A 72,089-nucleotide genomic window follows, 5' to 3' on the forward strand; every position below is an offset into this window, starting at 1 on the left:
AAACTTGATTCTTATACATGGAATCAATCTCGGATTTCATAGCATCAATCCATTTTAAAGAGTTTATATCTGATATAGCTTCTTCATAGGTAAGTGGATCATCTCCATGATCTACTTTTTCATGAGTAGATAACTCTTGTTCTTCTTCATGAAAGAAACCATATCTCACTGGTGGGTGAGATAACCTGGTTGTTCTACGAGGAATAGCTGTAGATGTTTCACCAACGAGTGTAGGTTGACTAGATGGATCTATATCCATATGATTTGTTGGTTGGTCAGAATTCTCCAATTCCAACTCTATTTGCCTTCCTTTGCCTCTTTCTTGAACAAACTGTTGTTCAAGAAATGTGGCATCTCTACTTATCACAACTTTTTGTGAAGTAGGCAAATAAAAATAATATCCAAAACTATCTTTTGGATATCCAACAAATCGATCCTTTTCTGATCTGGTTTCCAATTTATCAGTGTTCAGCTTTTTGATATAAGGTGGACAACCCTAAACCTTAACATGCTTAAGACTTGGTTTTCTTCCATGCCATATCTCATAAGGTGTGGAAGAAACTGATTTTGATGGAATCCTATTCAGAATATACAAAGCTGATTCTAATGCAAATCCCCAAAAGGAGATTGGCATATCAGTATAGCTCATCATACTACATACCATATCCAATAGGGTACGATTTCTCCTTTCAGATACACCATTCAGTTATGGTGTTCCTAGAGGAGTTAGCTAGGAAACAATGCCGTGCTCTCTCAAGTATTCATCAAATTCAGTACTCAAATATTCACCTCCACGATCTAATCGAAGAGTTTTAATACTCTTTCTTGTTTGATTTTCTACTTCAGATTTAAATTCTTTGAACTTTTCAAAGGATTCATATTTGTATTTCATCAAATACAAATACCCAAACCTTGATTTATCATCAGTAAAGGTAATAAAGTAATGAAAACTGCCTCTAGCCATTTTCTTAAATGGACCATATACATCACTATGTATTAGCTCCAAAATATTTTCAGCTCTTAGCCCTTGTCCAACAAAGGGTGATCTAGTCATTTTGCCCTGAAGGCAAGATTCACAAGTTGGAGTAGGCTCAGAGCCCAATGATAATGAATCCCCATTTTTTCCAGTTTTGCAATCCTATCTTCTACAACATGACATAACCTTAAGTGCCAAATATATTTTGAACTTGAGTTGATTTTCACCATGGCATTGCATTCATTTAGATCACTTGCATTTATTTTGTGTTTGTTATTATTATCCAAATAATAAAGACCATCATTCATATAACAAGAACCAACATATTTATTTCTAAAATAAATATTGCAAACATCATCTGTGAACAGAAATTTATAGCCATTTCTAGTCAAACTAGATATAAAAATGATATTCTTAAAAGCATCAGGTACATATAAAACATTATCCAAACACAAAACATGTCCAAACATGTAAAAAGATTTAGATCCTATGGCTAAAGCTTCAACAGTTGAACCATTGCCAATCCAGACTCTAACATCTTGAGAACGCAAGCTGCTACTATTTACTAGTTCCTGCATATCATTAGAAATATGAGAACTAGCACCAGTATCTAAAACCCAAGTTGTAGATGAACTATGAGTATCATCAGTATCTAAATAACAAGATATGGACATACCTTTCGAAGGTGTATCCTTCTTGTCCTTCAGAAAAGCAAGATACTGCAGGCGTTCCTTTCCAAAGGCCCATCCTTCTGGCAGTGGAAACACTTTCCTTTGCCTCCATCAACTTTAGTCTTCCCTTTCTGTTTAGCTATTTTCTTAGAAGGACCAGGAATCTGAGGTTTCTTTTTCTTATTGCCCTTCTTCTTGTTGGACTTTCCGGCAGAAGAAGATGCAATCAAAGCTACCTCTTTTCCTTTATTGCCCGGCATATTCTTTTGGGCAATAACTAGCATGTTGAGTAAACCAGCTAAGATGCATTCTTGTTTAGTCATATGGAAATTTGTCACAAAATTCCCAAAAGACTTAGGAAGGGACTGAAGGATCAAATCCATCTGTATTTGGAAATCCATGTTAAAGTCAAGATGTTCCAACTACTCAACCAGCCGAATCATCTTGTGGACATGATCCCCAACATTCTGTCCCTCAGACATCCTCATGCAGAACAGCTGTCTAGATATCTTATACCTAGCATTCCTGCTGTGCTCACCATACAACTCTTGTAGGTGAAGGAGGATCTCACTCGCACTCTGCATGTTCTCATGTCGTCAGAACTCATTACTCATAGAAGCAAGTATGTAACACTTAGCTCTCATATCATGCTCCTTCCACTTGTCCAAAGTTTCATGTTCCTCTTGAGTGGCCTATGGAGGTAAGGGACCTGGAACATTTGAATCTAGAACATATCTTATATCTTCAAGGTTCAGGACAAATTTCAAATTTCTTAGCCAATTAGACAGATTAAGTCCTGTCAACCTATTGCGATTAAGTATGCTTGCAAGGATATTGGATGGTGGTGGTTGTTCTGTGCTCATTATTATCAGAAAATTAACTGCAGAAAATAACTAGATTAATTAGTAAATGTATCATGTAATTAACCAAAATGATTATGGTCTCTTAATCAAATTGGTCCTCCCACTAACTTAGCGAATCCTACACTTCCAAAGTAGAAAACGGAAATCCTAGTTGGATGGATTTCTAATGGGTGATTGAATTCTTATAATTCTATTGATCATTCTCAGGTACATCCATTATTGGAATTACAATAAACTATAAGTGAGCAACTCCTTGCCCATCACATCTCATGTGAGGTTCAATCCTTTCCCTAGCCCCTAATGCTCAAAATCTCAGGTACATCCATTATTGACTTATCTTGCATTAGTTAAGTTGAGCCCATTGAGCCAGTAATTATGCAAATAATTTTAATGTCCTCAGGTACATCCAATATTGGCCACCAAACCATTTACATATTTACAACATCTCATGCTTAACAATTATTCTTAAGAAAATCTCTTAAATTAATTACATCTTATGCAAGTATTTAAAATTTCTTAAAATAATTGCCTCAATGGAGGGCCTATATTATAATTACTTTAATTATAGCATTTCCAACTTAATCATTTGTTTGAAAGATTTTATGGTCATCCTAATTACTATTAAGGTCTCACTTTGCACATTATCCATTTAGCATGCATATATCATATTGAAGGAACGGAAGCGTGAAAAACACAAGATTATACCATTGAATTCAAAAAATTTTCACCTAGGGTCACAAGCACCATGCAAGATTTATTTTTATCTATTTGATTTCAATGATAAACAACATATTAAAACTCTTTTAATATGTTTTTGGATCTGTATTTGCCATTTAAGATTTTAAAATTAATCAGATTAATTTTAGAACCCTAGATTAAATCAAGAACGATTACACTAACCTCTTGATGTGCAGCCGTGTGCGCCTTTGAGATTCGTCTTCAGGACACCAGATGTTGTCCCTCTAGCTTGTCCACACCAAGAACACCTATGGCAGCCCTTGAATGGCTTCTAAAGCTTTTTCTATTGATTAGAAAATCAAGTTCTGCCTTTTAAGAGATTAAAGATGTAAACAGGACACTAGAAACAATTTCTAGTGTTCTTAATTCAAGAGATTGATGGCTAATCTCTTTGAATTGATGAGAGATGAAGAGAAATAGCTGGAGAGGCTCAAAGTGGCGTGACATATGAGAGGAGAGGCTGCTGGTTATGTTTTCTTTTCATAACCACACTTAAATAGCTAGGTTAACACATTAAACCCTAGCCACATGTCACCTTTTGATTAGCTCTAGGTTTAAGTGACCCAATCACATTGTGCCAAGTGTCAAACCTATATTTAATCTTGATTTTAATCATCTTACATGATTAAAAAAACATTTGGCAAGCTTATGTGTTATGCCATGTGTCACCATCTCATGGTGCCACGTGTCACAATCGTGAAATGACCAAAATGCCCTGTGTCTTAATTTTGAGTTCTTAACCCAAAATAATTATTTTCTTCTTCTAATTAATTTATATCAAATATAAATTAATTAATTAATCTCTATTAATTAATTTCTGATCAATTAAATTCATATTTAAACACTTTAAATATAAATTTAATTTATACTACACATCCAATAATCTAGATTTGGTTTCAAGTCATGCTAGGGACTTTGCAATTTAATTGCAAACCAAATCTATTTAATTAATCAATTAAACTCTTTAATTAATTAATTAAATCATATTTAAATAGGTGATAACTTGTGTATGTGTGTGACTTACTAGGCTCATCACTAATTGGCAATGAGACATGATATCAACTCTTAATATCATCGAACTCTTTCTTACCATAAATGATTTCTCTAAATCATTTTATGAACCTCATAGACCATGGTTAACACCTAGCATAGCATGCCATGGCCACCCAATTAGTAATAAGGTTTACCTTAAATGAACCTATAATCATATGTTACCATGCACTATAATCTCTCTGTTACAAAATCCCAACTCAAGTTGAGTCATGGTTTATGTCAAACTCCATTTGCTATGAATATTATGTTCTCTTTTAATTCCAGTTCTTGATTAAAAGATTTTCTCATCGAAACTCTTTTCAATAAATCTATCTGTCTGGCCAGAACTTGAAACATCAAGAACAATTAAATGAACATAGGATTTTATCTCTATTTACTTAGAGGAACAGATTCCATCTTGATCAACACCTACCTCCATATATAACTAGTAGGAGCCAACAGATGCCCATATACCCATACATAGTACAAGTATGAAAGCGAGATCAAACTCAAACTACCTATATACAAGATAATCTGTGCTATCTCAGGTCTAAAGATTATATGCACTGATATGATTTATGACAAAACATTGACAAGAGTAAACTCCATGTGCTTGTCATAAGCGTCACTGGTTCGGCCTACTTATCATTTATAAGTGCCTATCATGTTTGTTATATGGCATGAGACTCACCATTCCATCTTATTTATATCTCATATAAATAACTTGGGAACAAACATGAATACAATCTTTCTGGATAAGTCATGTCCTTATTATGAAGTATCCTCGATTGTGAACCTATTTATGATACTTTGTGCTAGAAATATTGTCACTCATATTCTTAACAACTTAAGAATAATATTTCTAACAAAATATCAATGGACCTTTTCTATTACACATAAATATATTATGTAAACGGAAAAGTGGAAATGCCTTTTATTAATAAAATATCTACAAGATACATACTAAATGATATGCTCTAGGGCATACTACTAACAATCTCCCACTAGCACTAGAGCCATTCATTACAATACCTTAGACCCATCTTCTCAAGATGTCAGTCTAACTGAGCTTGTGACAAAGGCTTAGTGAATGGATCAACTGGTTTTTCAGCTGATGTTATTTTTTCTGCATGGCTATATCGCCTTGCCCAACTATATCTCTGATAATGTGGTAGTGCCTTTCTATGTGTTTGGATTTTGGGTGAGACCTTAGTTCCTTAGCCTGTATGACTGCTCCATTGTTGTCACAGTGTAGTGGAACTGCTAACTCAATGGAAGGAACTACTGTAAGTTACATTCGAACTTCTTTATCCAAACGACTTCCTTTGCGGACATCGATGCGAGAATATACTCACCTCTGCGATGGAATATGCAGTCGTGCTCTGTTTGGAACTCTTCCAACTGACTGCACCTCCATTACAAATGAACACATATCCAGAGGTAGACTTTCTATCATCGATATCTGATTGGAAATCAGAATCAGTATAACCATCCAATTGCAAGTCTCCACCTCCATAAATCAAGAATAAATCCTTAGTTCTTCTCAAGTACTTAAGGATATTCTTGACGACTATCGATGTTCCAAACACGGATTGGATTGATACCGCTAGTCAAACTAACGAGATATGCGATATCCGGCCTTGTACACAACATTTCATACTTTCTACTTCCATTAGCGGAACCATAAGGAATCCTGGCCATCTTATCTCTTTCTTCAGGTGTCTTTGGAGACATCTCTTTAGAAAGATGGATACCATGTCTCACTGGTAACAATCCTCTCTTGGAATCAAGCATGTTAAACCTCTTTAACACCTTTTCCAAGGATAGACTTTGGGATAAACCAATTATTCTTTTCGCTCTATCTCTATAGATGCGAATCCCAAGAATATAGGTTGCCTTCCCTAAGTCTTTCATGGAGAATGTATTTGACAACCATACCTTTATAGTCATCAAAATAAATGTATCATTACACATCAACGAAGATGTCATCCACATATAAGACAAGGAAAGTGATAGCACTGTCACTAACCTTCTTATATACACATGGCTCATCCTCTTTTTTTGATAAAACCAAAGGATTTAATGGCTTCATCAAAACAGATGTTCCAACTCCTCGAAGCTTGTTTCAACCCATAAATGGATCGCTTTAGCTTGCATACCTTGGAACCATCTTGGGATTCAAATCCCTTAGGTTGTTCCATGAAAATGTTTTCTTCAATGTATCCATTGAGAAAAGCTGTTTTGACATCCATCTTCCAAATCTCATAATCATAGTATGCAGCTATTGGTAGTAAAATCCTAATTGATTTAAGCATGGCAACAGGCGAGAAAGTCTCCTCATAGTCGATTCCTTGCCTTTGGCGAAACCCTTTCGCTACTAGCCTTGCCTTATAGGTCTCTACCTTTCCATCAGAACCAATTTTCTTCTTGAAAACCCATATGTTCCCTATAGGTACAATACCTTCAGGTGGGTCAACAATATCCCAAACTTGATTCTTATACATGGAATCAATCTCGGATTTCATAGCATCAATCCATTTTGAAGAGTCTATATCTGATATAGCTTCTTCATAGGTAAGTGGATCATCTCCATGATCTACTTCTTCATGAGTAGACAACTCTTGTTCTTCTTCATAAAGAAAACCATATCTCACTGGTGGGTGAGATACCCTGGTTGTTCTACGAGGAACAGCTGTAGATGTTTCATCAATGGGTATAGGTTGACTAGATGGATCTATATCCATCTGATCTGTTGGTTGGTCAGAATTCTCCAATTCTAACTCTATTTGCCTTCCTTTGCCTCCTTCTTGAACAAACTGTTGTTCAAGAAATGTGGCATCTCTACTTATCACAACCTTTTGTGAAGTAGGCAAATAAAAATAATATCCAAAACTATCTTTTGGATATCCAACAAATCGACCTCTTTCTGATCTGGTCTCCAATTTATCAGTGTTCAGCTTTTTGATATAAGCTGGACAACCCCAAATCTTAACATGCTTAAGACTTGGTTTTCTTCCATGCCATATCTCATAAGGTGTGGAAGAAACTGATTTTGATGGAATCCTATTCAGAATATACAAAGCTGATTCTAATGCAAATCCCCAAAAGGAGATTGGCATATCAGTATAGCTCATCATACTACGTACCATATCCAATAGGTACGATTTCTCCTTTCAGATACACCATTCAGCTGTGGCGTTCTGGAGAGTCACTGAGAAACAATGCCATGCTCTCTCAAGTATTCATCAAATTCAAGACTCAAATATTCACCTCCACGATCGATCAAGAGCTTTAATACTTTTTCTGTTTGATTTTCTACTTGATTTAAATTCTTTGAACTTTTCAAAGGATTCATGTTTGTATTTCATCAAATACAAATACCCAAACCTTGATTTATCATCAGTAAAGGTAATAAAATAATGAAAACCCCTCTAGCCATTTCTTTAAACGGACCACATACATCACTATGTATTAGTTCCAAAATATTTTCAGCTCTTAGCCCTTGTCCAACAAAGGGTGATCTAGTCATTTTGCCTTGAAGGCAAGATTCACAAGTTGGAGTAGGCTCAGAGCCCAATGAGGATAGAATCCCCATTTTCTCCAATTTTGCAATCCTATCTTCCGCAACATGACATAACCTTAAGTGCCAAATATATTTTGAACGTGAGTTAGTTTTCACCATGGCATTGTAATCTTTTAGATTGCTATACTCGCCAATGGAAACACTTTCATCGGCAATGGAAACACTTTCCTATTGGCAATGGAAACACTTTCCCTGGGCAAGGGAAACACTTTCCTTTGCCTTTATCACTTTAGTCTTCCTTTTCTGCTTAGCTATTTTCTTGGAAGGACCAGAATCGAGGTTTCTTTTTCTTATTGCCCTTCTTCTTGTTGGACTTTCCACAGTAAGAAGATGCAACCAAAGCTACCTCTTTTCCTTTATTGCCCAGCATATTCTTTTGCGCAATAACCAGCATGTTGAGTAATTCAACTAAGGTGCATTCTGTTTAGTCATATGGAAATTTGTCACAAAATTCCCAAAAGACTCAGAAGGGATCAAGGATCAAATCCGTTTGTAGTTGGAAATCCATGTTGAAGTCAAGATGTTCCAACCGCTCAATCAGCCGAATCATCTTGTGGACATGATCCCCAACATTCGCCCTCGGACATCCTCATACGGAATAGCCGTCTAGATATCTCATACCTAGCATTCCTGCTGTGCTCACCATACAACTCTTGTAGGTGAAGGAGGATCTCACTCGCACTCTGCGTGTTCTCATGTTGCTTCTGTAACTCATTACTCATGGAAGCAAACATGTAACACTTAGCGCTCATATCATGCTCCTTCCACTTGTCCAAAGTTTCATGTTCCTCTTAAGTGGCCTCTGGAGGTAAGGGACCAGGAACATTAGAATCTATAACAAATAATATATGTTCAAGGTTCAGACAAGTTTCAAATTTCTTAGCCAATCGCATGATTAGGTCCTGTCAACTCATTGTGATCAAGTATGCTTGCAAGGATATTGGATGGTGGTGGTTGTTCTGTGCTCATTATTATCGTAAAATTAATTGCGAAATAACCAGATTAATTAGTAAATGTATCATGTAATTAACCAAATATGATTATGGTCTTTTAATCAAATTGGTCCTCCCACTAACTTAGCGAATCCTACACTTCCAAAGTAGAAAACGGAAATCCTAGTTGGATGGATTTCTAGTGGGTGATTGAATTCTTATAATTCTATTGATCATCCTCAGGTACATCCAATATTGGCCACTAAACCATTTACATATTTACAACATCTCATGCTTAACAATTATTCTTAAGAAAATCTCTTAAATTAATTGCATCTCATGCAACTATTTAAAATTTCTTAAAATAATTGCCTCAATGGAGGGCTTATGTTATAATTACTTTAATTATAGCATTTCCAACTTAATCATTTGTTTGGAAGATTTTATAGCCATCCTAATTACTATTAAGGTCTCACTTTGCACATTATCCATTTAGCATGCATATATCATATAATTGCATACATTCCCATACATCTCATGCATTCATGGATAAGCAGTAAATATGGTATGATCATGGACTTTCTAAGGGATTCAATTCTGAGCCACCAAGAATTGAATCAGCATTCCTAGGTGCATTTCATTCATTCATTTTACAAGAGTTGCTGAAGGAGTACATAATCAACACTTGATATTGAATTCCTCCCACTGGTCCCACCAATGCTCTTGACCTCCTTGAACTTCTTGCAATCCAATATTACATAGTAATCCTTGGCATACCAAGGTGAATTTACAAGAACTTAAATAAATGAAATTACAACCCAAAATATTATTACAAACTTAATAATACATGCCCAAAATAAATTAAAATAAATTAATTAATTTACAATCCCAAAGAAACATAAAAGAAATAAATCCAATCACATTGGTCTTTTATAGTCCATGATCATCCATCATGCATATCACTATTTAACAATTAAATAAAACATACATACTTAAATTAAATTGAATATCTCATATTCAACTTAAAAATCCAGATTTGAATATGATTCAAATAAATTTAAAAATTCAGATTTGAATCTCATTCAAACAAATTTAAAAATTCAGATTTGAATCACATTCAAATATTTTTTTAAAAAATCAGATTTGAATCACATTCAAATATTTTTTTAAAAATCAGATCTGAATTTTATTGAATCAATTTTAAAAAATCAGATTTAAATATGATTCAAACAACTTTAAAAATTCAGATTTGAATCACATTCAAACAACTTTTAAAATTCAGATTTGAATCACATTCAAACAATTTTTAAAATTCTGATTTGAATCATAATTTAATTGTGTGATTAAAACAACTAATTAAACACTTTAATTAGTCAAAAGAATAGGCCTTAGATCATACAACAATTGCAGAATTAAAAGCGAAACCTTGAATCACCCATGGAACCATTGTTGCCGCCACCAATGGTGGCTTCACCATGTGTAACGCCACACCTCTTGATCCAACCAGCAATGAATCTCTTGATCTCATGATCAAACACACAATTAAATTATATAATCAACAATCTAAATGGCAAATATAGTGGCTCTGATACCAATTGAAGGAACGGAAGCGTGAAAAACACAAGATTATACCATTGAATTCAAAAATTTTCACCTAGGGTCACAAGCACCATGCAAGATTTATTTTTATCTATTTGATTTCAATGATAAACAACATATTAAAACTCTTTTAATATGTTTTTGGATCTGTATTTGCCATTTAAGATTTTAAAATTAATCAGATTAATTTTAGAACCCTAGATTAAATCAAGAACGATTACACTAACCTCTTGATGTGCTGCAGCGTGTCTGCGCCTTTGAGATTCGTCTTCAGGACACCAGATGTTGTCCCTCTAGCTTGTCCACACCAAGAACACCTATGGCAGCCCTTGAATGGCTTCTAAAGCTTTTTCTATTGATTAGAAAATCAAGTTCTGCCTTTTAAGAGATTAAAGATGTAAACAGGACACTAGAAACAATTTCTAGTGTTCTTAATTCAAGAGATTGATGGCTAATCTCTTTGAATTGATGAGAGATGAAGAGAAATAGCTGGAGAGGCTCAAAGTGGCGTGACATATGAGAGGAGAGGCTGCTGGTTATGTTTTCTTTTATAACCACACTTAAATAGCTAGGTTAACACATTAAACCCTAGCCACATGTCACCTTTTGATTAGCTCTAGGTTTAAGTGACCCAATCACATTGTGCCAAGTGTCAAACCTATATTTAATCTTGATTTTAATCATCTTACATGATTAAAAATATTTGGCAAGCTTATGTGTTATGCCATGTGTCACCATCTCATGGTGCCACGTGTCACATCGTGAAATGACCAAAATGCCCTCGTGTCTTAATTTTGAGTTCTTAACCCAAAATAATTATTTTCTTCTTCAATTAATTTATATCAAATATAAATTAATTAATTAATCTCTATTAATTAATTTCTCATCAATTAAATTCATATTTAAACACTTTAAATATAAATTTAATTTATACTACACATCCAATAATCTAGATTTGGTTTCAAGTCATGCTAGGGACTTTGCAATTTAATTGCAAATCAAATCTATTTAATTAATCAATTAAACTCTTTAATTAATTAATTAAATCATATTTAAATAGGTGATAACTTGTGTATGTGTGTGACTTACTAGGCTCATCACTAATTGGCAATGAGACATGATATCAACTCTTAATATCATCAGAACTCTTTCTTACCATAAATGATTTCTCTAAATCATTTTATGAACCTCATAGACCATGGTTAACACCTAGCATAGCATGCCATGGCCACCCAATTAGTAATAAGGTTTACCTTAAATGAACCTATAATCATATGTTACCATGCACTAGAATCTCTCTGTTACAAAATCCCAACTCAAGCTGTAGTCATGTTTTATGTCAAACTCCATTTGCTATGAATATTATGTTCTCTTTTAATTCCAGTTCTTGATTAAAAGATTTTTCTCATCGAAACTCTGTTCTGAATAAATCTATCTGTCCTGGCCAGGAACTTAAAACATCAAGAACAATTAAATGAACATAGGATTTTATCTCTATTTACTTAGAGGAACAGATTCCATCTTGATCAACACCTACCTCCATATATAACTAGTAGGAGCCAACAGATGCCCATATACCCATACATAGTACAAGTATGAAAGCAGTATCAAACTCAAACTACCTATATACAAGATAACTGTGCTATCTCAGGTCTAAAGATTATATGCACTGATATGATTTATGACAAAACATTGACAAGAGTAAACTCCATGTGCTTGTCATAAGCGTCACTGGTTCGGCCTACTTATCATTTATAAGTGCCTATCATGTTTGTTATATGGCATGAGACTCACCATTCCATCTTATTTATATCTCATATAAATAACTTGGGAACAAACATGAATACAATCTTTCTGGATAAGTCATGTCCTTATTATGAAGTATCCTCGATTGTGAACCTATTTATGATACTTTGTGCTAGAAATATTGTCACTCATATTCTTAACAACTTAAGAATAATATTTCTAACAAAATATCAATGGACCTTTTCTATTACACATAAATATATTATGTAAACGGAAAAGTGGAAATGCCTTTTATTAATAAAATATCTACAAGATACATACTAAATGATATGCTCTAGGGCATACTACTAACACATATAATTGCATACATTCACATACATCTCATGCATTCATGGACAATTAATAAATATGATATGATCATGGACTTTCTAAGGGATTCAATTCTGAGCCACCAAGAATTGAATCAGGGCATTCCTAATTGCATTTCATTCATTCATTTTACAAGAGTTGCTGAAGGAGTACATAATCAACACTTGATCTTGAATTCCTCCCACTGGTCCCACCAATGCTCTTGACCTCCTTGAACTTCTTGCAATCCAATTACATAGTAATCCTTGGCATACCAAGGCGAATTTACAAGAACTTAAATAAATGAAATTACAACCCAAAAATTATTACAAACTTAATAATACATGCCCAAAATAAATTAATATAAATTAATTAGTTTACAATCCCAAAGAAACATAAAAGAAATAAATCCAATCACATTGGTCTTTTATAGTCCATGATCATCCATCATGCATATCACTATTTAATAATTAAATAAAACATACATACTTAAATTAAATTGAATATCTCATATTCAACTTAAAAATCCAGATTTGAGTATGATTCAAATAAATTTAAAAATTCAAATTTGAATCTCATTCAAATAAATTTAAAAATTTATATTTGAATCATATTCAAACAACCTTAAAAATTAAGATTTGAATCACATTCAAATAATTTTTAAAAATCAGATTTGAATCACATTCAAATAATTTTTAAAAATTCAGATCTGAATATTATTCAAACAACTTTAAAAAAATCAGATTTAAATATGATTCAAACAACTTTAAAAATTTAGATTTGAATCACATTCAAACAACTTTTAAAATTCAGATTTGAATCACATTCAAACAATTTTTAAAATTCTGATTTGAATCAAAATTTAATTGTGTGATGAAAACTACTAATTAAACACTTTAATTAGTCATAGGATAGGCCTTAAATCATACAACAATTGCAGAATTAAAAAGCCAAACCTTTGCACCACCATGAAGCCAAACAATGCGCACCAAGTTGGTGTTCTTCAAGCATGCCGCCACATTTCCATTGCAACCATCAATGGATAAATCATCTCATGATCAAACACACAATTAAATCATATAATCAACAATCTAAATGGCAAATATAGTAGCTCTGATACCAATTGAAGGAGCGGAAGCATGAAAAACAAGTTTATACCATTGAATTCAAAAATTTTTCACCTAGGGTCACATGCATCATGCAAGATTTATTTTTATTTATTTGATTTCAATGATAAACAACATATTAAAACTCTTTCAATATGTTTTTAGATCTGTATTTGCCATTTAAGATTTTAAAATTAATCAGATTAATTTTAGAACACTAGATTAGATCAAGAACAAATACACTAACCTCTTGATGCACTGTAGTGTATTTGTGCCTTTCGGATGCGTCTTCAGGACACCAGATGTTGTCCCTCTAGCTTTTCCACACTAAGAACACCTATGGCAGCCCTTGAACAGCTTCTAAAGCTTTTTCTATTAATTAGAAAATTAAGTTCTGCCTTTTAAGAGATTAAAGATGTAAACAGGACACTAGAAACAATTTCTAGTATTTTTAATTCAAGAGATTGCTTGCTAATCTCTTAGAATAGATGAGAGATGAAGAAGAAAAGAAGGGAGACTCTTGGGTGGCAGCACCAAGGATGAGGAGCTGCTGGTTGTGTTATTTTCTTTTCATAACATCACTTATATAGCTAGGTCAACATATTAAACCCTTGCCACATGTCACCCTCTGATTGGTTCTAGGTTTAATTAACCCAATCACATTGTACCAAGTGTCAAACCTATATTTAATCTTAATTTTAATCATCTTATATGATTAAAAGACATTTGGCAAGCTTATGTGTAGTGCCATGTGTCACCATCTCATGGTGCCACATGTCACCCTGTGAAATGACCAAAATGCCCTAGTGTCTTAATTTTGAGTTCTCAACCCAAAATAATTATTTCTCTTCTTTTAATCAATTTATATCAAATATAAATCAATTAATTAATCTTTATTAATTAATTTTCTCATTAATTAAATTCATATTTAAACACTTTAAATATAAATTTAACTTATACTATACATCCAATAATCTATATTTGGTTTCAATTCATGCTAGGGACTTTACAATCTAATTGCAAACCAAACATATTTAATTAATCAATTAAACTCTTTAATTAATTAATTAAATCATATTTAATTAGGTGATAACTTGTGTATGTGTGTGACTTACTAGGCTCATCACTAATTGGCAATGAGATATGATATCAACTCTTAATATCATCAGAACTCTTTCTTACCATAAATGATTTCTCTAAATCATTTTATGTACCTCATAGACCATGGTTAACACCTAGCATAGCATGCCATGGCCACCCAATCAGTAATAAAGTTTACCTTAAATGAACCTATAATCATATGTTACCATGCACTAGAATCTTTCTGTTATAAAATCCCAACTTAAGCTGGAGTCATGGTTCATGTCAAACTCCATTTGCTATGAATATTATGTTCTATTTTAATTCCAGTTCTCGATTAAAAGATTTTCTCATCAGAAACTCTTTTCTAATTAAATTTATCTGTCCTGGCTAGGAACTTGAAACATAAAGAACAATTAAATGAACATAGGATTTTATCTCTATTTACTTAGAGGAACAGATTCCATCTTGATCAACACCTACCTCCATATATAACTAGTAGGAGCCAACACATGCCCATATACCCATACACAGTACAAGTATGAAAGCAGTATCAAACTCAAATCACCTATATACAAGATAACTATTCTATCTCAGGTCTAAAGATTATATGCACTGATATGATTTATGACAATGCATTGACAAGAGTAAACTCCATGTGCTTGTCATAAGTGCCACTGGTTCGGCCTACTTATCATTTATAAGTGCCTATCATGTTTGTTATATTGCATGAGACCCACCATTCCATCTTATTTATATCTCATATAAATAACTTGGGAACAAACATGAATACAATCTTTCTGGATAAGTCATGTCCTTATTATGAAGTATTCTCGATTGTGAACCTATTTATGATACTTTGTACTAGAAATACTGTCACTCATATTCTTAACAACTTAAGAATAGAATTTCTAACAAAATATCAATGGACCTTTTCTATTACACATAAATATATTATATAAATGGAAAAGTGAAAATGCCTTTTATTAATAAAAATATGTCCAAGATACATACTAAATGATATGCTCTAGGACATACTACTAACAGAGTCCTAGTACTCAGCAATGGCTGTTATTGCTATCACAGATATAGAGACTAGAGGAGCAACAGAGTGAGCTACTGAGGATTGAGGAGCTACTTACTCTGAAGTTTGTCAGGTATATTTTATACCCTAATTGTAAAAATTATTTTGATGTATGTAATGTATGTAAATGTAGGAAATGGTCATGAGCCGTTGTATAAAGCTTGTAATAAATTTTAGTTTGGATTTTTCCTAATGTAAATTTCTGGAATGATGTATATAAATTGTTTTATCTTTAATGAAATATGAATGGAAGTATTTTGTTTTAATTTGAATGAAATTAATTAATTAGTAGCATTTTGATGATGTGGAATTTTGAAATTTGAGAAATGATGTCGAAATTGATTGGGATGGATGTTGAATTGATGAAGTTGATGAGATAAATCATTGGAAGTGCTTTTTTATAGGTATTTGAAGAACTGTTTTCTCCAGATACAGATGGCACTCTGCTAAAATTTTAATAAAATTTACGAAAAAATAAAATGGGATAAAAATCTTAACTAGTTTTCAAACTCTAATTAAATGTTTTAATACCTATTAGAAAATGCTCACCACTTATAAAAGTAAGAAAATTGTTTTAAAATCCCTTATAGGGTACTTAATGAGTTATCGGTAGGTGAAGCTCGGTAGTTCATTAGATATTTTACGGGATCATGTTATGACTTACAGAGGAATAAGGTGTGACATGTTTTAGTGGTATCAGAGTAAACTTTTGAAGTATGTTTTAACTTATGAATTTGTGTCTTTTCTTTTGTCATACCCTACCCCTCCGTAAGGCATAACATGATCCCATAGTATACCTAATGAATTACCAAACTTTGTCTACTGATAACCCATTAAATACACTACAAGGGATTTTAAACCTTTTCTTATTTTTTTTACAGTGATGAGCATTTTTTACAGGTGTTAAATTTTTTTGGTTTTTTAACTGAAATGAAACCAATTAACAAATCTGAAGTCACTACAAGAAATTTAAAAAACAGCGACTAACTTTACCGACTAAAAAAATATGGTCATAAATTACCGATTTATTACCGACTAAATAACTATGACAATAAAATAAAAATGCAAAATAATGTTTACTGACTAAATTACCGACTATTTACCGACTAGCTATTACCGATTAAAATTTTTAGTAGGTAAAATTGGTTCAAAAAATGCTCAACAAAGAAAGCGACGAAATAGTAAATATTACAGCTAAATATATAGTCGGTAATTATGGACAATTTAATTGTTAGTTGGCATTTACCGATTATTTTCTTTTTAGTTGGTGAAATTCAAAACTCATAACGTCATAGTTTTATAATTCAAAAAATACTACCGACTAAAATATATTTAGTTAGTAGTTATCGACTATATATTATTTAGTCGGTAAATCTAAAAAACTCATGAAAATAAAATTTTACAATTAGAGAGAAATCATACAGACTACATTGTCATTTAATTGGTAAATACCAACGAATGTTATAGTTAGTCGGTAAAAATAAAACTAATAAAAATAAAAATTTTTAATTTGAGAGAAATATTACAGACTAAAGAGAGTTTTAATTGGTATTACCAACTAATTTACTATTAGTCGGTAAAGTTAAAGATCATTAAAATAAAATTTTATAAATCGAGGAAAATTATACCGACTATATGACTGTTTAGTTGGTAATTACTAACTAATTTAATTGTTAGTTGGTAAAGCTAAATCTTAAAAAAGTAAAATCTAATAATTCGAAAGAAATAATACCGACTAAATTATGTTTTAGTCGGTATTTACCAACCAAAAAAGTTTTAGTCGGTACCATTAAAGATCATCAAGTTAAAAGTTTTGTAATTTGAGAGAAATATTATTGACTAAATGCTTATTTAGTTGGTATTTACCAACTAATTTTTCTTTAGTCGGTAAATTTAAAGGTAATAAAAATAAAAATTTTTAATTTGAGGAAAATATTACCGACTAAATAGTGTTTTTGTTGGTATTACCAACTAATTTATATTTAGTCGGTAAAATGAAAGCGCATAAAAGGAAAATTTTACCGATTATATGACAGTTTAGTTAGTATTTACGAACTAATTTAATTTTTTGTTGGTAAAGCTAAATCTTAAAAAAATAAAATCTAATAAGCCGAAAGAAGTATTACCGACTAACGTTTTGTTTAGTTGGTAATTACCGATTAAGCTATTTTAGTTGGTATTTACCAACCACCTTTTCTTAGTCGGTAATGTTAAAGTTCATTTAGTTAAAAGTTTTGTAATTTGAGAGAAATATTATCGACTAAATGATGATGTAGTTGGTATTTACCAATTAATGATATGGTTAGTCGGTAGAGTTAAAGGTAATAAAAATAAAAAATTTTAATTTGAGAGAAATATTAGAGACTAAAGAGAGTTTTAGTTGGTGTTACCAACTAATTTGCTATTTGTCAGTAAAGTTAAAGCTCATGAAAATAAAATTTTATAATTCGAGGAAAATGGTACCGACTATATGACTGTTTAGTTGGTATTTACGAACTAATTTAATTGTTAGTTGGTAAAGCTAAATCTTAAAAGAATAAAATATAATAATTCGAAAGAAATAATGCCGACTAACTTATGTTTAGTTGGTATTTACCAACTAAGCTGTTTTAGTCGGTACTATTAAAGCTCATCAAGTTAAAAGTTTTGTAATTTGAGAGAAATATTATCGACTAAATGATGATGTAGTTGGTATTTACCAATTAATGATATGGTTAGTCGGTAGAGTTAAAGGTAATAAAAATAAAAAATTTTAATTTGAGAGAAATATTAGAGACTAAAGAGAGTTTTAGTTGGTATTACCAACTAATTTGCTATTAGTCAGTAAAGTTAAAGCTCATGAAAATAAAATTTTATAATTCGAGGAAAATGGTACCGACTATATGACTGTTTAGTTGGTATTTACAAACTAATTTAATTGTTAGTCGGTAAAGCTAAATCTTAAAAGAATAAAATATAATAATTCGAAAGAAATAATGCCGATTAACTTATGTTTAGTTGGTATTTACCAACTAAGCTGTTTTAGTCGGTACTATTAAAGCTCATCAAGTTAAAAGTTTTGTAATTTGAGAGAAATATTATAGACTAAATGCTTCTTTAGTTTGTATTTACCAACTAATTTTCTTTAGTCGGTAAATTCAAAGGCAATAAAAATAAAAATTTTTAATTTGAGGAGAATATTACCGACTAAATAGAATTTTTGTTGGTATTACCAACTAATTTATGTTTAGTCGGTAAAATTAAAGCGCATAAAAATAAAATTTTATAATTCAAGAAAAATAATTCGAGGAAAATTTTACCGATTATATGATAGTTTAGTTGGTATTTATGAACTAATTTAATTTTTTGTTGGTAAAGTTAAATCTTAAAAAAATAAAATCTAATAATTGGAAAGAATTTTACCAACTAAAGTATTTTTAGTTGGTATTTACCAACTACGTTTTTTAGTCGGTAATAAAAATAAAAAATTTTCATTTGAGAGAATTGGCTAATTCAATTAACACCTCATAAAATTATGATGCATATATTTAGAAGTGGCTAATTCAATTTTGGACTAAGATAATTCAATAATTAAAATACGCTTTTAATTTTTCTTTCTTTAGTTTATGATTTGAATTAAATTAGACTGTTTAAAATAAAAATTATTAATATAAAAAAATTGAATTATATCAGCACTTTTTGAAGAAAAATAAATGATATTTATATAAAGATAAGATTAATGGGAAGGAAAACCAATGATGAAAAAAGCTTGACTTATCATTAAGATTTTTGGTATTTCTTTAAAATATATATATATATATTATTTTAAAAGAAAAAATTTTAGGGAATGAGTTAGTTGATATTAAACAAAATTTGTCAGCATGTCCTATTTCAATTTTACTTTCAATATTTATTTTTTATTAAATTTTACTTAAATTTTAATTTTTTATTATTTTTTTAATTCCATGATTTTTATTAGAGGCATTACCATTTTAAAAGAATAAAAGAAAAAATAAGGAAAGAAACTTAAAAAATATATATCTAATAAGAATTGAAATTAAAGAAAAGAAAAATGTAAACAATAAAATAAAAAAGGAAGAAAGAGATCATAGTCGTTTATTTTAGGTCTTTATTCTAGACCATCAGATCATACTATATAAATTTCTCTAATATCAATCCAGCTGCTTCTTCTCTTTCGCCGGCCGATTCTTTCACCCATGGTGAGATCGATCACTGCAGAACCCAAACACTTCCTCATCCATTTTTTTTTTTTCAGTCGAGGCACACTTTCAAAATCCCAATTTGGCTACTGTTTATTGCTTCCCTGCTGCCGTAGCACACTCACGATTCTGTTTGGCTACTTTTCTAGGCACGCTCGTGATTTTGTTTTGCTGCTTCACTCGGCACGCTCGTGATTCTATTTTGCTACTTCACTCGGCACGCTCGTGATTCTGTTTTGCTGATGTCTTACAGGTAGATTCCTTTCTATTTTATCTGTTTATAATCTTCGTTGAAAGGTCTGGTTGCCCTGTCCATGGGAATTAGTGGAGTCTTAGAGGAGTGGTTGTTAATTTAGCCAGGATAATAAGTATGTGTTTCGGAGAAAATTCAGCATATTGTCTTTGTTAGTGAAAAAATTCAACTTGGACCTCTTTGATGATGAATCTGTCAGCCCACTACCAAAAGACAAACGCTCAGGCAACTGTATTCTCACATGCTATTATTGTGTATGATTGTGGGATTTTCACTTCATTATTCCAAGCTATCACTTTCGAGGTGGTAATGCAGAAAGTGAGCTCAGCAAATAGGGCAGAGGCCCAAATGCAAGCTTGGGAAACTTTTACAAGTTGCAAGGGAAATCGAATATATTACCATTAATTTGAAAAATGGGTCTTTAAGTGGAAAAGCTGGAAGAAAGAAAAGAACATCCAGTTGGGGACCAACTAGCAAGGCAATTCATGGAAGCAATTGTTCATGCTTGCTTCAGACTTGGGAATGCTAAGAGAGCCGTTAATTTTGCTTTATTCATTTCCATTTTGCTCAACATGCTACATTAGTTTACTTCCCATATTCATCGATTCTCATGGTTACACTTCATTTGCGCTTCAATACTTGTATTTGTCTTCTACTGCCATACTTCCACCTTTTTGTAGACCTAGTCAACGTTCGGTTCAAAACTAAAATGGAACAGAAATCACAATAGTTTAATTTGAAATAGAGACCAGTCAAGATTGAAACTGTATTTGAATTGAACAAAAACTGGACCAAAACTGTCTGGTCCAAGTTTTGGACCAAAACTAAATTTTTATATTGGAAAAAATAAATTAACCATTGAATTTGATCAAGACTCAACCAAACTGAAATTGAAATCAAAATTGGAATCCCCTCAATCCGATTCTACCTTAAAATCGAATCAGAATGCCCCACCTTTGTGCATGAAATTATAGTGCGCAAATGCATACCCTTTGTCCCCTGCAACTTTCATTCCTGTAGAGCTCTCAACTTGTGCTTCAAATCATAGTTTTGATCTATTAGTTTGTTTTCTTTGTTTTTCCACTAGAACAGCCTAAAGAGGTCTTTTACAATTAGCCATTACCCCAATTTAATTCTGCCCTCATAAATCTAGCAACTGGTGAAGGGACACTGAGAGCAAACCTCATCGGAAATATCCAAGACTTTTTCTAGACTATAGCAAGCATGTAGGTTTCCAAATTGGTTTGAGTAGCACCCTAAAACAACCCCAATTCTTCAACTATAAATCACTAGCGATCATAGTTTCATTTCATCAACAGGTATTCAACTTACATTGAATAAATTTTGGAAGAAATATCAACAAATGTAAAAAAATAAAAAAATAAAAAATTCAATTTTAGTTCTATTTTAATAAGATCAACATTATAAAAATTTGGTATAATTTCATAAATTCTAGCATGACAACTAAATAAAATCATGTTATAATTTTGGCAATTAAAATATAATAATGCATATATTTTTTCAATTAATTAAATTTAATATTATTTTATTAAATTTGTTATATTAATCTTAATATTAATATTAGTAAAAATGATGTATGAGGGTTCAGTTATACATATTTCCTTGTATTTAGGCATTTAGGGTGCTGATATTATGCATATTTCCCAAGCAGTAATGTTTCATGGAGTTATTGATTGGTTTTTAATGCTTACGTTTCATGACCATACTATATATAATGTTTGTGGGGCATTTTATTTTATTATTTTGTCTTAATAATAAATTTTAACTTGAAAGCATCCAATCGTTTTATAATATATATATATATATATATATATGGTAGTAGTAGTCTTGTTGTTGCTAAAACTCTTAACAATTATTGTGCTAGCTAACCTTATTTTTTTGATGCATTTATTCTATATGTAAGCAATTTTATAATAACCTTAACTTTTTTCTAAACATATTGAAATATGAATAGAACATGGATGCCCCAAGGAGTTGGATGTATGCCAGGAAGTTGGAAGATGGACTACTGAACCCAGAGTTTGTTAAAGGGTTGGAAGCATTCATCAAGTTTGCTTGTAGTAAGCCGAAATTTATGGATGGGAGTAAAATTAGATGTCCATGTAAAAAGTGCATAAATCGAAAGTACTTACCTGTGGATGATGTCCAGTTGCATCTGTTAAGATGGGGGTTTAGACCGAATTATCATGAATGGACTGCACATGGTGAATCTATGATTTCTTCAAAACCAACTATTGAGTTGACTGTTCCAATTGCAGAAGTTTCCCATGGTGACAATAATCCATATTGTAATATGGTGTATGATGCTGTCGATGCCCAATTTCAACATATGGCTTCAGATGATCCATCTCCGAATATTGAATTTGAGAATATGAAAGAATCGCCTAATTCAGAAGCACAAAAATTTTATGACATGCTAAATGCAGCCGAAGAGGAATTGTGGCCTGGTTGTGACAGGCATTCACAACTGTCAGCCGTAGCTCGGATGTTGAATATTAAGTCAGAGTATCATTTGTCTGAGAAATGCTACAATGCAGTTGTGAATTTCATTAGGGAAGTATTACCGGATGATAATAAATTTGTTGATAGTTTTTACAAGACAAAGAAACTCATACGTGGGTTAGGTCTACCTGTTGAGAAAATTGATTGCTGCAAGCTTGGTTGCATGATTTATTGGGGGGAAGATAGTAGTTTAACAGAATGTAAGTTTTGTGGGCAGGCAAGATACAAGTCTCGAAGTGGGTTAAAAAAGGCAAAAGTAGCATGTAAGAGAATGTATTATTTTCCTCTTACACCAAGACTTTAGAGACTCTATGCTTCTAAGGCGACAGCTACACACATGCGGTGGCATGATGAGCATAACATGGAAGATGATGTCATGTGTCATCCATCTGACTCTGAGGCCTGGAAGCACTTTAATCGTACCCATCCACTATTTGCAGCTGAAAGTCGAAATGTGAGGTTGGGATTATGTACTGATGGGTTTCAACCATTTGGACAGTCAGGACAGCAGTATTCATGTTGGCCAGTAATAATTACGCCTTACAACTTGCCTCCTGGTACATGTATGAAGGAGCCTTATTTGTTTTTATCGACAATAATACCTGGACCACAAAATCCCAAGCAACGATTAGATGTCTATTTGCAGCCATTAATTGCTGAACTAACTCAGTTATGGGAAGTGGGTGTGCAAACATATGATGTATCTAAGAAGCAAAATTTTCAAATGAGAGCTGCTTTAATGTGGACAATTAGTGATTTCCCTGCTTATTCAATGTTGTCTGGGTGGAGCACCGCAGGGAGATTAGCGTGTCCCTACTGTATGGATCATTCAGATGCATTTTCACTGAGTCATGGAGGAAAAATTAGTTGGTTTGATAATCACCGTAAGTTTCTTTCAGATAATCATCCATTTAGACGAAACAGGGTAAATTTCCTTAAAGGAAAAGTATGCATGTCTGAGTCTCCTCCAATTCTAAGTAGCGAAGACATTTTTTTACAGATAGAGGATTTGGGGTTGAGGAGAGTAATAGACATTGATGGTGAAGCAGTTAATTCTGTCATAACCAGAAACACAGGTTGGAGGAAAAAAAGCATTTTTTGGGATTTACCATATTGGTCTTCCAATCTCATTAGACATAACTTAGATGTCATGCACATCGAGAAAAATGTCTTTGAGAATACTTTTAACACAGTGATGAATATAGAAGGGAAAACGAAGGATAATGCAAAAGCTAGGGAAGATATGGCACATTTATGTCATAGAAAAGAATTAGAGAGAAATGTGCAAACGGGCAAATATCCTAAGGCTTTCTATGTTCTCGATAAACAGCAGAAGCATGTTTTATGTGAATGGGTAAAAGACCTTAAGTTTCCAGATGGGTATGTGTCCAACCTAGGAAGGTGTGTTGATATGCAAAAGTATAAGTTTTTCGGCATGAAGAGCCACGATTGTCATGTATTTATGCAGAGGTTATTACCTATTGCATTTCGCGAGCTCCTTCCAAATACAGTTTGGCAAGCATTAACTGAGTTGAGCTTGTTTTTCAAACATCTTACTTCTACAAATATTAAGGTTCAAGATATGGAGCATCTAGAAGCAGAAATTCCCATTATTATTTGCAAATTAGAGCGCATATTTCCTCCTGCCTTTTTTGACTCAATGGAACATCTTCCCATCCACTTTCCATATGAAGCAAAAATTGCAGGCCCCGTACAATATCGATGGATGTATCCTTTTGAAAGGTAATAGATACTTCTTATTTTTCTTTAAATGTTATAAAATGTATCATCAACTTTTTGTAAGCCATTTGCCCTTTTTTCTTTCTAATTTTTAGATTTCTCCGCCACCTAAAGCAAAATGTAAAGAACAAAGCAAAAGTAGAAGGTTCAATATGTAATGCATACTTAGTTGAAGAAGCATCTAATTTTTGTACGCATTACTTTGAGCCTCATGTAATAACACGGGATCGACAAGTACCCCGGAATGATGATGGTGGGGATGATGCTGATTTCAAAGGAAATTTATCAATTTTCAAGTATCCCGGTCGACCATATGGTAGAGTGAAAACAAGGGTGTTGGCTGATGATGAATATAAGGCTGCCCAAATATATGTTCTACTAAATTGCCCTGAAATTGACACATATGTGAAGTAAGTTTATCAACTATCCAAAATTTAAGTTAAGTTTCTAGAATTCCTTGTGAATTTTCCTTTCCCTCTAAAAATGGCCTAATTTAGTTGTTTATGTAGTTTGTTCCTAACTGAATTGCGGCAAACATCACGTAATATTAGTGATGCAGAAGTTGATGAAGCACTAGAAAAAAGATTTGCAGATTGGTTCAAATGTTATGTAAGTATTTATTTGTTTAACTCATTTCATTATCAATCTTTAAAAAATATAATACATTATAATAATGATTTCAATTCTCTTTAACTTATCAGGCAAGGCGAAATATTGATAATAAATTCATCAAGGATTTAGCAGAGGGACCATTAAGAAGTGTGAAATCATATCCTGTGTATTTCATAAATGGTTATAGATTTCACACAAGCAGTCATAGTGCTAATCGATCCACAATGAATAGTGGAGTTTGCATTAGGGGTTCAACATATGGTGACAACTCCAATGATTACTATGGTATCTTGAAAGAGATAGTTCAACTTGAGTGCCCTGCATTACCAATAAAGAGAACTATTCTCTTCAAGTGTGAATGGTTTGATCTAACTCCGAATGTTGGTATTAAGGTTCACAAACACTATAACTTAGTGGGTATCAATCACCGAAAAAGACTAAATAAATATGAACCATTCATACTTGCTTCACAAGCTGAACAAGTAGTTTACATCCCTTATCCTAGCTTAAGACGAGACAAAGCTGACTGGTATGCCACATGCAAAATGAAGCCTAGGTCTGTTGTCATCATGCCTCAGACAAATGTAACAGAGCAAATACCAGACCAAGCATTTCAAGATGAGATAGTAGAAGTGTTACAAGTTAATACAGAAGTAGAAGATCAACAGATTGGACCGTTACATGATTCAAGTGGTGAACTACTAGAGCTTACAACCATTGAAAAAGAGGAACTATTGGATGAGGCAGATCTAAATCATACAATAGAAAGCGATGAAGAAGAACTCCATGAATATGATGATGATAGCGAGGATGATAGTGAATAAATTGTACTGTAATGGATAGTGATCTAAATTTCAAAAGTAATAAATAGTTTAACTTTAAAGTAATGATTGTTATATTATCATATTATTCATGTATATTATGTTATAATTTAACTTTATCAACTATTTGTGACAAGGAGATGTGTATAATAAATGTGTAAGTCAGGATGGCGCTGTTATTATTATTATTATTATTATTATTATTATTGTTGTTGTTGTTGTTGTTGTTGTTGTTGTTGTTGTTGTTGTTGTTGTTGTTGTTGTAACTATTATTTGCAGGTTGTGTTGAGATTTTGGGAACATCCAATTTTAAGGGGAGGTTTTGCTAGATTTTTTGTACAAATAGAATAATTTTTAGTATAAATTAATTTTTCTTACTATGTTTATCTAATTTACAGATATGGTTAGGAGCAGACACAGAGCAGATGCTTCTCATGATGTTAACATAGGAACACCTACACCATCTGAAGGAGGCAGGCCTTTGACACCTCAGTCACAGCCATCAGTGCAGTTCAACGCACCAGTGGCTAGCCAAGAGACTGTAGCTGTGGATGGTTTTGATAATGCACCAAGATCTTTACATGAGTCTGCAGTTCTTAGCTCACAAGATTCTCATCCATCCTTTGAAGCAGAGAGTGATTCTTTAGGGCGACGACGGTTACAACTTCGTAATGGCAAGTGAGTTAAATAATTATATTTTAATTAGTTTATCAAGGTTATGTAATAAAAATGTACCTTTTATTGAAAATATTTTATTCTATATGTTCAGGTTAATGGGTGGATCTACAATCGCTCGGATGATTACAAATACCTTTAAGCAACGGATCGACACTGAGGGTGTCAACTGGAAGGCTATATCAGAAGAGACAAAAGAATTTTACTGGGAAGAATTTAAGGTAACATCAATTTTGTTTTTCTTATGTTCGGTCATATTTTGATCCTTATGTTAATCATTATAGATATGTATTTTTTTATTGTAGAAAAAATGTTGTTGGGAGTCCTTCGAAGAAGCAGGGATAAAGGCTGCATGGAGATCAAAGGCAGCTGTATGCTACAAGGACATGATTGCAGATTTAAAGAATATCAGGAAAAGGCCCTTATATATTTCTGAAGAAACTTGGGCAAAATTTGAGCAGCACTGGAATGACCCCAAGATCATTCAACGGTCAGAGATATATTCTAGAAACCGCCGTGGTGCTGCAAATGCTCATAGACCGTCCACCCACACAGGTGGATCCATAACATATGCTGAATGGTCTAATAAATTGGTTAGTATTTTCACATAAGGAAAAAAAATTATGGATGGTTATTGATGGAAATATGATGTAATGTGATAAAATTGTCATGAAAAATATTACAGATTGTTGTGCGATTGAATTGTGAGATTTTTGTTAATTTCTAGCAGGGGGAAATGTCAAAATATAGGGGAAACTCTGCCCGTTTTTATTTTTGTTTCATAATAAATTTTAATAATTTATTGTTTATGCATATAATAAATAGCTTCTGATAACTGTTTATTTTTGTCTAGGAGAAAGAATTGGGTAGAAAGCCAACTCCAACTGAGTTGTTTGTCCATACTCACACTCGAAAGCATGACAAGGAAACTTTTGTGGACCAAAAATCCAAAGAGATGCATGTATGGTACTCTTTTATTTATTTAACTACAATTTTTTATTGTATTATATGATGAATTAATTATAAAAAAATTTCATTTTTTTATTACATACAGGACGCTATAGTAGCTAGGAGGGAGGAGCTGACACAAACCACACCTGACAACATTGATGAAAATCAACTTTATTTAGACGTAGTCAGAGGTGGGGAGAAGAGACGGAAAGTGTATGGCCTTGGATCTGAATCATCTACTTTTTACCCATTAGTTGGAGCATCTTCTAGCAGGGTGTCTGCATCATACAATTATCAAAATGCTGCATTACAACGACGAGTACAAGAATTAGAGAAACAGCTTGAGGATGAGAGGCAAGCAATGACAGAACAAATGGATCAAATGAAGTTGGAAATGGAGACGAATATGGAACGCATGAGAAGCTCTATGATGGAAGAAATGATGAGATTAGTCAGAGATCTACCAACATCTCTGCCTCCACCTCCACAAAATTGAGAGCATAGAATTTTATATTTGACTTATTAAACTTTAGTTTGCTTTACTTTACTTCTATGAATTTTATATTAATTTATTATATGTAGGGATTATTTTTATTTTGAATTTTATTATTATCATTATTATTATTATTATTATTATTATTATTATTATTATTATTATTATTATTATTATTATTATTATTATTATTATTATTATTAGCATTTTCTTATTAATTTTTAACTTTTGATTTAATTTTAAAATATTTTAAAATTTGAAAATTTAAAAATTACATATATAAATTAAAAATACCGACTAAAATATATAGTTGATACATTTTTTCAAATTAAAATAAATGCAGAATGACCTATTTTTAAATTTTAAAAATAAAAAATATTACCGACCATAACTTTAGTCGGTATATTTTTTAAAAATAAAATATATATTGATAAATTACCGACTAACATCATTCAGTCAGTAATTACCAATTAAGATATAGATGGTAAATAGTGACTATTTTCTCTCCTTACCGACCATCTATACATTACCGACTAAATTTAACTACAAACTGTGATGTCGCTATTTAATTTTAAATAATTAAAAAAAGTACCGACCATAACTTTTAGTTGGTAACTTATGAAAATTAAAATATAATTTGCACTTTACTGACTAAACGTTTTGTCGGTAATTACCGACTAACTTTTAGTCGGTAAATAGTAGAATTAATCCTTATTGCCAATAATCAACCTGCAAAAAATACCGACCAATGCACACGTTTTACCGACTAAACTTTAGTCGGTAATTACCGACTAATAATTTAGTCGGTAATTAATAGCGACAACTTAAATACTGATTAATATCAATTTAGTCGGTAATTGGTCGGTAACGTAAATTACCGACTAATTAAACATATATTTAGTTGGTAATTTTAGTCGCTATATTTTTAGTTTCTTGTAGTGAGTATCAGTAATTTTTGTAAAAATTTTGATAGAGTGCCATCTGTATTTTAAACAAAATAGTTTTTCAAAAACCTGTAAAAAGCACTTCCAATATATTTCTTCAATCCCAAACTCCAATATGGCTCAACACAATTCAATGTCCTCAACATAATTCAAACTCAGTTCAACATCATTTTCAGCAATTTCAAAGATAAAAGGAAAAATAAATGAGTATTTCAAAAGCTGAAATAAGAGAATTGTAATACAATATTTTGATAGGCCAAAATAATTTACAAATTTATTTTACAACTACTCAAGACCAAGTACAATACATACATACAGTGTACATACATTACAATAAAATTTCAAAAATATGGTATACTCAATATACCCGACAGAATCCCAAAATGTAGCACAAGCAGCATACTCTGCTGCTCTATCTGTCTGTCTACCTGCGACAGCAATGAAAAAGCTATCACTGAGTAAAATTTACTCAGTGGTGCACAATAATAATTTAAAATGCGGTATATAAAACTTTTATTGACAATTTATAATTCAAACAATTCACAATTTGTCAAAGCTCACATAACACAAATTTGATCAAACAATTGAATAACACAGTGTTGCCAATCAATAACACAACTTAGGTCATGACACAAACTTTTCCAAACATGCCGTATTGTACACCACGATAAGACATACTCACCCCACTAATCGAAATCAATGATGGAGGTGGCTACCTAGCTAATGAGAACTCATCCATACTCACCTCAGACTAGCAAGTCAAAAAGGGAGGAATATAGTCATACTTACCCCATAAATGAAAGAGGAACATAGTAATATTGTCATGCCAAGTGTGAATCAAAACAATTCCAAATCACAATATTTCATACAAACCACAAATCACATTTTATCTCAAAATTTCCATTTGCAAAGTAGGCAACACAATAATTTCCAAATAATATTCCCAAAGCTAAAACAATAAAAAATTATTCATAACTCATTTCTCCAAATAAATTTTCTGGTAAAAGTAGTGAATATAAAAAGTATTGTGCACAGACCTCGGATGAGTCGCCTCTTGGCCTTGACTCAATGGTCCTTATGCTCTTCAATATCCTTTTCAACTGAAACACACAATTTAAAGTGTTTCAGTACTCAGTTAAATTGTTTCTAATCATAAGGTTCCATAATTAAATTTTATTGATACTACTCCTTTCATTAGTCAACCTATAATGTTGACCCTTGATGCACTCTAGGTGAATTAAGTTTAATGTTACCAATATGTCACATTTTGCATTTCAATATGCTTGCCAATATAGTGCAATTTACCATTTTTACAAGTTGGCATTCATTGCCAAATTATTTCAAGCATCATTGTATGTAAATGTCAAGTTCTCAATTTTTGTGTGCTAGATTGGTCTAGCTTAAAGTCCTATTTCTCTTGGTTTTTAGCTTCTGGTCAAAGAAGCAAAATTGTAGCTCTATGTCTTATTGCACTCGGGACAAAATTTCAGGTCATTCTGAGTTGTATAGACCAAGATAAGGTCAATTTACTAAAGCTAGACAGATTGCACCTTTAGTGCAAAATTTGGTCAATTTTAGGTCACATTTAGTTCTGGCAGTTTTGGTACCCGAACTTGTGCAAGTTATTTGACTTGGTTCTGGCCATTTTTGGTCTTTGGTGTCTTCATAAGAATTGTAGCTCTATGTCTAAGCTATCCATGGTAAAAATTTCAGGTCAATTGGACCTGTTTTGAGTGAATTATGGTCATCCTAATGACTACTGTTTATATGGTAAAAAATCTGGGTTTGCAAGGTTACCATTCAGGATTTGGTCATTTTTAAGGTCATTTTCTAGGCAGAATTTTGGTAGCATTTTCACATGAAAGTTGGCCTATTTGGTGTCTAGTTTCACCCCCCATTAGCCTCATACCAATTGGGTTTACAGTTTTGCACTTATGACCAAATTTAGGTGCTACCAACATACACAACCTGCATTTGAATATCACACTTCCAATTTTGACAATCCTCCTCCTTCCAATACTTCAATATTCAATCAATGGCACTTTTATATATATTGTAAACAATTTCAGCTAATATTTTGGGCAGAACACTCAAGTGCTCAATGCACACAATACACCATTCAAGTTCAACATTCACTTCCACCAAAATTCAATATATCTCAATATCAATATTACACATACACTTCCATATACTCATACCTCAATATCAATTACACATGCTGCCCATAATTTAACACTATCATATTTCATTAATAAACTTCATATTCACACACACAAATTCATGATATTATGGGCTGCAAAACATGACAGTTTGCCAAAGCATCAAGGTCCCATTTCAAACCCTTAATTCAAGCACTAACATGCACATACTTGAACATTAACCTACTACAACTTTCATTTGAGTTAATCAACCTTACTTCCCATCCATTAAATATAGAATAAGTCACTAATCATGCATTTTCATGGCTGCCAAAACTAAGGTTCACCAATACTCAATCATTTCCTCAATTTTTCATAGCAATTCAACTTACCCAAAGCTTAACACAAGGATTAGTGAAGGAAATTGGAAAGATTAAGCACTAACCTCAACTTGAGCTTCACAAAACTTCACCAAATCCTCTCCTTCTTGCTGCCTATTTCTTTCCCATGTTGTGTAGACAAACTTTAGTGAAGAAATCAAGTGGAAAAAGGGGCTCACTTCATGGTTGCATGGAGGTCCATTCATTCGGCCATGGAGTTTCTTCAATGGAGGCTCACGGCTGGTTTTTTCCTAAGGTAGAAGATGAATGTTTCTGCTGTCCCAAGTGATTTTATAGGTGTCCAAGGATTGAGTTAGTGGAGCACTAACTTATAATTAAATGTTTAATTATTTCAAGTTCCATTATTTACACATTTATCTCCCCTTTTTCACTATTTACATAACATATCACAATTTAATTTTTCATGACATTTCTAAAGTGTAATATCATTTATTTTTAATGGAAATTGAGGTCAAAAGGAAACTCTAGGTGTCAAATGACCAAAATGCCCCACTTCGGGTTATATTCCCAATTTTTCGGTAACACCGATTTTTGTCAGTTTCTCGATTTCTCATTTTTCTTTGTACTAATTACTTAATTTTTCTTTGACATTTATAATGTCATTTATACTTCAATAGATGTTTATTTAAGTCTTAAAAATATTTTTCAGGGTTCCCCGGTGGTCCAGGGCTAGTCAACGGTCCACGTCGCAACTTCTCGGTGCGATCACCCATCGCTACGGTTTTTGGCTTGTTTAACTTGGTTACATTTCCTTGATATTATTTTTCCTTTGTTTTTCTTGTATTTTCCTTTCTTGTATGTCATTATTTTATGTCTCCTCACTAACATTTAAATGTAGTTCTAGGCATCCTAGCTGTCCGGACAGACACTGGTCACCGAAACAGTAGAATGCACTACTGAACATAAGGGTGTTACATCTTTGATAAGTACAACTGCTCAATGTCCTTATTTGTTACATACAGTGCATTACATCATAAATATGAACTAACAGAGGGAATCTCCTTGTGTTATTTGTTCAGGAGATATCTTAACTCCAATTTGAAATGGAAGAAGGGGATCGCTCAATTCAGCAATTTGTTGAAGCTGAGGCACAAGGGGAAGCCCTAGCTTTACAGAATGTCAGTGGGTCAGTGGCACCAGCCCCACAAATGCCTCAGTTTTCTGCACAGTTTGCACAGCAGATGGCAGCAATGTTTCAACAAATGGCTGGGGGTATGCTTACTCAAGCTCCATCCCAGACTACTGTGGTGCAACCTCAAGCTCCAGTTAGACAGTATGACGAGCTGTTAAAGTATGGGGCCAAGGAATTTAAGGGTACAGTAGACCCATTAGAGGCAGAGCAATGGCTGGAAAGAATGGACAGAGTGTTCAAGAAGCTGCACTGCCAAGATGAACTAAAATTCGAGTACTCAGTATCACTACTGCAAGGGGATGCGTATGATTGGTGAAAGACCATCCCCCACAGCTTAGCTGAACCACCAGTACTGACCTGGGATGACTTCATCAGAGAGTTTAGACAGAAATACGTCTCAGATGCATATGTGGATCAGAAGCTGCAAGAATTTCTGAGTCTAACACAAGGCAACAGAACAGTGACAGAATATGAGAGGGAGTTCTCCCGCTTAAGCCACTTTGCTGGGAGTCTCCTTTCTACCAACAAGGAAAGGTGCAAGAGATTTGAGACTGGTTTGAAGCCCAGTTTGAGGATGTAAGTAGTGGGATTCAGATACAGTAACTTCTCTGAGCTCATCTCTCAGGCACTTGAGTTGGAAAGAATTGAATCAAAAGCGACCCCAGCAAAAGAAAAGTCAGAGAAGGCTGAAAAATCAGAGAAAGATAAGGGGGAAAAGTTAGTAGAACAAAGTCCTAGTGGTACCTCTGGAAAGAAGAAGAAACTTGGGGGACCTAGCAGAGTTCGAGGTGAAAGGTTTGGAAAGGGCAGATTCTCTGAATAGAGACCCCCTAGGTCTGGTCAGCAGTCTAGCAGAGGTTCACAACCTCCCCGCCCCGGTGAGACTTATGGCAAGGTTCATGGGGGAGAATGCTATTGGGCAATAAGAGCCTATTTTAACTGTGGAGGCAAGGGTCATATTACAAAAGATTGCAAGTACTCCTAGATTCGGTCCAGCTCCTACGACTGCAGAAGGATCTATTCAGAGTTCTGCTCCCAGAGGTTCACAACCAGTTGGCAGAGGAAGAGGCAGAGGTAGAGGTAGAGGCAATGTTTTGGGCAGTCAAGGTACTGTTGGTCAGTCAGCACAAGGAAGTGCTTCAGCCAGGGTTTATACGATGAGACAGCGAGAAGAGGCTGAGACTTCTGATGTTGTAGCTGGTACATTTTCTATCTCTGATCAAGAAGTATTTGTGTTGTTTGATCCGAGTTCAACCCACTCATATGTTAGTGCTAGTATAGTCAGTTCACTTGCTATTCCGTGTGTCAAAATGGGTTTTAAAGTGCTAGTAACTAGTCCGTTAGGACAATAGGTTTGGGTCAATAGAATTTATAGAGACTGTCCTTTGGTAATCCAAGGACATATTTTTCTGTCAGATTTGATTGAAATGCCCTTCAGAGATTATGATATTATCTTGGGCATGGATTGGTTAGCCAGGCATAATGCCATGATTAATTGTAGACTAAAGATAATCACTTTTGGTCTCCCTCTGTACGGTGATGGGGTAATACATGGGGAGAGGCATTTACTGCTATCAAACATCATTTCGGCTGCACTTGCCAGAAGGATGATCAGAAAGGGGCGTGAAGCATACTTGGCACATGTGATAGACACCTAGGTGGGGAGTCCAGCACTCAGGGACATCCCTACAGTATGTGACTTTCCGGATGTGTTTCCTGATGAATTACCAGGATTACCTCTAGAAAGAGAGGTGCAGTTTGAAATTGATGTTATGCCTGGTGTGGATCCAATCTCGATAACACCATATAGAATGGCACCAGCAAAATTGAAAGAATTGAAAGTGCAATTGCAAGAGCTGCTTGACAAGGGCTTTATCCGCCCTAGTGTGTCACCTTGGGGAGCGCCAGTGTTGTTTGTTAAGAAGAAAGATGGCACTCTCCGCTTATGTATTGACTATCGGCAATTGAATAAGGTGACAACAAAGAATAGATATCCATTGCCCCACATTGATGACTTGTTTGATCAGTTGAGGGGTGCAACTATGTTCTCCAAAATTGACCTGAGATCATGTTATTATCAGCTGAAAGTACGAGAGCAGAGTATTCCTAAAACTGCCTTTAGAACCCGTTATGGCCATTATGAGTTCTTGGTCATACCATTCGGGTTAACTAATGCTTTGGCTACTTTTATGGATCTGATAAACACTATCTTCAGACCATACCTTGACCAGTTTGTTGTGGTATTCATAGATGATATATTAGTCTATTCGAGGAGTGCAAAAGAGCATGATAGACGTCTGCGGATTGTACTGCAGTGTAACACCCTCACTGTAGTAATTCCAAACGAATCTACTGTTCTGATGACCGGTGTCGGTCCGGACAACTAGAATGTCTGAAAAAATATTTAGACTAGAGTGAGGAGCCATAAATAACTCAAATATTAATAAGAACAAATTTGGGAAAAATTTTAGAAATAAAATACAATCAAGTTAAATGAGACGATGCCCTAGTGATGGGTAACCCAGTGGGAAGTTGCGGTTTTCGCAGCTAGAAGCCTTAAACCCGGGAGAAAATTCGTGAAATAATTTTTGAGACTCCAGAGAAGAGTCATTGAGGTTTCTATGGCATTAGAATGCCAAGAAAAGACTTAGAAAAATTTTTAGATCAGTACAGACAATTTTAGTCTGTTAAGCCAAACGGAGGGTATTTTGGTCTTTTCGCCTTTAGAGACAATTTTTGACCAACTTGTCCAGTTAAGTAAATAATTATTATGATCTAAAATATGAATAAATATTACAAAAAATTTAATTGAAAATGAGTAGCAAGGAAAAGAAAAAGAAAATGAAAGAAATTGGGAATTATGACATCACATGATGTCATTAACAATGCCTCCACCCAATCACCATTTGACAAAAATAAATTTAAAATGGGAAAAAGCCATCTTCCTCTCCAGAAAAATCTGCCGTCCCAATTCCTCCTCACCATTCTCTCTCAATTTTCTTCATTTCCACCATAGATCCACCATTCCAAGCTTTCATACCACCACCCTCTCTTCACCAAAATTGTTGGAAACCTTGAGGGAACTTCATATCCAGCCTTGAAGTGAAGAAAACACACCAAATTTCCAAGTGAGAAATCTGGCCAGAAGTGGAATACAAGGGGGAAGTGGAGTTTAATTGAAGTGAAGGGTGATTGAAGGTTGTTTGAAGCCAAGAGACCAAGATTAGTGCTATCAATCCCTTTGGATTTTGAAGTTACACCAAATTGATTTAGATTTTGCTAAATTGGAAATTTGATGTTATGTTGATAAATTGATGTGTTGAGATTAATTATGGAGTATTTCAAGTGTATTGAATGTGATTGAAGTTGGTAGTAGTGTGGAATGGGAGGTATTGGAAGTGTTGTGTTTATGTAGGATTTTCTGGACTTTGAGTCCAGTACCTAAATATGACCATAAGTAGAGTTAGGTTATTCCAATTGGTGTGAAACCAATTGGACATAATGACACATTTTTTGTGAAGAAACCATGCCCAGAAAACCAACTTAGGATAACCTAAAAACTGCCCCAATCCGAGTGACCAACATGCTGTCCCTGGAAAATGACCAAATGAACAGTCTTTGTTCAAATAGTCATAACTCAGTGTAGAAAAATTCAACTGATCTGAAATTTTACCAGCATAAATCTGAGACATAGCCCTACAACTTTTATGAATAACACAAATCCAAATTCTGACCATAACCTAGTCAAATTGCCAACCAAACTTAGGTCACCAAATCTGCCAGAACCAGTTTTGCCCAGAATTCTAGATTCTGTCCAATCCGGCCAGTTATGGTGTTTAGGCCATAACTTGAGATACAAAACTCCAAATGGAGTGATTCAAAAAAAGAAATGTAACTAGACACAATAAAGAACAACTTTCATTAAGACAATTTTGTCAAATTCCTAATATACAAATGACCAATGGAACAGTAAACCTAGGGTATGAAATCTGAAAATTTTGAATAACATAAGATAAGCTTTGAAATGGTATTGGAAATTAATACCAATAAAAAATAAAATGCAAAATGTAGTATCTTGGAGAACTTAGGTTCAATAAATTTATTATGTATTAAAAAGTCAATAATTTGAGTGAATAGTAATACAAAGACATAAAGTATAATAACTAAATTGGTAGAGGAAATTAAGGTATAAAATTTAGAATCCATGAAACATTCATGGATTACTTGGAATAGAAATAGTAATTCACCTAAATGACTTAATGAACATTTAAGTTATGTGAGTATATAGTTAATATTTGTATTTCCATTACTAGTAGGTCTAATAAAACATGAGTGATACCACTTGAATATGAAATGAAATTAACCTAGATGGATTGTTGAGTATAAATGGGATGAGATTTACATTAGGATTTATGTTTCCATTACAAATAAGATAATAACACCTTGTATGAGTTATGAATTCATATAAATATTGTAATGAATAAATGAATCACATGAAAATATGAATGAAACATTAGTTCTCTTTATAAGAGAAAGGAAGAATGTTTTGAGTACAATGGTATATGAACACCATTGTTGTGAATTGTGATCAATATGAATGATGTAAGGAATGTATGAATATTATGATGAATGTATAAATTATGAAATTTATCGTGAAATAATGAAGTCATAAAACACAATATATTAATATTTAATGATATTATGTGCCCTTGTATTGCCTAGACATGTGTGTCAGATTGGATAGTATGGCATGCCAATAACGTATTGTTTTAGCAGTACTGCGAAAGGCTTTATGCCTGTATTCATGGCTTTGTGCCTGTATTCATGGCTTTGTGCCCGTATTCATGGCTTTATGCCAACATTCATAGCTTTTATGCCCAATTATGTGTTATCATGGCTTTTTAGCCATACTGACTGCATACGTGGTTGACGTTCTGCGTCCCATGGTATGATGGCCCGAGGCACCGCGGTGTCCAGTGCCAATGACCCATTATCCAGTTTAGTCAGCCTGTCATAGGTTATTTGGGCGGTGAAATTTATTGAAATAAGTTAAGAATATTAGTAATTAAAAATATTAGAAACTAAATAAATGAGTAAGATGACCTAAAATAAATTAAAATAGTTATTTATTAGAAAGAATCGAAATGAACTGAACCAATATTAAAATTTACTTATTATGAAATAATCTGAGACAACCTAGAAAGTATTGAGAAAATGCTAAAAGATTAGCAAAGAAAATTATAACATACATAAATATTGCAAATATGACTTATATAATAATACAAGCATAAATTTATTATTTTTAGATTGTTTTTCTATGTACATTATTACTGTACATTGGTGAAATAAACACTTCCAAGGAAGACTAAATTAGGATAAAACATATTAAATTTTAGAAACCACATGTGAAGTATAAATAAATCTTAATTATTTGAATTATGTTTTATTTCTATCTTTATTTGTATATTATTTCCTTGTTATATTATTGCACTACTAAGCAGCAATGCTTAGCGCAATGGAATTGTTTCCTCGCGATGCTTAGCGCAATAGAATTGTTTCCTCGCGCAGGTACTGAAGGTAAAGCCCAGATAAAAATATTAAACAGAGATTTTGGAGTTCTGATCTGCAGAAGTGCCTGAAGTATTCAAGGTTGTCACCTCCTCAACAATGAATGTAGATAGGGCTCATATAGATCATATTTTATATTTTGTATAAAATGCTTAGATATTGTATTGTAATGTATATTATGAACAGGTAATTAATAGGAATGTGATGTAAATTAATAAATTAGCTTTTTCATATATAATTAATTTATATATCATGTAAATTATGAAATTTTGTAATTATTTTGTGAATTATGTAAATTAAGGAAATTTGAAAATTTTGCTTATGTAATTTGAGAATGTTTACATATGAATTGAGTATGAATGGAAATGTATGAAAATGATTAGGAAATTGAAATGTATGGATGAGATTTGAAATATGAGAAAATTATGAGAATGATTGATGAGATAATTATGATTAGCATGGATAAGATTTTATTTTGAAAATATTGTTGAATTTCAAACAGGTGAATATTGAAATACGCCAAATGATAATAAAATAGGAGAAATTCCGCTGGTTTCTCCGTTAAAAAATAATTGATATTAAATTAAACAAATTCAAAATTATTTAAAAAATAAAGTAAGATAAGTTAGGGTACTCCGACACCGATTATAGCACGCCTTTCTCGGCTACACTGTAGGCGGGTGAGGGGTGTTACATGCAGACTTTGAGGGAGAAATGGCTATACGCCAAATTGTCGAAGTGTGAATTTTGGCTGAAAGAAATATCTTTCTTGGGACATGTCGTATCGATAAAGGGCATCAAGGTAGATCCAAGTAAGATAGAAGCTGTTCTTAATTGGAGACCACCTAGAAATATCACTGAGATTCGCAGTTTTCTGGGTTTAGCTGGATACTACCATCGATTTGTGAAGGGATTCTCCATGTTGGCATCTCCATTGACTAAGCTACTTTGAAAAGATGTGAAATTTCAATGGACAGACAAATATCAGCAGAGTTTTGATGAATTGAAGTGGTGTTTGACTGAAGCTCCAGTCCTGACTTTACCTACTCCGGGTAAAGAATATACAGTTTATAGTGATGCTTCATACAATGTGTTAGGCTGTGTGTTAATGCAAGATAGAAATGTCATTGCCTATGCATCATGCCAGCTGAAACCGCGTGAGAGAAATTATCCAACACAAGATTTGGAGCTTGCAGCTATTGTATTTGCTCTTAAAATCTAGAGACACTATTTGTATAGGGAGAAGTGATACATCTACACATATCATAAGAGTTTGAAGTATCTAGGCACCCAAAAAGAGTTGAATTTGAGACAGAGGAGATAGTTAGATTTGATAAAAAAACTATGATTGTCTAATAGACAATCATCCAGGGAAAGCTGATGTGGTGCCTGACGCCTTAAGTCGTAAGACTATGGCAAGTCTTAGAGTTTCTCCTTTGTCTATGGTACATGAGTTAAGATCATTACATGCCAGCTTAGAGATTAATGATGAGGGGCAGACAGCAGTTGCATGGCATGTACAGCCAGTGTTGATTGATCAGATCAGAATGGCTGCTCAGAATGATGAAAGGTATCAGAAGCTGTTGGAAGAAGTCAGACAGGGCAAAAAACGAAAATTCTCAATAAGAGATGATGGCCTATTACTACACCAGGGCAGAATGTGTGTTCCTAATGGGTTGATTTGAGGCAGATCATTTTGAAGGAAGCACATGAGTCTCCTTTTGCCATGCACCCTGGTGGCACAAAAATGTATAGAGGGCTAAAGGAGCATTACTGGTGGATGGGTATGAAAATAGATGTGGCAGAATTTGTTTCCAAATGCCTAACTTGTCAGCAAGTGAAGGCAGAGCATCAAGTACCCTCTGGTTTGTTACATCCACTACCAGTACCAGAATGGAAATGGGAGAGAATAACAATGGATTTTGTGATGGAACTTCCGAGGACACAGAAGAGTCATGATGCAATATGGGTCATTGTTGACAGACTGACCAAGTCTACTCATTTTCTGCCAGTTTGGATGGACTACAGTTTAGAAAGATTGGCCAAGTTGTACATTGATGAGATAGTAAGACTGCATGGGGTGCCAGTATCCATCGTATTAGACAGAGATCCTAGGTTCATGTGACACCCCTTACCCGACTACAGTGTAGCCGAACAAGTTATGCTAGTGTGCCGGAGCACTCTATTTTATCTGATTTCATTATAGTTCTTGATTTATTTATTCAAAAATTTTATTGAAGATTTAGGCTATTTTTACTTTTATCAAAATCTAACTAAATTGGAAATTTCAAAAATTTTAACGATAATCCGACAAAGTGTCGGCTGTAATTTGGACTAACAGTTCTTCTGAACCTGCCAAAGACAATTTCAATATATACTCAATATTCACAAGTATAATCTCATTATAACTCAAATTCAATTCACATACTAAAATACTTACTTTGAATAGCTTCCATAATTCATAGGTTAATTACATGAGTTTATTTTGTACAAGATATACAAATAATTTACAATGTGCTAGGAATGAACAATATACATAACATGTATAAAATGAGCCCTATCTACATGCATTGCTGAGGAGGTGACAATCTTGAACTCTTCTGACACTTCTGCAGATCTGGACTCCAAAAATCTCGATCGACAGATCTCTGGTTTTACTCTTCAATACTGCGCGAGGAAGCAATTCCATCGCGCTAAGCATTCTGCTTAGTGGTGCAATAATATAACCAGAAATAATATATACAAGTAAAGAAAGAAATAAATGATAATTCAGATACTCAGAGTCAATTTAATTTGGTATGGTATTTCTAGTATCAACGATCTTATATACTAGTTTGTTCCTCTTTGGAAGTGCTTAGTTTATAACTTTTGAGAATACTAGCAGTATATAATTTATTCTATCTGTATTGTATTTCAAGTCATGCGATTATCGCAATTTATATTTTTGTTATGTTTCTTTTGCTAATCTCTTTTGCTTATTCATTCAATACTTAATTTAATTGTCTTGGATTTTCATTATACTTAACTTAACTTAGCTGCTGAATTGAATAATACTTTAATTGATCGCCCAAGTAACCTATACTAGACGATCGGATCGATAACGGTCGTTGTACTGGACACCGCAGTGCCTCGGGCCGTCATACCATGGGACGCAGAACGTCAACCATGTATGCAGTCAGTATGGCTAAAAAGCCATGATATCACATAATCGGGCATAAAAGTCATGCATACGGGCATAAAAGCCATGAATACGGGCATAAAGCCATGAATACAGGCATAAAGCCTTTCGCAGTACTGCTAAAACAATACCCTATTGGCATGCCAAACTATCCAAACCAATCTTGTTAGGTATACTAGGGCATTTGATACTTAAAAATATTAATATATTGTGCTTTATGACTTCATTATTTCATGATAAATTTCAATCATAATTCATACATTCATTTGATCATTTATATGATCACAATTCATATCAATTATCCTTTTATACCATTGTACTCAAAATACTTCTCCTCTTTACAATAATGAGAACTAATGTCTCATTCATACATTAATATGGTTTATTTATCCATTCATTATGTTATTCATATTGATCCCAATTCTAAACAATGGTTCACATGTACCATTGTATTCAAAACATTTTTTCCTTTCTCATTTATACATTCAAGAGTCTACTTATGTAATTACAAATTTTATATTTCAAGTTGAGTTACTAATATTTTATGAATTCCATTTGTGATGGGCATATATGCCCTAACTATCTATTCACATCAATTAGGTGACTTATTTTTCATGTTTCAAGTAATCCATGAATATTTCATGCATTTCAAATTTATGGCCTAAATTTCTTTTTAACAATTTTGACTAGGATGCATAGTCCATATTTGTCATACAATTCTAAGCATTTAAGCTTAGAATTGGTTCTAGGTCTTCATCTTAATTCACTAATCATTTTGATTACTATTCACCATATTAGTCAACCAAAATGTTAACCTTTTTATACTTAATGGATATATTAATTCTAATTACACCAAGATCCCACATTTTGAGTTTTACATTTATTAGTATTAATTGCCAATTGCAATTTAAAGTCCCCTAGATGCATTTCTAATTTCAAATTTTGAATTTCAAGTTTTGGTATCACTATTCACCTCATTGGTCAACAAAAATGTTGACTTTTGCATAGACAATAGGTACATTGGTTTTAACACTCCCGATGTACCACATTTTGCATTTAAAACTTGTTGGAATCAATTACCAAATCCATTTCCAAGCTTATTTCAAGTTTTCATGTCACTATTCACTTCATTAGTCAACTAAAATGTTGACTTTTGCATAGAAAATATGTACATTGACTTTGGCACTTCAAACATACTACATTTTTCATTTAAAACTTGTTGGTTTTGGTCACTTTCTCAAAGCTTAGGTCATTTTGGCAAAATTGCCAATTTTCGGTTTGGGTGCTCAAGTTGCACTGTTTCATTGGTCGATTTACTGTTGGAATTTGACAAAACTTCCTTCATAGAAAATGTTCCTTATTTTGTCTAGTTGAATTTCTTTTTGAATCACTCCATTTGGAGTTTTGTAGCTCAAGTTATGGCCAAAATAAGTTTCTTGTTCACGTGCAATTCATGCCGCTATCATGGGTTACGCAGATTTTGATCCAACTTTGGTCAGTAATTTGATCAAGTTAAGTTCCTAATTTGGTCTAACTTTCTTCATATGAAATGTTCTACTATGCCTTAGGTTTCTATCGGTTCAAGAATTGCCTAAATCCGAGTTTTCTAGAGAGAGTTATAGTCCTCCAAACATTGCTGCTCAAATGAAAATTCTGGAAATCTCAGTACAGTAAACTTCACTTTGCTCAATGATTTGATTAGGTTCTGGTCATAATTTGGGGTAGGTTTCTTCATGAAAGTTGTTTTTCTATGTCTTAACTTGTTGCTGTAAATATTTCAGGTCAATTGACCATATCTACAGTGAGTTATGGCCAAATGAACAGTTACTGTTCATTTGGTCATTTCTGCAGGTGCTGTTGCAGGGTGTCCGGATTGGGGCCAACTTTTGGTCCTCTTGCTTTAGTCTTTTGGGCATGGTTTCTTCAGCAAAAATGTGCCATTATAAGCCTATTTTCATGTCCAATTGGCCAAACATCAATTGGACTAACACAGCCCAAGTTATGGTAGTCCAAGTGGACTGAATTTTCAGTCACTCTACTGCACTAACAAGGCAGCCTACACATTCACTTGGCTATACTATTTTTCAGTCCAATTCATGGTCAACATACCTAAAATGGTCACTAATTGACCCTTATAATGTTCTTTCACAATTTCATAAGCTAAATCCAAATTTCACTTCTCAAAACCCTAGCTTCCAATCCATGAATCATGCAACACATCCCAACTAAGGTCATCAATCATTCATATGTCACTATCTAAGCTTGTATTTAGGTTTTAGCCCAATAAAACTCATCAATTCCTCATCCTATAAGTGCTGGCCAAAATTTGCTTCTCAATTTCACACATGATTTTCTTCAATTTCTTAATTATTTGTTCATATTCAAACTAAATTTCAATAAGTAAACAAGATTAGGAAGTTAATATGCACTAACCTTATTTGATAAAATTCCCAACTTGTTAAACCTTCACTTTCTTTCCTCTTCTAGGCTGCCAAAACCTTCCCCAAGAGGTATGGACAAGTTTTGATGAAGGTGACTTAGGGTTTAGTAGTGGAAATTCATGGGAAAAATGAAAGTGATGAAAGAAACTTCTATGGAGGCTATGGAGAAGAGAGTCACGTATTGGAGGAAGAAGAAGAAGAAGAGCAGATTTATTTTGGTCCATTTTGACTCTTTTAAGTGTTTTAAGAATGCTTATTAACTTGTGATTGGTGGAAGCCTTCCAAATGACATCATGTGATGTCATATTTAGGTTTTTCTTTCATTTTCTTTTCTTTTCTTTTCTACTAGCTTCAAATTAATTTTTCATCAACATTAATTCATATTTTATGTCATAATAATTATTTACTCAACTGGACAAGTCGGCCAAAAATCGTCTCTGAAGGCGAAATGACCAAAATGCCCTCCGTTTGGCTTAACGGGTCAAAATTGTCTGTACCGATTGAAAAATTTTTCTAAATATTTTCTTGGCATTCTAATGCCATAGGAACCTCAATGACCCTTCTCTGGAGTCCCAAAAATTATTTTATAATTTTTCCCCCGGGTCTAGGGCTCCTCGTTGCGAGAACCGCAACTTACCTCTGGTTACCCATCGCTTGGGCACCGACTCATTTGACTTGGTTGTATTTTATTTCTAAAATTTTTTACTAAATTTTTCTTATTAATATTTGAGTTAATTTTGGTTCCTGACTTTAATTTAAATATTTTCCGGACGTTCAAGCTGTCCGGACCGACACCGGTCACCGGAACAGTAGAATGTACGGAGTTGCTACCGGGAGGATGTTACAGTTCACTTCTAGATTCTGGGGTAGTCTTCAGAGAGCCCTAGGAACTAGATTGAACTTCAGTACAGCATTCCACCCACAGACAGATGGCCAATCTGAAAGGGTAATTCAGATCTTGGAGGACATGCTATGGGCTTGTGTGATTGAATTTGAGGGCAGTTGAGACATACACTTGCCTTTGATTGAGTTTGCTTACAAAAACAGCTACCAATCAAGTATTGAGGTGCCTCCATAAGAAGCTTTGTATGGCAGAGAGTGCAGAACTCCCCTGTTTTGGGATGAAGTAGGTGAAAGGAAGATGATTGGGCCCGAAATTGTTCAGCAAACTGAGGACAAGATCAGGGTGATCAGAGATCGACTTAAGACTGCATCAGACCATCAGAAGTCCTATATTGATCTGAAGAGAAGGGATATTGAGAATGCAGTGGGTGAGAAAGTATTTCTCAAAGTTTCCCCTTGGAAGAGAATTATGAGATTCGGCAGAAAGGGGAAACTGAGTCCTCGTTTTATCGGGCCATATGAGGTTCTGGAAAGAGTGGGTCCTTTGGCATATCGTTTGGCACTACCTCCAGAGTTAGAGAAGATACATAATGTCTTTCATGTGTCTATGTTGAGGAGGTATCGATCAGACCCATCTCATGTACTACTAGTCGAAGAAAATGAAGTGAATCCAGACCTCACATATGAAGAAGAACCCATAGAGATTATGGCTTATGAGGTAAAGCAGCTACGGAATAAGCAGATACCGTTAGTGAAAGTGCTGTGGAACCATCATTCGGGCCAAGAAGCTACTTGGGAACGAGAGGAGGACATAAGGAGACAACACCCACAGCTGTTTAGAAACTGATACCAGGTAAAATTTCTAGTTGAAATTTATTTTAAAGGGGGGAGAATTGTAACACCCCTAATTGCATAGCCTGGTATATTTTACTATTCCAATGACCGATGTCGGTCCAGACAAGTAAAAGGATTAGAACCACACTTAAGATAACTAGATAAGCCCTAAACACAAATAATTAGTAATTATCAAATAGTTAAGTATAAATAAGAAAAACAGAACACAAGAAGTTAAAGGAGCCGAGAGTCACAGCAATAGGTGACCTTCTCGGGAAGGACTGCAAAGTCGATTTAAACTCAAATTTTGAACCATAAAATGTGATGCTACGGTCCTTAGGACTATTGCGAACGCAGTGGAAAAGAGAAAATCATAAAAAAGAAATGTTAAGGCGGTCAAATAATTAGGTCAAGGATCCGGAAAAAATATTGAATTATTTATAAACCGGGTCGAACTAGCGAGGGGCAATTTGGTCAATTGATCCCTAGAGCTGACTCTTGACCTAACTATCAAATAAAATCGGAGAAAAGAAAATTTTGGATTCAAGAATTAAATTAAAGAACTAATTGAAAAATAAATGGAAAAAAAAAGGGAAAGAAAAAGTGAAAAAGTTATTACATCATGCATGATGCAATAAACATTATAATTAAAAATTTAAATTTTTGGATAATTTTTGGTCTTACTAAAGGTTAAATATTTAGAAAAAGAAAAAAAAAACAAAACAAAAAGTCCTTCATCTTCTTAAAATTGCCGTGACTCATATTTCTCATCCCTTCCTCACCAAATCCTCCATGGAAGCTCAATTTTAAACTTGAAGACAACAAAATCCCACAATAGAAACTTCATTTACCATAACGAAACTTTGTTTGGGCAACTAGAAAAGAAGGTTCAAGGAGAAAGAAAGAAGAAAGGAAGAAGTTTGAAGAGGAAAAAAATTCTGCATAAAGGTTAGTAATCTAAACTTGAAGTTCTAATTGAATTAATTGTGTTTATAGTTGAATAAACCTAGAAATATACTTAAAATGAAATGAAAACAACTTCGGAGGACTATATGTGAATTTTGGCCAGCCATGGATGTATGAGAATATGATGTGTTTTGAATGAATTAAAAGTGTATGTAAGCTTGAATGAGTTGAGAAATGGTGTTGATATTCTTGGAATCAATTAAATGTAAGAAATCAAGTGAATTAGGGTTTGAACCTACAGTTTTGGAAGACAAAAATTGGAGAATTGGTCAAATGGTGCATTTGAACTTGTTTGAGCTAAAAAATGGTCATGTATGACCAATTGTGGTGTGTAGGAAGTGTTGGAATTAAGTTTGAATTTGGATTGGATATGGTCATTTTGCAGGTAGCATGACCAAGGTCCCTTTCAGGGACCAAAACTGAAAATTTACAAACCCAATTGGTGTGAGGTCAATTTGGAATGAAACTAGACACAAAATGGCACATTTTTCATTTAGGAATCATGCCTAGAAAGTGACCATAGCATAGCGAACAAATTGGCTAAACCCGGAATTGGGCACACTACCCTATACAAAAATGACTAAATGAACATTTGGCCATAACTTAGGCTAGGAAGGTCTAAATGACCTGAAATTTTACCAGTAGAAAGATGAGATATAGACCTACAACTTTCATGAGGAACATAAGTCCAAATTATGCACTTAACCAAGTCATTTAGCCACCCAAAGCTGGTGACCTAAAACTGACAGAACTAAGTTAGTGCCCAAAAAATCTGGGTTAGACCAATCCGGCAGCCATGTTCAAATGGCTATAACTTGAGCTACAAAACTACAAATGAAGTGATTCAAAAAGGGAAATAAAGTTAAGACAATAAGGAACAATTTCTATGAAGAAAACTTAGTCAAATTCTAACAGCAACATGACTAATAGAACGGAAGTAATTTGAGTATTTAATTGTGGTTTATATATGAGAACCCTGAGAAATGATGATTGAGAACTGAAACTGAACAATGTGAGATTTTGATATTGAGACTCTGTTGATGAATTGAGGTTGGGATTGTTTGGAAAATTATTTGGAAGTGTTTTAACAGGTTCCGAAGAACTGTTTTCTTCATTTTTAGCCGGTACTCCGCCGGATTTTCTTTAAAATTTTCGGAACCTCAAATAAATAATAATTTTGATAAATGGCTTAAATAAATTATATTTCACAAATCATATTCAAAAGAATGATATAAATTAATTAAGGTATATTAGAGTGTGCCGGTACACCGTGTGGCATTACTTATTCTGGTACACTGTACACGGGTAAGGGGTGTCACATTTAGTGGTATCAGAGCACGGTTTAGGCGTTTCTGGGCCTAGATTGAGTCCATACCATGCATTGCATTTGTAAGAGTCGAGGTGACACTAATGCAGATCCGTTTGTCTTTCTTATTTTGAATAGGATATGGACCCTTCATCTCAAAGAGCAGTCGAGGAGGAAGTGGAGAGTCATGCTCCACCTGCAGCAGCTGAGACTGGGGGCATGGGAGAACCTGCTCCGCCAGCTCAAGCAGAGCCTGCTCAGCCTCCACAGGCCATGTTCCAACAAATGGCCGATTTCTTTAGACAAATGGCCGGAGTAATGCCAGGACCACCACCACCCCCACCTCCACAGCAGAAATCACACCTGGAAAGGCTAAGAAAGTTTGGAGCAGTGGACTTTTTCGGTAAGAGAGAAGATGACTCTGTTGTAGCCGAGAATTGGTTGAACAGAACGGGCAGAGTCTTAAAACAACTCCACTGCACTCCAGAGCAAAACTTAGAAGCTGCCACATCTTTGTTGTAAGATGATGCATATGAGGGGTGGGATACGGTGTCCAGTGAAATACAGCCAGAAGCTATAACTTGGGACTTCTTCCTCTCCGAATTTAAGAAGAAATATGTGGGTACTGTATACCTGGAAGAGAGAAGAAGAGAGTTCATTAATTTGAGGCAGAGACAGTTGTCGCAATGGGATTTTGCGGTCGCCCGGACGATCACTCACCGAAGTGGGAAAGAGTGAGGAGTCGCCACCTTAGTTTTGAGGGAAACTAAAGAAAACCATTTGAGAAGTTAAATTAAAAATGAAACCACTTCAAAACAGAGATTCTAAGTTCGGGGTCCGTAAACGGGTGGGGAAGGTGTTAGGCACCCCACCTCGTCCCTTAATAAGGGTAAGTAGATTTAATTCTGCGTCCTTTACAAATTAGTTAGAAGGGCTTAGGCGGCAATGTTAATCCTTTTGGTAGAAGGAATGTTTGATTTTTCACTAAATTTGGATCACCCAGATACATAAGTAAATGAGACAACCTTAGTGAACGGGTGTGAGAATCGGATAAGAACTCTCCTCCGATCTTTTTTAAGTTGTTCATTAAAATTTTGAGGGGAGACCGGATAAGAACCTCCTCCTGTCTCTTTTAAGTTATTTATTTGAAGTTTTGAGGATGAGACCGGATAAGAACTCTCCTCCGATCTCTTTCAGATGTTTATTAAAATTTGAGGTTGAGACCGGATAAGAACTCTCCTCCGATCCCTATTTAATGTTTATTAAAATTTTGAAGGGAGACCGGATAAGAATCCTCCTCCGATCTCTTTTAAGTTATTTATTAAAATTTTGGGAGGAGACCGGATAAGAACCCTCCTCCGATCTCCTTTAGAGTTATTTATTAAAATTTTGAGAGGAGACCGGATAAGAACCCTCCTCCGATCTCCTTTAGAGTTGACTTAAAACTTTTAGGCAAGGATAAGATAAGGACTCTTCCGACCCCTTCTATTTTGATGAGACTCGGACAAAGACTTTTCCGACCTTTAAAAATTTAACCACAGCTACGGGTCTTAAGAACCTAAAACTAAGAATTCTGACCTTCAAAAATGCCGGGGATAAGGTTTATGGATATCCTATGGCTGAACGGGGAACACTAGACTTGATTCACTGACCTTTTCATGTAGTCATTTTACCAATATCTATTAATGACCGATCCACTGCTTCGCTTACTTTGGTCTTATTCCATTTCATGACATCTTTGTCGAATTGTCGCATTACGCCGCCTAATAGTTCGCTATCTTCCGACGTGTTATTCGTGTCCTCTTTAAAGGAGACCTCTAAGTTGCAGCTACCTACGCTTACCCAACCATTTACATACTACAAAGAGTTAGAAAACTGGTTTTCGAAATGACGAGATCAATAAAATGAACTGATCACAAAAAAATGATTTGAGAGTGACTTTCTTTGGGATTGCTTGTGCGTAAATGGTCTAGATGTAAGAAGAACAAGGAAAATGCGGGAAATAAACGTAGACACTTAATAAAACAAGAACATGAACTCTTATAACAATATTTTCTCTTGGGTTCTCTTGTACAAAATAACCTTGAAGAAAGTTGCGGATGTATGAAGAACAAAGGAAGTGCAGAAACAAACGTAAATGTGAGTGTGAACTCTTACCGTGAGGAGCCAAATATATTGAAATAACTGAAGTGGTAAATAGTGATGAAGATGGCGGATTGATCACCGAGAGTTGATGTCTGTCGTGAAACCGAGAGATGCTTTAGCTAAAAGGTAACCGGTAAGAACCAGTGAAAGGAAGTTGAGCTTGAACAGAGGAAAGGAAAGCAGAGATGATGAGAGTATGACCAGATAATGAACAAACTGGAAATATGGAGTTCCAGTATTCAAAACCTTTTCCAAGAAAACACTCCTGAAAACTAGTTTCAAAAGTCTTTTAATCACTACAAAACAGCAGAGTAACAAACTGAATGAAGTTTCAGAGTTCCTCCACGATAATAGCAGCCTCTTGCCTATATTTTTTGTCCCCCCCGAACAGTTTTTCATGCAGGTATTTATAGGAATCGGGTGCTCCCCATGAAGGGTCAGGATTTATTTTGAGGAAGATGGAGGGTCAAGATTTTGAAGTACATGATCGGATGTTCAGAAATAAAGAGAATCAAAACGAATGGTCGAGATCGCTTCTCAGAATATTTGTCCTTTTCCTCTTTTAATCTGACGGTCTTGAGTCCTCTTGTCCGGAACGATCTGAGGGCTAAGAGTGAAAAACGCTGGTATTGCCGTCTTCTCTTTTGATCCAAGGGTTCCGGATTCATCCTTACAAGTGAGATCAACGGTGGAGATTGGGATGTACAGGATCGCCATGACATACCTCGCACTGTCAAGATTGCGGGCGATTCTTAGGCGTGCGGTGGAGATCTCGCTCGCCACGCTTTAACTATCTCGGCTCGATTCACGACGGTTATTGGAATTTGTCTTATTCTTTTTGTCTTCCGATCCTCCCTAGCTCCTATTCCGATCTCTCATGCCGATCTCCTATCTCCGATCTCTTTTATCCCTTGATCGACTGGATTCGGTCCAAGCATTAATTACATCTCGATTTTCGAAGCGTCCGCTTCGTTTTCCGCTCAGCATTAAATGCTCATTTTCCCCTATATATACCCCTGTTGATAGTGGCATTTCCTTCATTCGATTTTTCTCTCTTTCTCCTTGTTTCTCGGTTCTAGCTGTTCCGGGGAAAGTTCCGCCACAATCGTGGTTTTGATCCTCTTCCGATGGAATTCCCTATTCCTCGACTGAAAATTTACGACCCCGGTGATTGCTTCCTCAAGTTCATTCGGTTTCTCATCACATTGAGTGTTCCGACAGCGATTCTGATCCACATTGGGTGTTCCGACAGCGGATGAAGCATCCGGTCGGCAATATCCTTGGGATCAGTTATAAACTGATCCTTAGAACACCTGGGAGTATCCTTGGGATAAGTTATAAACTGATCCTTAGATCTCCTGGGAGTATCCTTGGGATCAGTTGTAAACCGATCCTTAGATCGGCCTTTTGATATAGTCAGATCTCCAATGTATTCCGATCCTTAGAGATCGCCCAAATGATGTAGTCTGTCAATGTAATCAGATCTCTAGAGATCACCCAAATGATGTAGTTAGTCCTTTATTGTAATCCGATCCCTAGAGATCGCCCAAATGATGTAATCCGATCTTTTTGGAAATAAAAGTCTTGTTTCTCCAATTATTATCTTATTGATTATTTTCTGATCTCTGATATATTTGTCCGACCTGATTCTTTACCTGAATGACCCTTAACTGATCCTTTATTCAAAATGTTTAACCCATTATGCCGATCTCTAATTAACCGATCTCAGAACGTTCGCTTATTTGAGAACAGCTGTCGAGTCCCTCCAATCGATGCGCTGCCTAGAACTTCGCGAGCATTAAATGCCCGGACTAGTATAAATAGGGGTGGGAGGGTTAGCCAGTTGTTCTCTCATTCCTTTCTCAGCCTCTTGTTCGCAACTTCGAAGTTCTCTCCTTTTCTTCGATGTCTCGACGCCATCGACTCCGTAAGGACTTTGATCTTCTTTTTTGTTTAAGTTCTTTGTTTCTTTGAAAATGAGCGGTGCCGAAGGTCAGAGAGCGGTGAGCCCTCCTTCCATTCAGTTCTCATGGTCATCGTCTAATGAAGAAGAGGCGGTCGGGCCAAGCACGCAACCTGAACCCCCTAGGGTCTCTGCTCCAGGTCGGGGTCGGGTCATACCATCAAGGCTTGCACCACCTTCAAGGAGAGAGACCCTTCCTATAGACGAGCTTCCGTCGGTTCTTCGGGAATCCGACCGCACTCGTTTGTTCAAGAATACAACATTTGTCCTGATTCATATGAACTGATCAAGTGCCATGGCGATGTTCGTGTCGATCACTCCTTTGAAGAGAACGACATAGTCATGGTGTATGAGGAACAGTTAAAGGCCGGTCTTCGATTCCCCCTGGATGACTTCTATAAGGAGGTCCTAAAACTTCACCGGGCGAGCATCGTTCAGATCCACCCTAACTCATGGCGGATTTTAGTAGCCTTCCGAGGCCTATGCCGAGCTAAGGGAATCGGACCTACGGCTAAGGTGTTCGCCGAGTTGCACCGCTATCTCGCCAAAGGACGATGACCATCGGTTCTTTCAGGCGAAGCCTCGTTGCGGGCTCTTTTCCGATCTGCCCTCGTCTCTTAAGAATTGGAAGAATCGTTTCTTCATTGTGAGGAGCAAAGATCCGAGCCATTTTGAGGACTTCCCAGCACGGTGGTACCGGGGACCTTTGCTTCGAATCACATCACCGTGAGCCAAGATGAAAGCCTAATAGTGATGGATTTGAAGAGTGAGGCTGCCACTAAAAAGTATTCTTGTTTGGATGCGGTGACTGCCGAGCTGCACCATTGGACTGTTCAACTGCTCACTGGCCAAGACCGCGAACTTCCGCTCTCTAACCTCGGCATCGGTATTTTCTATATCTCAATTCTCACGACCTTAGCGATCTCACTAACCTTTTCTTTGTGCATTTATGGCGGGTGGTGACGGTTCTAGGAAGCAAAAGAAGGAAAGAGAGATCTCCGGAAGATAAAGGAGATAAAGCGTTTGAACGACTTCAAACACCCTGGCCACGAACCCGGGAGATACAAAGAGACCCACCTCAACCTTCGGTCCGCCAACCATCAAGCCGCCGATCTCCTCCTAGATCGGAAGAGCAGCCTCCGACTCTTGCAGCTTGTCCCAAGCACGGAAGGGGGCCTTCTCAATCTTCCGAGGACCTCTTCTCGTGGCGCTCAAATCGATCGATCGCTTGAAGGATAATCGGACCGTCGGGAGAACCCCGATTTTGCCAAGGTCCCGGATCTACCATCTTCTTTCAGAGGATCGGGACAGCTATCCGGAATGGTCTCGATGATATCTTGACCCAACCATGAGTCTAAATGTGGAGTGTCCGTGAATCGGACCATGGTTCGGAAAAGATCCAGCCGGGTAAGGAGATCGGAAGAAGAATCAAGAAGTGGATTCCTCCGATCCCAACTCTCATCCGCCGGATTATATATCTCAAGTCGAGGGACCGGCAAAGCACCATGAAGAACCGCTGGCCCAACAGAATCGTGTTTTTGATGAGAGTGACCGTGCTCTTAGGGAACTCCAGGCGCATCACGCCAACGATCCGCCAGTCGCTCAACTCATAGAGGAGCTCAAAGCGAAAGATAAGGAGCTTGAGGAGAAAGATAAGGAGCTAAAGGAGAGAGATGAAGAGATGGTGACGGGGATAGCCGGAGCCTATGTGAATGCTCACAAGGATCTCTTGGCCGCACTCCAGGAGCGCTACCCAGAAGAAGACTTTTCTTGGATGGACGACGTGGCTCCTGAGGGCAACGATGAGGATAGTGAGGAGGAAGCCGAAGGTGAGGGAGAGAGGGTGGGTGATCCAAATGTAGATCAGGCTGGGGGTGATCCAAATGTAGATCAGGCTGGGGGTGATCCCCCAGCCGAATAACTTGTACAAATTTATGACATGAAATGGAATGCCTTTTGTTCAATGAATGATTGTGATCGGAAAATTTTAAATCATAATTTGTCTGAGTATTTGATTGTACAAAAAACAAAAACTAAATGTGATTATTAACCTAAGTATGAGAGATCGGAAAGCACTTTAATCATGAGATCGGTAGGGAAAAAATGCTGAACGGAACTTGATTGAAAATTTAACTCGAACACTTAAGATCGGAATCGAACCAAAACTTTAGCTCTTAGACCTTCGGAAAGGAGGTCAGCAGTAAAACTGGTAGGAAAATATCTAGTGCCAGTTCATTTTATTCATCAACAGAGATCAGGAATATACTTGACGGGTCCGGAAATTCGACAACGGGTTTGAAAGGTCGGTAGAGATCGGCGAGGCTTTAATGAATGTGAGGACCTGGCATTGATTCAATTCTTTGTGAGGAGAGATCGGAAATGTGACCGTTTATCAAAGAGGGATCGGAAACGTGATTAGCTGTTCAAAGAAGAATTTTTATTGATTCTAGGGATCGACCAAAATATGGTGTCGACAGCTGCCCCTCTTTACATAATTTCTATTAAAGGAAAAATTTCCGTATAGGAATTATGTAAAGATTCCGACTCATATTTTGGACGATTAGGTATTTGAAATTAGGGAACTAAAGCACACCTAAATTAATGACCTAGAGAATTAAAATCAACTTGGATCTAGAAACCAGAGGTTGATGACAGAAATTTAAATTGCAGGAAATTAAAATCAACTTAGATCAAGGAACCAGAGGTTGATAACAGAAATTTAAATTGCAGGAAATTAAAATCAACTTAGATCAAGGAACCAGAGGTTGATAACAGAAATTTAAATTGCAGGAAATTAAAATCAACTTAGATCAAGGAACCAGAGGTTGATGGTGGAATTGCATGAAATTAAAATCAACTTAGATCAAGGAACCAGAGGTTGATGACAGAAATTTAAATTGCAGGAAATTGAAATCAACTTCGATCAAGGAACCAGAGGTTGATGACAGAAATTTAAATTGCAGGAAATTAAAATCAACTTAGATCAAGGAACCAGAGGTTGATGACAGAAATTTAAATTGCAGGAAATTAAAATCAACTTAGATCAAGGAACCAGAGGTTGATGACAGAAATTTAAATTGCAGGAAATTAAAATCAACTTAGATCAAGGAACCAGAGGTTGATGGTGGAATTGCATGAAATTAAAATCAACTTAGATCAAGGAACCAGAGGTTGATGGCAGAAATTTAAATTGCAGGAAATTAAAATCAACTTAGATCAAGGAACCAGAGGTTGATGACAGAAATTTAAATTGCAGGAAATTGAAATCAACTTAGATCAAGGAACCAGAGGTTGATGACAGAAATTTAAATTGCAGGAAATTGAAATCAACTTAGATCAAGGAACCAGAGGTTGATGACAGAAATTTAAATTACAGGAAATTAAAATCAACTTAGATCAAGGAACCAGAGGTTGATGGTGGAATTGCATGAAATTAAAATCAACTTAGATCAAGGAACCAGAGGTTGATAGCAGGTAATGTAAATTGCATGAAATTAAAATCAACTTAGATCAAGGAACCAGAGGTTGATGGTGGAATTGCAGGAAATTAAAATCAACTTAGATCAAGGAACCAGAGGTTGATAGCAGGTAATGTAAATTGCATGAAATTAAAATCAACTTAGATCAAGGAACCAGAGGTTGATAGCAGGTAATGTAAATTGCATGAAATTAAAATCAACTTAGATCAAGGAACCAGAGGTTGATGGTGGAATTGCAGGAAATTAAAATCAACTTAGATCAAGGAACCAGAGGTTGATAGCAGGTAATGTAAATTGCATGAAATTAAAATCAACTTAAATCAAGGAACCAGAGGTTGATGGTGGAATAGCAGGAAATTAAAATCAACTTACAAGGCAAGTCTAACCTTGACACATGAAGTTCTTTCCCTGACGAAGTGTACTTAACAAGATACCGAAGGCCGATGATTAACGGAGAAGAAGTTGCAAGACTTGACCTATAACCCCATTTTCTTCAAATGCCCCTCTTCTGCTCCCGATTTTCTTCTTATTCTATGGGAAGCGCCCTCGCGGGTTTTCACTTTCTCTCCGTCCACTTAACCAGAAGCGCCCTTTCGGGTTTTCACCTCTATATATATATATATATATATATATTTTTTTTTTTTTTTTTTGGCGGCTATTCCCTGCAAATCTCATAGTAAAGTACGCGAGGTTATCAATTTTTAAATTCAAACCTTATGGCAGGAATTTAACTAATCAATAGCGCATTAGTCAAAGAGAAAGGATAATAAAAAAAATGAGTAAGCAGGAAAAACAAAAGCAGAACGAATGGAGTATAACTTTATCATGGCTTTAGGAAAAATAGACTTTCAAAGGAAAAGGAAAGGTACAAGGATAGATCTCATATATTCCTTTTAGTTGGTTTTGAAGTCTTTTAACTGCCATATTCCAAGTTCTCCGAAGTCCCTTCTTGTGTGATTTGCCTCTCTATCCGGGGGTTCATGCCCCCTTCCTTATTCCTCCAGTTTGGTTCTTGGGACGCCCTTTTTGGTTTTCACCCCAAGAAGGTTTTTTTTTTTTTTTTTTTTTTTTTTTTTTTTTTAGGACGCCCTTTCGGGTTTTCATCCCTTCTCCTTTTTATGCATAGTATCTCTTGAGATGTTGTCGGCATTCACGTGTCTCGAATTCTTCACCGTCCATGTGGGTCAAGATCAAGGCTCCTCCAAGAAACGCCTTTAACCACATAGGGTCCTCGTAGGTTGGTGACCATTTGCCGGGGATCGCTTTTGGTTCGGTAGTACTTTCTTTAGCACTAAGTCACCGGGTAGGAATTCCCGTGGCGACGCTTTATCAAATGCTCGCCATTCTCCTCCGATATAATTGCCCGTGACATGTCATTGTTAACCTTTTCTCATCCAAAGAAGTTTAATCGATCCAACCTTGACTGGATCCATTCTGACTCACCAATTCCTGATTCCTTCAGAATTCTTAGGGAAGGAATTTCAACCTCAACAGGTAATACTGCTTCCATCCCGTAGACCAGTGAGTACGGAGTTGCCCGCTTGAGGTTCTTATGGAAGTCGGTATGCATGAAGAGCATAGGGGAGCATGTCATGCCAATCCCTATATGTGCCCGTCATTTTCCGGATTATCCTTTTTAGATTTTTGTTCGCAGCTTCCACCGCTCCATTCATCTGGGGACGGTATGGGGAGGAATTGAAATGTTGGATTTTGTATTGATCACACGCCTTTTGAATCTTCTGACTGCTCGTGTTCTTGGCGTTATCGCGACAATTTCATTCGAGACCATGTCGGCATATGATATTGTTTCAAGAATTTGAGAAACGTGTTCTGCGTGATGTGAGCATATGATGTCGCCTCGACCCACTTGGAGAAATAGTCGATGGCTGCAAGGATGAATCTGTGCCCATTGGATGCTTTGGGATTGATGGGACCAATCACATCCATGCCCCACATTGCAAAAGGCCATGGTGAGACGAGATTGAATGACTTGTGAGGTGGCACATTTATCGGATCTGCATAACCGACACTTGTGGCACTTCCTAAATACTCGATGCAATCCTTTTCCATTGTGGTCCAAAATACCCACGCCGCATGATTTGCTTAGCCATCATGTGTCCATTGGCATGGGTTGCACAATTTCCCTCATGAGTCTCACAGAGGATTCTCTTCGCCTCTTTTGCATCCACACATCTCAATAATTCGCCGTTGGGGCTTCTCTTGTATAGAGTTTCTCCACTGGGGAAGTATCCCAATGCTAATTTCCGAATCATCTTCTTTTCATTTTTGCTTGCCCTCGAGGAATTCTCTAGTTCTCGCAGAAACTGTGATATCATGATACCAAGGCTTTCCATCTGCTCCTCTTCAATCATGAAGCAAGGCGTGCTCATCCCTTACTCTAATCTTCAACGCGTCAAACGTCGCTCTTCTTCGATTTGAGCCATAACGGCCAGAGTAGCTAAAGCATCAGCAAATTGATTCTTGTCTCTACTCAGATGAGTGAAAGAGATTAATTCGAATTCCCTGATCATCTCCAGTAAGTACTTCTGATATGGGATCAACTTGGGATCCTTAGTTTGCCATTCTCCCTTGACCTGATAAATTATCAGAGCCGAGTCTCCATACACCTCCAACTTTCTGATTTTCATCTCCATAGCAGCATGTAGACCCATTACACAAGCTTCATATTCTGCGACATTGTTGGTACAGTCAAATCCCAACTTAGCAGCTATTGGGAAGTGCTTTCCTTCTGGGGATACTAGTACAGCTCCAATTCCATTCCCGGATAAATTGACTGCACCGTCAAAATACATTTCCCACACATCGAGTGACCCCTCTTCTTCGTAGTCTACTTCATTAATATGTTCGTCAGGGAACTCAAAATCCAGAGCTTCATAATCCGGGATAGGGTTTTCCGCTAGGAGGTCAGCAATTACGCTACCTTTTACCGCTTTCCGGGTCATGTAGACTATATCATACTGGGAGAGTATAACCTGCCACTTGGCTATCCTTCCCGGCACGAATGGGCTTTCGAATACGTATCTGATAGGATCCATCCGGGAGATAAGCCATGTCTTGTGATTCAACATGTAGTGCTTGAGGCGATTTGTCATCTGTGCTAACGCGCAGCAAGTCTTTACTAAGAAAGAGTTCCTTGACTCAGAATTATTGAACTTCTTGCTCGTAGTAAATGGCCCTCTCTTTTCGGTATCATCATCTTTGTCCCAAAACACATCCCATAGAGCTCGTTGGACCGCCATGTACAGATCGAGGCACGCTGCCACAAAGTGACCAATCTCGTGGGTTTGACAAATCTTGCTTGATTGTCTCGAAAGCCTTTTGACAATCCGAATTCCATTGGGTAGGATTGTTCTTCCGAGTAGTCTGAAAATAGGCTCACTTTGGCAAGTGAGATTAGAAATAAATCTTGAAATGTAGTTCAACTTTCCTAGAAAATCACGCACCTCCCTGTCTGTTGTTGGGGACGGCATTTCTTGAATAGCTCGAACTTTGTCTGGATCCACTTCTATCCCTTTCTCGCTTACTATGAATCCCAATAGTTTTCCCGACCTAGCTCCGAAGATGCATTTAGCAGGGTTCAGCTTCAACTTGTATTTCCTGAGCCTTCGAGCACCCTCCTCATCACCGAACGTGGCTCTCTTCTCCCGGATTTAATGATCATATCATCCACATATACCTCCACTTCTTTATGCATCATATCGTGGAATAATGTGACCATTGCGCGCTGGTAAGTAACCCCGGCATTCTTCAACCCGAAGGGCATGACCCGATAGCAAAATACTCCCCATTGGGTGATGAAAGCAGTTTTATCCTTGTCTTCCTTGTCCATCGAATCTGATTGTACCCTGATGCCCCATCAATACACGAACACCTACCCAATCCCGCGGCATTGTCAACTAACACATCAATGTGAGGGAGAGGGAAATCATCTTTCAAACTTGCTTTATTAAGGTCCCTGTAGTCAACACACACCCAGACACTCCCGTCTTTCTTCATTACATCGACGACATTAGCCACCCATTGGGGATATTTGACAACTTCCAAGAATCCGGCGTCATGCTGTTACTTGACTTCATCACGAACCTTGAGCAAGGTGTCGATTCATTCTCCTCGATTCCGCTTCACCGGATCGTTCTCGAATTAAAGGAATCTTGTGCGCCACTATCCGAGGGTCCAAACCGACCATATCGTCATAGCTCCATGAAAATACGTCGAGAAATTCCTTGCGCACCGATCATATCTCCCAATTCCTCACTCCACTATCTTAAGTTCCCTTTTACTTCTTCCGAACCTAAGTTTATTGCGCGCTTTCATCTTCACAAGGCACGAGGAGGGTTCATCTTTTCATTGCTTTCTTCTGTAAGGTCTTCCTCAGAATTACTTGAAGTAATGGCAGTTATGGGGATTTCAAAATTAACCAGAGGAATTTCTGAGTCTATTGGATTATTAGGTGTTAATTGATGAATGGTCCATGGACAAAATGATCAAGTGTAGATAACCAGAGGTACTTTACTCGAAATTGAGTACAGGGATATCCTCCGTTGTCCAGTTGTCAAGCTCCTGCTCCTCAGCCATGGGTGAAATTAGGGCCTCATACAAGGAATCCAGTTGGATGACATCTATGGATGGATCATCTGGCGATTCTTCTGTACTTGCCGGATGTTGGATGACCGGTTTGGCGAAGATCTCCGTAATTCTCGGGACTATTTTCATTTTTCCCGTCCCCTGGTCAAACCTCTGATCCCGAAGCATCCTCCTCATCCAGAATCGCCCATCCACGAGGGCATCCTCCTCATACCCCAAACCACAACGGCCTATTTTCTGAATAGCCGGTATAGGCTCGACGATTCCTTGCAAGGCAGTGCCCAAGCCTTTCCCCTCTTGATACCCGTTTCTTGACATTACTTTGGCCACCATAGCCATAGCCCCTTCCTTCCCAGTATCTTGCAATTCAAGGGCCTGGAAAGAACTCTCCAATGATTCCTCAGCCGCTTCCACATAAGGAAGTGATTGCGGCTTGGTGACCAGTATGGCCTCTTCGCCCCTTACTGTGATGATTTTGCCGTCCTTAATGTATTTGATCTTCTGGTGTAAGGTTGAAGGAACAGCGTTTGCAGAGTGGATCCACGGCCTCCCTAATAACATAGTGTAAGCCGGCTCAATGCTCATCACTTGAAACGTGACGTTGAAAGTACATGCCCGACTTGGATTGGCAAGTCAATGTCTCCAAGACCTCTCTCCCGGTACCGCCACGTGCTCTTACCACCATTGCACTTTGACGTATATTCGATTGGTCAACCAGAGCTCGCTAAGGTCGCACTAGGCAATACATTGAGGGTCGATCCGTTATCTATGAGAAACTTGGCCACTATACAATCCTTACACTTCACGCTACATGTAGAGCTTTATTGTGCCCTAAGCCCGCAGTGGTCTACCTCCTCTTCGTAAAAGGCTACAGAGCCGATGCCCGGATTTGTCCTACTATTTTCTCAAACCGCCGGAGTAATGTCGGGGTTCACAAAGGCCCGATCCAGATTCTTTGTAGGGCTTGTCGGTGGACTTCCGAGCTCGGATCGGTGATAACAATGAAATTCGGGCGGGGTTTTTCTCAATTGCTCCACCACGCCATACTCGCTCTGTTTCATTATTTGGAGCAGCAGCTTCTTCATCTTCCTTGTGCTCCATAGGCTCGCTTCCTCGCTTTCTCAACCTCCTTTTCCGTGTTTCTCGGATGACTCTCCCATTTTTACTTTCCTTTTCTTTTCTCTCTTTCTTCGTTCAGAACACCTCCCACTTCGAGTTATAAACTCGACTTCTTGCTCAGGTGGAGAGGATTTTGTTGCAATAACGGGTCTAGAATTGGCTTGGGGAGTAGTGTTGCTAGCAGGTCCAGCATAAGTCATTCTGAAGTGCTCGTGAGGAGTGAAACATGGTTTTGGTGGTGCCGGAGGTGAGGCAAGACTGGGAGCAGATGTCGCTTGACGCCTCGAGTGAAAACTTGGAAGTTATAATTCCAAGGGACAGCGTGAGTATTGGTGATGGGGAGCTGAGGTGGAGTTTGGATAACTGTTACCGGCGGAGAGGCTACCGGGGGTGAGAAGGTGATTCTGGGTTTGGAGGTAGAGGCGTTCTGGCTGTATCCGGTGGTGTTCACTCCTTTTTCCGTTTTTAGCCTTGTCTGGCATCTCAGAACCCTGAGAGACAATAAGTTCTGGACTTCTTGCCTGAACCCCTCACAATCTCGCAGCTCATGGTCAGCTGTCCCTCCATGGTAAGGACACCTCGTACTCTCTTCAAATCCTGCTACCTGAGGGGAAAGGTGACCTTCTCTTACTGATATGGCAAAAATTTCTTTGAAATAAGGGACCAACTTGTCCACTTCCGGTGTTGATCCTTCTCCCTCAGACTCTATCATATTCACACCACTACCCGCATTATGGTTAGGTAGTGGGTTTGAGGTGACATTGGGGAGGGAACCATTTCCCTCGATTTTCAACCACCCGTTCCGGATTAGAGCGTGCACTCTCCCTCTGAGTGCCCTGCAGTTGTCAGTTGAATGCCCTTGTGCTCCTCCATGATACTCACAATGGGCTGTGGCATCATACCACCTGGGATATGGCGGCTGGATTGGGTCTAAAGGGACTGGTACGATTTGGTTTATACCGACAAGGTATCGGTATATTTCACTGAGAGGGAGGGGAAGGGGTGGATCAGGATTCCTTGGAGGTCTTGGGTTATTTTGTGGTGGCCGTGGTTGAGCTGGAGGAGGAGGTGGTCTTGGTTGGAAATTTGCAGTGGGGCGATTGTGGGCGTGGTTGTGAATAATTAGGGAAAGGGGGTGGGATGTTCGCGATAGTTGGGCCATGAGAGGGAGGATATGGCGGTAGTTATTTTGGGGAATTGGGGAAAATTATTCTGCCTAGTGATGGAATGCACATCACTCTCCTTTTCTTGCCAAAATTGGCGCTTTTTCACGTGGTTCTCACCAACTCTGTAGCCTTCCTATTCTCGGGATTAGCTTCAATTCTCTCACCGCTTGGATGATATCCGAGAAACCGTTGGAGGTATTTCCAATCATCGAGTTGAAGTAGGAGCCTTCAATGTTTCAATGAATAGGAGCAGAGTTCATTGTCGATCACGGAGGATATACTGCAGCCTTCTCCCTCCATCGTTGGGCATCGCTTAAAACCTTCCTGCCTTTTCTGCACTGTGTTCGAGGTCCCTCCTTGTGGGTGCCGCATCACAATTGAATTTGTACCGCTTAAGAAAGGTATCGGCTAAGTCCTTCCAGAGTGCAGCTTGCTCTGCCCAATTGTATGCACCATCTCGTAGCCGCTCCGAGAGGCTCTCGTGAAAGAAGTGAATGAGAAGTCTATCGCCTTAAGGCGCATTTTGGCAATGTAGGTTGCCGTGTGGATGCGGGATCCGAAGTTTCCCGTATTTGTCGAAATCAGAATCTTGAATTTGGGTGGTACCACCACATCCGCACCAATCTCGGTGACGACACATCGATCGAGCCATACATGTTCAACCCTTCTATTGCTCTCAATCTTTCTTCTAGGCGTATAGTTTCTCGCTTTCTCTCGCCCTATGTTCTCCTTCCACCGCATGATACACTCCTCCAACCGGAGCCGAGGGGTGGAGTAAACCGAGGGATCGGGATTGAATGGTGAGGCTCGGCATTTGAGACGGCCGTAATAGGAAAAAGGTGGGTCATTATTTATGGTCACCGGATTGACAAAGTGATTGTCGGTCCGAATGGGAGACCAAAGGTAAAAGAGGTTGAAGCTTTGAGGATCATTTGTTGTAGGAGGCGGAGGAGGTAATGGTGGGCTAGGTTCAAGCAGGTTTGCTCGAGACATTTCCTTCATTAGTCTCATAATTTCGAAAGTCGATCCTTCAACTCGAGACCTATCCTTGTAGGTTCTGCATTTGCTCCCGATTTTCCATTATCTTCCTCGTTCGAGATCTTGTTAAGTACACTCGCTTGGGTTGGATCGTGTGCTTGGTCAGACTTGCCTTGTTTGAATCAATATTGATTTCCTGTGAAAGATAAAAAAATTTAAATGAATTTGAGTTTTGCAAAGAAACTAAAAGCCCTTGTCCGACGAAGGATACAAAGGGCGCTTGAGAGCCGTTGGAGTCCGCAAAGGATAATCGCCTCAACTTTATCATGGCATCGTTCGATAGTCTGACCGTGAATGACGGGATTGAATGCGCATTTATGATACCTGTCCATATAGCGCATTTCAATTTTTCACATAACCCTAGCGAGGGAGTTCCTACGGGAGTCATATTATTCATTCACAAATCTGCTTAGACAATGGTCCAAAAATCATTTCATTAATCAATAATTTGTACAAAGATATTCTTTACATCGGCCTAGGTTCTGGGAGGTTCTTTATAATGAGATGACATTTTCTGAGATACTCATATAACCTTTCCTCTTGTTTGGCAGGATCGAACATTTTCAGAGCATACTTGGATTCAGGTAATAGTTCCTTTTTTCCCTGTGCTATCATTTTCTCCAACTGGTCCACATTTTCTTTCATTCTTGATATAGGCGGCTTGTTTCTTTTTCTATTTCCTTTCTTTAGCACACTCTTTCAAGATGTCGTTGATGAGGAGTGCCTGTTCTTTTAATTCAAGCTTCTTCTTCTTGTTTTCCTGTTTATACTCTTCAACGAGTACTTCTTGGTACTTCATCCTTTCCTGAAGCTTACTATTCTGCCCTTTCATCTCTTTGACCTCAGCTTAGAGAGAATTTCTTTCTTTTTCCCACTGTACCTCTTGCTCTTCGAACCCTATCCTTTCGGCCCTTGCCTCTTCCTTGAGCTTTCTTACCCTTCTCTTAAGTTTCTGTTGGTCCTCCAATTGTTTCATTCGCTCTTGCACTGTGAGTTTCGGTATTTGCCTTTTGTAGCGAGTCAACCAAAGCGATTATCGCCTTCCTCTAATAGGGCATCTTGGCGAGGTTGTCGCCCTGAATTCTATGGTAGAGCGCTCTTGGTCCCTATCGCCTCCATTTAAGGTAATCGTCCGAGGCACTCGGGCCTTTGGGTGATCTCTCCATTAGAGTGATGTTTTCCCGTGACTTGCGAGCCATTTTCAACCCTTCTTCTTCCTTGAGCTCATGGTAGAAGTGACCTTGGTGGTATTCTATAATGTTGATCATGTACTGTGTTGAGCCAAACTGCCTCATTACCAGTTCTGTATTGTAACTTGTATACCCGGTTATTACAATTAGGGACACCGATCAATACCTCTGTACTAATCAAGACGGGTTGGCTTGACGCCCACGCCTTCCTCCAACAAGAATCATGGCTATTGAAACTCAAAACTGCTCCCGCCATCGCTTTTTCATTCTTCAAGCCGATCACTAACCGGTCATCTTCTCAATGGGAGGCTGGTCAAGGTACCAAGTCAATCCTTTTGTCTCCACAGACACATGTGACCGATAGTCCAGGTATAATAACCGAGAGCAACACTTAATGGACCCTTTCCCTGTTGTCCGCAGTAGTTAGGGTTAACAAGGTTTCGGCAAGGATTGCCAGACGGATTGATCCCCTACCTTTCCACCGCCCAAAATACCTCCACCGCATCGCTAGTGATGATCCCCAATGGCCCCGGACAGGATCGCACCATAGATTCCCAAGGCGAGTGCTACTAAGCTTGATCCCATTGTTTCTCTTGGAGGTGATGATCTAACCGCTTCTCAAGGTACATCCAATGCCATCCATGCGTGTTCCCTTTGATCGCTTTCCGACTTCACTTCTTCCGGGAGAACCCAACATATGTGCCAACCGCTTCTGTGTCCGCCTATGCTTGAGGTGTAAGTAGATCCGATTCGCAATGAGTATGGGATCCCCAAAGAATGCTCGATATTCCTCCATAGCGGGGCCGTATCAATGTCATTGAAAGAGAACACTCCGCACTTAGGATTCCAAACCGTCAACATGGCTTTTAATGCAGGATTTGGACCTTGACTTGCATTAAGGTTGCAATCCTTCCGCATTTCTTCAAATCGCACCTTGACTGGTCGGGAAGCAACCTCCATCTATTAGATGCACTCGAGGTTGTTCATTTTAACCTCTATTTTGTCCAGATCTAGCGAAGGTAGCGAGCTAACAGTGCCTCTAAGCATCATTTTGCGAGGGTACCGACTATGAACCGATTCGACCAAAGTTTAGCATTCGAGCCTTTTCTCGATCGACTCGAGGATGCCATGATAAAAATGATGCCTATCCTTTTACTGCACTCGGTTTGGTAACGCTCATGAGAATTTGTTAGTAAGACAAATTAGGTAATTTTGAATCATACTGTGATAGTAACACGCACACATTTATCAAAGTAGGAAAATGTGTAGGCGTTTTAGTAGGATTCAAGATTACCTAAAAGAAATGAACAAAAGGAAATTAAAGCAATAGGTAAGAGTAAGTATGCCCCTTTTGTCCTATAGTAGGGAGACTCCTAACACCTGTAAGCGCTACCTATCCGGATAGTTCTATCTTATGAGGCGCTTTACTACGGCTTTCACTATCGTGACGGTTTAGCTCAGATCTAATTTTTCTAATAGCCACAGTTCCCAAATTGCCCCTATCAGAAACAAGAGAGCCCCATTCTACCCCCATGATATTGTCGGAAAATTCCACTGTATCACGGTAAATAGAACAATTTTCAATCTGAGCAGAAGCCTTCACTGATACTAACGGGTAAAACCCACTGCATCGCTACATGACCCTCCTACTTTCCTAAAAGGGTAAGAAAGCCCTGTTAGGACCATAGTGGGTGAGGACATTGTGTAAGTGTTCAGTGTGTGAAGGGACACTTTTACCTCTTCCCAATTCAGGGATTTTATTTTTCCATTTTTTCTTTTTCCTTTTTCTTTGAAATGAAGAGCAATCAGAGGAGATAGAACAGCAAAACAAAATAGTTAGTAGCAATAATAATTAGCATATGAGACATCGCCGAGTGAGCCCTCTAAATATAATTTGATCTGACAAAAATTAAGCCTACTTTTGGACCTCCGTAATGGGGTTGGGTCAATAGTCCCTGGAGTCGCTAAGTCGTCGAATGGGATTTGCGGTCGCCTGACGATCACTCACCAAGTGGGAAAGAGTGAGGAGTCGCCACCTTAGTTTTGAGGGAAACTAAAGAAAACCATTTGAGAAGTTAAATTAAAAATGAAACCACTTCAAAACAGAGATTCTAAGTTCGGTCCGTAAACGGTGGGGAAGGTGTTAGGCACCCCACCTCGTCCCTTAATAAGGGTAAGTAGATTTAATTCTCGCCCTTACAAATTAGTTAGAAGGGCTTAGGCGGCAATGTTAATCCTTTTGGTAGAAGGAATGTTTGATTTTTCACTAAATTTGGATCACCCAGATACATAAGTAAATGAGACAACCTTAGTGAACGGGTGTGAGAATCGGATAAGAACTCTCCTCCGATCTTTTTTAAGTTGTTCATTAAAATTTTGAGGGGAGACCGGATAAGAACCCTCCTCTGGTCTCTTTTAAGTTATTTATTTGAAGTTTTGAGGATGAGACCGGATAAGAACTCTCCTCCGATCTCTTTCAGATGTTTATTAAAATTTGAGGTTGAGACCGGATAAGAACTCTCCTCCGATCCCTATTTAATGTTTATTAAAATTTTGAATGGAGACCTGATAAGAATTCTCCTCCTATCTCTATTAATTTATTTATTAAAATTTTGGGAGGAGACCGGATAAGAACCCTCCTCCGATCTCCTTTAGAGTTATTTATTAAAATTTTGAGAGGAGACCGGATAAGAACCCTCCTCCGATCTCCTTTAGAGTTGACTTAAAACTTTTAGGCAAGGATAAGATAAGGACTCTTCCGACCCCTTCTATTTTGATGAGACTCGGACAAAGACTTTTCCGACATTTAAAAATTTAACTACAAATACGGGTCTTAAGAACCTAAAACTAAGAATTCGACCTTCAAAAATGCCGGATAAGGTTTATGGATATCCCGTGGTGAACGGGAACACTAGACTTGATTCATCGACCTTTTCATGTAGTCATTTTACCAATATCTATTAATGACCGATCCACTCTGCTTCGCTTACTTTGGTCTTATTCCATTTCATGACATCTTTGTCGAATTGTCGCTACGCCGGCCTAATAGTTCGGCTATCTTCCCGACGTGTTATTCAGTCCTCTTTTAAAGGAGACCTCTAAGTTGCAGCTACCTACGCTTACTCCAACCATTTACATACTACAAAGAGTTAGAAAACTGGTTTTCAAATGACTGAGATCAATAAAATGAACCGATCACAAAAAAATGATTTGAGAGTGACATTCTTTGGGATTGCTTGTGCAGAAATGGTCTAGATGTAAGAAGAACAAGGAAAATGCGGGAAATAAACGTAGACACTTAATAAAACAGTAACATGAACTCTTATAACAATATTTTCTCTTGGGTTCTCTTGTACAAAATAACCTTGAAGAAAGTTGCGTATGTATGAAGAACAAAGGAAGTGCAGAAACAAACGTAAATGAGTGTGAACTCTTACTTGTGAGGAGCCAAATATATTGAAATAATCGTGAAGTGGTAAATAGTGATGAAGATGGCGGATTGATCAGCCCGAGAGTTGATGTCTGCGTGAAACCGAGAGATGCTTTAGCTAAAAGGTAACCAGGTAAGAACCAGGTGAAAGGAAGTTGAGCTTGAACAGCGGAAAGGAAAGCAGAGATGATGAGAGTATGACCAGATAATGAACAAACTGGAAATGTAGAGTTCCAATATTCAAAATTTTTTTCAAGAAAACACTCCTGAAAACTAGTTTCAAAAGTCTTTTAATCACTACAAAACAGCAGAGTAACAAACTAAATGAAGTTTCAGAGTTCCTCCACGATAATAGCAGCCTCTTGCCTATATTTTTTGTCCGCCCTGAACAGCTTTTTCATGCAGTATTTATAGGAATCGGTGCTCCCATGAAGGGTCGATTTATTTTGAGGAAGATGGAGGGTCAAGATTTTGAAGTACATGATCGGATGTTCAGAATTAAAGAGAATCAAAACGAATGGTCGAGATCGCTTCTAATATTTGTCCTTTTCCTCTTTAACTGACGGTCTTGAATCCTCTTGTCCGAACGATCCGAGGGCTAAGAGTGAAAACGCTGTATTGTCGCTTCTCTTTTGATCCAAGGGTTCCTGATTCATCCTTACAAGTGAGATCAACGGTGGAGATTGGGATGTACAGGATCACATGACATACCTCGCACTGCCAAGATTAAGCGATTCTTAGGCGGCGGTGGAGATCTCGTCGCCACGCTTTAACTACCTCGCTCCGATTCTCGACGACGGTTATTGGAATTTGTCTTATTCTTTTTGTCTTCCGATCCTCCCCTAGCTCCTATTCCGATCTCTCATGCCGATCTCCTATCTCCGATCTCTTTTATCCCTCGATCACCGATTCGGTCCAAGCATTAATTACATCTCGATTTTCAAGCGCCCGCTGCTTTCCGGCAAGATTAAATGCTCATTTTCCCTATATATACCCCCTCGTTGATAGTGGCATTTCCTTCATTCGATTTTTCTCTCTTTCTCCTTGTTTCTGCTCTAGCTGCTCGGGAAAGTTCCGCCATACAATCGTGGTTTTGATCCTCTTCCGATGGAATTCCCTATTCCTCGACTGAAAATTTACGACCCCGGTGATTGCTTCCTCAAGTTCATTCGGCTTCTCATCACATTGAGTGTTCCGACAGCGATTCTGATCCACATTGGGTGTTCCGACAGCGGATGAAGCATCCGGTCGGCAATATCCTTGGGATCAGTTATAAACTGATCCTTAGAACACCTGGGAGTATCCTTGGGATAAGTTATAAACTGATCCTTAGATCTCCTGGGAGTATCCTTGGGATCACGTAAACCGATCCTTAGATCGGCCTTTGATATAGTCGATCTCCAATGTATTCCGATCCTTAGAGATCGCCCAAATGATGTAGTCTGTCAATGTAATCGATCTCTAGAGATCACCCAAATGATGTAGTTAGTCCTTTATTGTAATCCGATCCCTAGAGATCGCCCAAATGATGTAATCCGATCTTTTTGGAAATAAAAGTCTTGTTTCTCCAATTATTATCTTATTGATTATTTTCTGATCTCTGATATATTTGTCCGACCTGATTCTTTACCTGAATGACCCTTAACTGATCCTTTATTCAAAATGTTTAACCCATTATGCCGATCTCTAATTAACCGATCTCAGAACGTTCGCTTATTTGAGAACATTGCCGAGTCCTCCAATCGATGCGCTGCCTAGAACTTCGCGAGCATTAAATGCCCGGACTAGTATAAATAGGGGTGGGAGGGTTAGTCAGTTGTTCTCTCATTCCTTTCTCAGCCTCTTGTTCGCAACTTCGAAGTTCTCTCCTTTTCTTCAGTGTCTCCGACGCCGATCAGACTCCGGTAAGGACTTTGATCTTCTTTTTTGTTTAAGTTCTTTGTTTCTTTGAAAATGAGCGTGCCAAGGTCGAGAGCGTGAGCCCTCCTTCCATTCGGGCCTCATGGTCATCGTCGATGAAGAAGAGGCGGTCGGGCCAAGCACGCAACTGAACCCCTAGGGTCTCTCGCTCCAGTGCCTGGTCTGTCATACCATCAAGGCTTGCACCACCTTCAAGGAGAGAGACCCTTCCTATAGACGAAGCTTCCGCTTCTTCGAACTGACCGCAATCGCTTGTTCAAGAATACAACATTTGTCCCGATTCATATGAATCGATCAAGTGCCATGGCGATGTTCGTGTCGATCACTCCTTTGAAGAGAATGACATAGTCATGGTGTATGAGGAACGCTTAAAGGCCGGCCTTCGATTCCCCGATGACTTCTATAAGGAGGTCCTAAAACTTCACCGGCGAGCATCGCTCGATCCACCCTAACTCATGGCGGATTTTAGTAGCCTTCCGAGGCCTATGCCGAGCTAAGGGAATCGACCTACGGCTAAGGTGTTCGCCGAGTTGCACCGGCTATCTCGCCGAAAGGACGATGACCATCGGTTCTTTCAGCGGCCTCGCTATGGCTCTTTCCGATCCGCCTCGCCTCTTAAGAATTGGAAGAATCGCTTCTTCATTATGAGGAGCAAAGATCCTAGCCATTTTGAGGACTTCCCCCGCAGCTGGTGGTACCAGGGACCTTTGCTTCCGAATCACATCACCCTGAGCCAAGATGAAAGCCTAATAGTGATGGATTTGAAGAGTGAGGCTGCCACTAAAAAGTATTCTTGTTTGGATGCGTGGATCGCCGAGCCGCACCATTGACTGCTCACCGCCATCGCCAAGACCGCGAACTTCCGCTCTCTAACCTCGCATCGTATTTTCTATATCTCAATTCTCACGACCTTCGCGATCTCACTAACCTTTTCTTTGTGCAGGTATGGCGGGTGGTGACGGTTCTAGGAAGCGAAAGAAGGAAAGAGAGATCTCCCGGAAGATAAAGGAGATAAAGCGTTTGGAACGACTTCAAACACCCCGTCACGAACCCGGGGAGATACAAAGAGACCCACCTCAACCTTCGGTCCGCCAACCATCAAGTCGCGATCTCCTCCTAGATCTAAGAGCAGCCTCCGACTCTTGCAGCTTGTCCCAAGCACGGAAGGGGCCTTCTCAATCTTCCGAGGACCTCTTCTCGTGGCGCCCAAATACCGACGATCGCTTGAAGGATAATCTGACCGCCGTGAGAACCCCGATTTTGCCAAGGTCCCGGATCTACCATCTTCTTTCGTGAGGATCGGATAGGCTATCCCGAATGGTCTCGATGATATCTTGACCAACCATGAGTCTAAATGTGGAGTGTCCGTGAATCGCATCATGGTTCGAAAAGATCCAAATCCGGGTAAGGAGATCGGAAGAAGAATCAAGAAGTGGATTCTCCGATCCCAACTCTCATCCGCCGGATTATATATCTCAAGTCGAGGGACGGCAAAGCTCCATGAAGACCGGGCCGAACAGAATCGTGTTTTGGATGAGAGGGACCGTGCTCTTAGGAAGTCCAGCGCTTCACGCCAACGATCCGCCAGTCGCTAACTCATAGAGGAGCTCAAAGCGAAAGATAAGGAGCTTGAGGAGAAAGATAAGGAGCTAAAGGAGAGAGATGAAGAGATGGTGACGGGATAGCCGAGCCTATGTGAATGCTCACAAGGATCTCTTGGCCGCACTCCAGAGCGCCACCTGTAAGAAGACTTTTCTTGATGGACGACGTGGCTCCGAGGGCAACGATGAGGATAGTGAGGAGGAAGCCAAGGTGAGGGAGAGAGGGTGGGTGATCCAAATGTAGATCAGCCGGGTGATCCAATAGATCAGCCGGGGTGATCCTCACCAATAACTTATACAAATTTATGATATGAAATGGAATGCCTTTTGTTCAATGAATGATTGTGATCGGAAAATTTTAAACCATTGTTTGTCCGAGTATTTGATTGTACAAAGAAACAAAAACTAAATGTGATTATTAACCTAAGTATGAGAGATCGAAAGCACTTTAAACATGAGATCGTAGGGAAAAAATGCTGAACGGAACTTGATTGAAAATTTAACTCGAACACTTAAGATCGGAATCGAACCAAAACTTTAGCTCTTAGACCTTCGGAAAGGAGGTCAGCAGTAAAACTGGTAGGAAAATATCTAGTGCCAGTTCATTTTATTCATCAACAGAGATCAGGAATATACTTGACGGGTCCGGAAATTCGA

General features: G+C 37.1%; 4 protein-coding genes across 4 annotated transcripts; all 4 read left to right on the top strand.

The window, feature by feature from the left end:
• The first annotated feature begins 22,188 nt into the window (after positions 1–22,188).
• On the top strand, positions 22,189–23,037 carry LOC131180645 (uncharacterized). The gene has a single exon (XM_058147993.1). The coding sequence runs from the start codon at positions 22,189–22,191 to the stop codon at positions 23,035–23,037; it is 849 nt and encodes a 282-aa protein (XP_058003976.1).
• A 33-nt stretch (positions 23,038–23,070) lies between these two features.
• LOC131180646 (uncharacterized) lies at positions 23,071–25,909 on the top strand. Its single transcript, XM_058147994.1, has 4 exons — positions 23,071–24,476; positions 24,569–24,883; positions 24,983–25,082; positions 25,175–25,909. Exons 1-4 carry the CDS (start codon positions 23,071–23,073, stop codon positions 25,907–25,909), a joined length of 2,556 nt encoding a protein of 851 aa, XP_058003977.1.
• A 678-nt stretch (positions 25,910–26,587) lies between these two features.
• Positions 26,588–27,301, top strand: LOC110663090 (uncharacterized). The gene is made up of 2 exons (XM_058149294.1): positions 26,588–26,802; positions 26,887–27,301. Exons 1-2 carry the CDS (start codon positions 26,668–26,670, stop codon positions 27,190–27,192), a joined length of 441 nt encoding a protein of 146 aa, XP_058005277.1. The 5' UTR covers positions 26,588–26,667; the 3' UTR covers positions 27,193–27,301.
• On the top strand, positions 27,205–28,109 carry LOC110645246 (uncharacterized). Its single transcript, XM_058147995.1, has 4 exons — positions 27,205–27,211; positions 27,312–27,319; positions 27,435–27,542; positions 27,636–28,109. Exons 1-4 carry the CDS (start codon positions 27,205–27,207, stop codon positions 28,026–28,028), a joined length of 516 nt encoding a protein of 171 aa, XP_058003978.1. The 3' UTR covers positions 28,029–28,109.
• Positions 28,110–72,089: the final 43,980 nt, after the last annotated feature.

Source organism: Hevea brasiliensis, chromosome 6 (genome assembly GCF_030052815.1).
Source record: "Hevea brasiliensis isolate MT/VB/25A 57/8 chromosome 6, ASM3005281v1, whole genome shotgun sequence".
Classification (NCBI taxonomy): domain Eukaryota; kingdom Viridiplantae; phylum Streptophyta; class Magnoliopsida; order Malpighiales; family Euphorbiaceae; genus Hevea; species Hevea brasiliensis.

Coding starts and splice junctions, on each gene's coding strand:
- LOC110663090 (XM_058149294.1), top strand. CDS start 26,668: ATGTTCAGGTTAATGGGTGGATCTACAATCGCTCGGATGATTACAAAT. Junction 26,803..26,886: donor TTTACTGGGAAGAATTTAAG/GTAACATCAATT, acceptor TTTTTATTGTAG/AAAAAATGTTGTTGGGAGTC.
- LOC110645246 (XM_058147995.1), top strand. Junction 27,543..27,635: donor AAAAATCCAAAGAGATGCAT/GTATGGTACTCT, acceptor TATTACATACAG/GACGCTATAGTAGCTAGGAG.
- LOC131180646 (XM_058147994.1), top strand. CDS start 23,071: ATGCGGTGGCATGATGAGCATAACATGGAAGATGATGTCATGTGTCAT. Junction 24,884..24,982: donor GAAATTGACACATATGTGAA/GTAAGTTTATCA, acceptor TTGTTTATGTAG/TTTGTTCCTAACTGAATTGC. Junction 25,083..25,174: donor CAGATTGGTTCAAATGTTAT/GTAAGTATTTAT, acceptor TTAACTTATCAG/GCAAGGCGAAATATTGATAA.
- LOC131180645 (XM_058147993.1), top strand. CDS start 22,189: ATGGATGCCCCAAGGAGTTGGATGTATGCCAGGAAGTTGGAAGATGGA.